At 52.9% G+C, this 68,007-nt stretch overlaps 4 protein-coding genes and 1 long non-coding RNA gene across 7 annotated transcripts in view; 3 read left to right on the top strand and 2 right to left on the bottom strand.

The window, feature by feature from the left end:
- PRELID3B (PRELI domain containing 3B) overlaps positions 1-8,013 on the top strand; it is an 8,017-nt gene extending 4 nt beyond the window's left edge. The window contains exons 1-6 of the mRNA XM_004759948.3: positions 1-155; positions 3,751-3,919; positions 5,125-5,214; positions 5,647-5,717; positions 5,833-5,935; positions 7,794-8,013. The exon at positions 1-155 is cut by the window's left edge and continues 4 nt beyond it. Coding sequence (XP_004760005.1) covers positions 124-155; positions 3,751-3,919; positions 5,125-5,214; positions 5,647-5,717; positions 5,833-5,935; positions 7,794-7,913 — 585 coding nt within the window. The 5' untranslated portion in view covers positions 1-123 and the 3' untranslated portion in view covers positions 7,914-8,013. The remainder of the gene's footprint in view (positions 156-3,750; positions 3,920-5,124; positions 5,215-5,646; positions 5,718-5,832; positions 5,936-7,793) is intronic.
- Positions 8,014-10,275: 2,262 nt separating this feature from the next.
- ATP5F1E lies at positions 10,276-13,648 on the top strand. The gene is made up of 3 exons (XR_006603864.1): positions 10,276-10,435; positions 11,918-12,044; positions 13,501-13,648. It is a non-coding gene; the product is annotated as an ATP synthase F1 subunit epsilon (long non-coding RNA).
- Positions 13,649-15,467: 1,819 nt separating this feature from the next.
- On the bottom strand, positions 15,468-22,971 carry TUBB1 (tubulin beta 1 class VI). 2 transcript variants are annotated; one of them, XM_004759946.3, is made up of 4 exons: positions 22,574-22,971; positions 19,013-19,121; positions 18,442-18,552; positions 15,468-18,334 (listed from the first exon to the last, which is right to left on the bottom strand). In XM_004759946.3, exons 1-4 carry the CDS (start codon positions 22,628-22,630, stop codon positions 17,238-17,240), a joined length of 1,374 nt encoding a protein of 457 aa, XP_004760003.1. In that variant the 5' UTR covers positions 22,631-22,971; the 3' UTR covers positions 15,468-17,237. The 2 variants fall into 2 exon arrangements, with proteins under 2 accessions (XP_004760003.1, XP_004760004.1); XM_004759947.3 differs by lacking the exon at positions 22,574-22,971 and adding an exon at positions 18,718-18,824 and having other exon boundaries at positions 19,013-19,104.
- Positions 22,972-34,780: 11,809 nt separating this feature from the next.
- CTSZ (cathepsin Z) lies at positions 34,781-43,932 on the top strand. The gene is made up of 6 exons (XM_004760100.3): positions 34,781-34,950; positions 35,308-35,471; positions 39,708-39,887; positions 41,924-42,074; positions 42,337-42,499; positions 43,322-43,932. The coding sequence occupies exons 1-6, from the start codon at positions 34,817-34,819 to the stop codon at positions 43,430-43,432; spliced, it is 903 nt and encodes a 300-aa protein (XP_004760157.2). The 5' UTR covers positions 34,781-34,816; the 3' UTR covers positions 43,433-43,932.
- A 53-nt stretch (positions 43,933-43,985) lies between these two features.
- Positions 43,986-56,427, bottom strand: NELFCD (negative elongation factor complex member C/D). Of its 2 annotated transcripts, none has more exons than XM_045070436.1 (15): positions 56,282-56,427; positions 52,509-52,624; positions 52,186-52,295; positions 50,971-51,080; positions 49,822-49,929; positions 48,947-49,099; positions 48,590-48,720; positions 47,763-47,928; positions 47,328-47,462; positions 46,760-46,899; positions 45,652-45,766; positions 45,181-45,276; positions 44,964-45,104; positions 44,490-44,619; positions 43,986-44,397 (listed from the first exon to the last, which is right to left on the bottom strand). In XM_045070436.1, the coding sequence occupies exons 1-15, from the start codon at positions 56,399-56,401 to the stop codon at positions 44,363-44,365; spliced, it is 1,806 nt and encodes a 601-aa protein (XP_044926371.1). In that variant the 5' UTR covers positions 56,402-56,427; the 3' UTR covers positions 43,986-44,362. The 2 variants fall into 2 exon arrangements, with proteins under 2 accessions (XP_044926371.1, XP_044926372.1); XM_045070437.1 differs by having other exon boundaries at positions 52,509-52,621; positions 56,282-56,405.
- Positions 56,428-68,007: the final 11,580 nt, after the last annotated feature.

Below are 68,007 nucleotides of genomic sequence, written 5' to 3'. Positions count from 1 at the left end.
CCCGACGGCGCGTGCGCGCTGCGCGGCCGACGGGGTGTCTGGGGGGCGGGGCGGGGGCCAGTGTGGCTTTTCCGCCTTATTGTCCCCTGGCGCCGGCGGGACCCCGCGCAGGCTGCCGGCACCATGAAGATCTGGACTTCAGAGCACGTCTTTGAGTGAGTTTGGGGGTGGCACGCGTCGGCGATGCGCTCGGGCGGTTCGGGCCCGGCGTGGCGGCGAGGCCGGGGCGCCCCTCAGGAAGCTTCCCGGCATCGGGCCCAGTGGCGGGGGGAGCTGGGCCCGAGTCCCACGGGGCCCGGGTGGGCGGGGACTCGAGGGACTCGAGGGCTGCGACCCCCGCGGTGGGCCGAGCTCGGGACTTCCGGCCTCGCCGCCGCCCGGGCCGGGAGGGCGTCCGGACGCGGGTACTGACGGGCCGGCCCCGCGGAGGTCCCCGGGCTGGTGCGGGCCTCGCCCGGCACGAGGTCCTCGACTGCGCCCGGGGTTGACGGGGCGCCTGGGGCGCCTCCCGGCCGTGCCGAAGCCGGTGGGACGGGCACCCGCGGAGTCGAGCAGGGAGCGTGGGCGCTGTCGGGAGTCCGGCCGCCCCGCCGCCTCGGGTGGAGCGTCGTCCCGGGGGAGCTCGGGCGACCGCGACGCGAACCTCTCCCGGCAGTTGGTGACCTGAGGAGCCGAGCCTTGTGGCAGTGGGCGTCCAGGGTCCCGCGCCGGCTCCCGCAGACCGAGTGACCTTGGGCTGCCCGTCGTGGGAGGCGCGGAAGGCGGCGGGGCGGGCGCCCGAGCGGGGCTCCGCGGCGACGGACGTCTGAGCCGGTTCCCGAGCCGCGCGCCCTGCTCCGCCCGTCCTGCCCGTGCCACACCGCTCTGATCTCCGCAGCTTTACAGGGTGTTTTCGCGTCGCCGTCCGACTGTTGGAACCCGGGTCCCTGGCGCGGTTGGAAACCCTGCGTCCTTGGTGACTCGGACTCGTGCCAGAGCCCCCGGGCCCGGGGCCGCGTGGAACGTTAAGGTCGGGGAAGGTTCCTTTGCGCCGCAGTGCTCAGAGTCCCCGAGGCTGTGGTCCCCGGGCGTCTTTGGCGACAGTCTGTGCGCGCTCGGGCTCGGCCTCGGGCTCGGGCTCGGCCTCGGGCTCGGGGACGGCGTCTCCTGGCCGTCCGCTCATCCGGAGCTTCAGAAGTTCCCTGGACTTGCATCTCCTTTTCCTGCCTCCCCTAAGGCGCTTCTGCTGCTGCTCTCTCTCCAGTGTGCCCTCGCCCCCTTCGGCGTCCGTGTTCGGGGCATTCTGGTAGTGACCTTCTTGTCTGGAATGTCGTCAGTGATTCTTCATCGTTTTGCCACAGACCTCTCTGAGATCCCGTGGAAGCTCTGGGGTCCTCCTCTCCGGAGACTCAGACAAATGCTGCGCGTGCCCTGGGAGGCAGCCCTGGTCCCCATGGCCCCCCAGTCGTCTGGGCTTTTCGGTCAGGATTTCGGCTGGTACATGCGAACTTAGGGCGCCCGGAAATTACCCCGGGCTGCAGCCTCTCTCAGATCTGTGTTTTCAGGTCTTTTTTTTTTTTTAAAGATTTTATTTATTTGACAGAGAGAGAGAGATCACAAGTAGGCAGAGAGAGAGAGGAGGAAGCAGGCTCCCCGCTGAGCAGAGAGCCCGATGCGGGGCTCGATCCCAGGATCATGACCTGAGCCAAAGGCAGAGGCTTAACCCACTGAGCCACCCAGGCGCCCCCGTGTTTTCAGGTCTTAACCAGACATCTCTGCTCACATGCCCTGTGGGCTCCTCAAACCCAGTCCTGGAATGGAAGTGACCGTCTCCCCTCACAAATCTTACTGTTGCCAAGTGTTTCCTAAGGACACGGCTGTCTACAATATCAAAGTCCTCATTCTCTGCCTTACCCATACACATTCAGCACGTCCTTCTGGGACTCCATATAGTCGGCATCCAGGTGAAGCCATTCATTGGTTCCTTCCACAAGTAGGAATGCCCACGGTGTGCCGCACTCTTCTCTGATAGGTTACAGAGTTAAGTATACCTAAATGTCCACCTCCCTCATCTTACAGCTGAGGATACTGGGCAGGTGGTGTCTTCTGAGTGTCCTTCTGAGTATCTTTGGTGTCCTTCTGAGTATCTTCTAGCGTAGGGTCTTTTCACACATGATTACATCGGAAGGGTTCAGATTAATTGCTGGAAGACTCTTGGCATGCGTCCTTTGTAATGTTTGAGCTAATTATGTTTCATAAAGCAGTCTTAGTTCAAGTTAACGCAACACCAGTGTTTTCAAGTTGGCTCAGAGGAGAGAAGGACTGTGTTACAAATAATACACACCCACCCCGAAGCCATGTGCAATTATTAATTTTTTAGAGGGGATGAGGGGAAGAGATAAGCGCAAGGAAGCCAGCGAACTGGTGGATGACTAGATGGAGACAGGGACAGGGTTCATCTGATTTTCATTTTAGATAGTTGCCTTGGTTACAGTGTGAGTGCTCGGCCTGTATCACTTCTATTTGTGGGGAGTGTTTAGATTTACGGAGTAGCTCCCTTACGTACCTGCATTGATTGCTGAATAAGGCTCGAGATTAAAAACTGAATGAGGTTCATTTATATAATAGCAAAAATGAAAGCATTAAAAATAATGTCGCTGGTTGTCCACAGTTCTGGGAAATGAATGGTGTTGAGATTGTCCCTCTATTGGCAAGAAGTAGTTGTTGGGCTTAGTCCTCTGAGAAGTTGAACTGGATTAATGGCCTACCTATTTTGCTTTTAGAAAAATAAGTAATGCTGTGTGGTTTATCGGTAAGTGTGGTTTGAAACATTCTCTCCAGATCTCTTTTCTCCTTTCAACGAAGACGAGCGCAGATCGGGTGGCGTCAGACCACAGGCGGGCTCAGTCACCTCCAATACTCATTGTCCTTAATAAGGGGCTCTTTTGAAAAGGATGGCTTTTGTACCAGCATCTTATTCACACAAGTTGTGAAGTGAACAAATGTACATCACATGGGCTTTTTCAAGAAGATAATTTTAAGAGAGAACATGAGAAAAGAGTATATTAGAAGCGCCTTAAAAACACTTCATGGTATTGAGTGACCTTTTCAAAACAAATCAGAATCACTCCTTTGGGGAGAGCAATGGATAAAGATTGACTGGAGGGGCCACTGTTATTTATTACCATAATATAGAAAATATATATTTTTAATTTACTTTTTTCAACTTTTTTCAAATTATTAAATTTGATTTAGTATTTAAATCAATAATACTTTGGATCTTTTTGTAATTCCTAGAAGAATTTACGGTGTCCATAAGTTCTTTTACTTTCGTTACATCTTTATAGCTTTATGGAATTGGGGCCAGACATAGTAATAACAATTTTTTTCTGCTTGTTTTCATAGAACATATTTTTTTTAAATGCATTTTTGTGAATTAGTGATTCTTAGAAACAAAATTTACATGTGAAAGTGAACTTGGGTAAATAGGAAAGATTGTTTAAGAAACTCTAATGCGTTATAGGCTATTTATATCTTTATAGACCTCAGTTGTACCATACAGCCTGTGTGCTGGGAAAATACTGAATTCTGTACATATTCAAAATGGAAATTGAGCTCCCCAAATCATCTTTTAGTCAGTGTTTCAGAAAATAATTTTCCCTAGTTAAATTAATTAAACTTCAACTGTAAAGAATTATTTGATGGGTTATAAAAACAGTTTAATTTATATGCATATTTTTCAAATGCTTGGTTTTTGGTTCCTGTCGGCAGCCACCCGTGGGAAACCGTTACGACAGCCGCAATGCAGAAATACCCAAACCCTATGAACCCGAGCGTGGTTGGGGTTGATGTGCTGGACAGACACGTGGATCCTTCTGGAAAGCTGCATAGCCATAGACTTCTCAGCACAGAGTGGGGACTGCCTTCCATTGTGAAATCTGTAAGTGTGTCTTTATTCCTGTGGAAATGTGACTGCTGTAGAGAAGTTTTCTAAACCACATTATAATTTCAAATAGGTTGTGGGAGCCGATTCTGAATGTCATTTTTGCATCAGTTCAAATTGTATTATAATAAACTTGAGTTATGAGTGTATAATGAATTGGAAATATTATTACAGTCTTCATGAAGGTGCCTGATAAAACCTTCTGAAGGAAGCCAGCTAATGCTCTGTAATCTAAAGGGAGTTCTGTTCTGCTTTTCCTGCTTTTGCCAGCCACTTCAGACCAGTAGTAAGATCTGGAAGCCGTGGGATGGTGGCGATGGTTAGCTGACAGTGGCTGTGGTCAGTGATGGGTCATGATGCTAAGTGAGGAGCGTGTTCTCAGGCTCTGCTGTGCCAAAGTTGTTCCAAGGTCTGAGACTCCTCCCTATACATTTAAAAACAGGAATTCTATTCCGTTACATGGGAGCAGGCTTTAATGAGCCAATTTAACCCGCAAGAAACTGGAGTGCCAGATGATTACAGTGTGAAAGGACTCTGGTATGATAAGCAGACTCAGTTTTCTTTCTCCTTGGGGAAGGTGCGTCCACTCAGAAAACTAAAGGACACATTTTTCAGCAGGAATGTCCTGATTCCTTCCTTTTCACAAACCACTGTGTGAGACGGGGGACACCGAAATGAGCAAGGTTGGGAGGTTGGCTGGGGTTCAGGCACAGGAGCGACGCTGGGTGGGAGGCATTCCCTTCCTTCATGAGACGGCTGGTTTTCTGTCTGGAGAGCGAGGCCGCAACAGCCTCTCCGTCAAGACTGCTCTAGGAAAATACTGACGTACTCTTGAGCTCTCCTTTCTCCGGATGCCATGTTTACCCGAATATTCTGATTTCCACATTTCAGGCTCCGGGCTCCATTGTCACACCTTGGCGGTTTCAGGATACGTTTTATCCTGCGCACCTTCTCCCCGGGCTGGTCGCTCACTGCCTCTGGGAAGGGTTTTTGTATCTGGCAGTCTCGTCTCATTCGTGGTGTATGAATTCCTGTCACCCTCAAAGGGGCCTCCTTTCTGACCTTGGATTCCTCCTGCTTTTTTTACAAAACAGACTTTTTGGTTCAAGATATTAACACATTTTTACCTTCATACAAGATATTGATACACTTGTTAAGAAATCCCTCTTCCTCTGATTACTAATTGTGAATGTTTTATTTAGCTCATTGGTGCTGCAAGAACTAAAACATACGTGCAAGAACATTCTGTAGTTGATCCTGTAGAGAAGACAATGGAACTTAAATCTACTAACGTAAGTGTGGGCTCCATTTTGTTTTTATTTTAAACTAGAAGCTTAATTTTTTTTTCTCTTTTATAGTTGATGTACAGGTGAATATAGGCTCTTCAGCGTAGCTTAAGAAATCAGTGGTGATATGCTGTATTTTTCTTTCCAGCTCCTCTCTGGAGCAGTGAGGCCACTTCTTGTATCTAGGGGACAGCACCCAATAAAATGCATTTGGGATCATGTGCATATTACTTCTGTCATGCTTTGGTTATATGTATTATTTTTATAATAAAAAGGAAGCAGTGAATAGTGAAATTTAAGTTCTGTATTTGCAGTAATATCAAAGTGATTTATTTGTTATTTGTTTATTTACCTAGCAAGATTTTTGGTTTGTGAATTAATTTGCAAATGCTTTTCATTGTGGTTTCTAAAATGATTTGTTTTGTTTTCATTCTGTAGATTTCATTTACAAATATGGTTTCAGTAGATGAGAGACTTATATACAAACCACATCCTCAGGACCCAGAAAAGTGAGTAAAAAATGTTTTGAAAAACTTACAGGGTGTTTTAGGTTTTTTTTAATCATATATTTCTTTTAAAAAATGAAAGGTCATTCTGAAATTGTGTGAATGGGTTCTGTTCCAGAACTGTTCTGACTCAAGAAGCCATAATCACTGTGAAAGGAGTCAGTCTCAGCAGTTACCTTGAAGGACTCATGGCAAGTACGATATCTTCAAATGCTAATAAAGTAAGTCAGACTGCTTCCTAATGGCTCTTCCTGGGTTTCTTATCTTTAAAGAGCTTAGTGCTGAACATGTGTGTCCTGGCAAACTGACTCTCGGCCACAGTGCACTGAGAACCCATCTAGGCTGTTTCTTGTACTGGCTTTGCAGTGTAGCACCCCGGGATTTGTACACAAGCCGTAACTCTTACCAGCCTTCCAACTTGGACAATTAAGTTAACCTTTCTGTGCATCAGTTTCCCATCTGTGAAGTGGAGATCAGTTAGCCATCTGAGTAGTTGGGCTGGTAACTCTCATGAAGAGTAAATGAGATAACATACGGAATGCATGTGCCCAGGGCCTAGCACGTCAGAAGTGCTTGGTGATAGTCATTGCCACTGTTTAAAACACCAGTTCTCAACCTTTTTCATTATCCTCTCAGCCCTGCAACCCTCAGTTTCGTTTTAGGCATTTTTTACTCTTAACAACCACCATGAAAAGTATATTTAACACCATGAAAAGTTTTTAACACCATGGACAGATGGATGGAAGGATGAGGGTCCTGTGTGCATAAGGAGAGTGAGCTGTTTTCACCTCTCCCCGCCCCCAGCTAATTCTCCCCTTGGAGAACGCATGATTTAAAACAATTTAAGTTTAGAGAAAGAGATACTTAATGCACTCTCTGATAACACATGTTTAATGTAATCAGTCATTCAGCAGCCAAAAGATGCTTAGAGATGCCATCTTTGTACAGACAAAGTGCTGGGCTAGACTAGGGACACAGCAGGGAACACTGCCCTCATGGTATGAAGAAGGCAACTTTTTTTTTTTTTTTTAAGATTTTATTTATTTGACACAGAAAGAGAGCGATCACAAGTAGGCAGAGAGGCAGGCAGAAGAGAGGGGGGGGGGCAGGGTCTCTGCTAAGCAGAGAGCCCGATGCAGGGGCCGATCCCAGGACCCTGAGATCATGACCTGAGCCGAGGGCAGAGACTTAACCCACTGAGCCACCCAGGCACCCCATAAGAAGGCAACATTAATTACATCATTAGAAAAGGAAAAGTAGGGGCGCGTGGGTGGCTCAGTGGGTTAAGCGTCTGCCTTCCATTCAGGTCCAGATCCCAGGGTCCTGGGATCAAGCCCTGCATTGGACTTCCTACTTGTTGGGAAGCCTGCTGCTTCTCCCTTCCCCTCTCCCTCTGCCTGCCATTCCCCCTGCTTGTGTGCTGTCTCTCTCTCTATGTCAAATAATAAGTAAAATCTTTTTTTTAAAAAAACAGGAAAGGAAAAGTTCACAGAGATACAAGTATTTTTTGAGTGTTCTGTTGAGTGCTGAATGAGGGGCATGTTGGTTGTTAAGGGTGTGCCCGGAAGCCTCTCCAGCACAGGGGCTGCATATGCAAAGGCCCTGAGAGAGGAAGCAGGAAATGCTCCTTCCTCAAGGACTTGCATGAAGCACCAGGAGAGAACAGTTGAAGAGGAAGTTAGGGACAGCATCTTCCAGGGCCTCATACAGGACTTTGCTTTAAAATAAGGGACAAAAAAAAAAACACCCCAAAACCAAAAAACTGGGTTTGACCTTTTGATTCCCCCCAAAAGGGATCACTCTAATCAGAAATGAAATGGTCACGATCATTGAATTATAGATTATTTTGAGAACATCTTTTGTGTGCGAAATAAAAATGAGTTTATAGATCAATTTCCAGTTGCCCAAGGCATTCGATATTTGGTAAGTAATACTAAAGAGAAAACAAGGACAGAAACCATCCATTCTGGCGAGGTTTAGTCATACTTGTATATGCTCCTTGTTCCTTCCTGATGTGCATTTATATGATATGTGCTTTGCTCTCACTTGGTAACAATAGATGTGTTGGTTTTTTTTAAGGGCCGAGAAGCAATGGAATGGGTAATACATAAATTAAATGCTGAGATTGAAGAATTGACGGCTTCGGCGAGGGGGAGCATAAGGACACCGATGGCAGCTGCGGCATTTGTAGAGAAATGAGGATGAAAATCAGCACCCGACATCTGCCCCCCAGGTCTCTGCAAACTGGCACTGTATTTATTTGTTATTTAAAAAATAAAACCGTATTTTAGGTAGTAGAGTTTTTTTTGTTTTGTTTTTGTTTTGTTTTTAAATAAGCCGAAGAAAAGCTGTAGGACTTCTGATTAAAACAAAGAAGGTTCAGGGTCTCTAAATAAGTGGGATCATTGTTTGAAATGACCAGCTGATTTTGAGGATTCCAGTATTTATGTGAAAATTTAACGATTTTTGAAAAGTACTTAGAATATCATGTTGCCATATTAAATCTCCTTTAAGGTAGAAATGTAAACTTTTCATGCATTGGAACTCTACCTGGCTTTGGACCAACCCCAGAAAAAAGCAGAGCCACCTAAACACCTACAATTGCCCTGCTGTGGTAAGCTGCAAGAACTTGCATGAGGAAATGCTCTGTAAAAGGAGAAATTCTAGTTTGAGAAAACATATTAATTTGTATAAAATAACTTGCCCTTCTATAAGCCACAATTAAGAACCACAGTGTTTTTTTGTTTTGGTACTTAAATGACATTTTTGGAAATGAAAATTATCAGTAAAATAATACATGCCTCCAACAAACAAGCAAAAAAGGATTTTAGCCTGTTAAAAGAGTACTGTATTAATTTGCCAAAGTTTTGTAACTTAGGAAAGGTATTACCTTCCTTGGATTTGTACTTTATGACTTAGTATGCTATACCGTGGGCTGGTGATGTTCACTGAAAAAATAAAGTCATTACCGGAATTTTGCAGCACTCTAAACTTAAACAGAAGAACAGCTGTTCACATCTTTTAGCATTTCACATTTGCCTAACTTATAAATTGCCATGTGTCAAAATCATGGCTCTGTAATTGCTAAAGCATGATATGTCAGGTTATTTGAATATAATTACTTTGTGAAGTAATTGTGACCACAAAACATCTTTTTCACATGAAGAGCTGTACGTCATTTGAAATTACTCAAACGATGTCTTTCTGAAGCATAAATCCCAGGTACTTAGTGTTTTTAATAATACAGTGCAACTGCGGGGGATGGGGGCGGTGGGGAAGAAAAAAGGAATAATAATGAGAAGAAAAGCGTTGACCTAAACCAGCCACTATGTGAATTGCTTTGCAGCTTTTATTTGTGGGAAATCAATTTTGGATGCTAAGGGGCAGCTGCAGTCTGGAAAACAATCCAGTACATGTATTTCGTATTTTGTAGCGGCAGTTATGGACCAGGAAAGACTGGGTTTGATACTTGCAGTTGTTGCACACGGAATATTTTTTGTTAAAAGGTGATTAGCTCTTGCCTTTATCTTACCGTGCTCATGTAATATACCCTTCAGGTTTCCTGTAAAGGAAACCAGTTAGTATATATACATAAACCAGAGAAATGGTATAGCAAACTATTTAAAAATTAGTGTTTTTCTACTTAAAATGTTGTTTAGCTTAAGACTTCCTAGGACATTTGTAAAAGCAACTTCAATCCAATAAGGTTTTTGATTATTTTTTGTAACCGGAGATGGTTTTTACAAATAACATTTCAATTAAACAAAAGATAGCAAAATATTGATCTTTGATTAAAAAGTTGCTTTGTATAATTTCTGTGAATTATACTTGTTCTGAAAAAGGTGTAATGCCCTAATGATAAAAAGATTTCTAAACAAATATTTATCCTGTTTGATTTTTTTTTTATCCTGTTGTAATGATAAAATTCTAGGAATTTTCATTTTCCAGTGTAGTGAAGTAGCTGATAGTTTGAAACCTCCGTAGCCGGCAAGCAGAGGTCTTTGGGGGACTGAACAGGTTACACTCGGCCTGTGGGGCGTCTGACCCCACCCAGCACTAAGGGTGGGAGTTAGGGGCTAGTTTCTGAAAACTTGTGGCGACGCGTTCCCTGCCCTCAGCTTCAGGGTGCACACGCGCTCCCGCGCCCCCGCCCCCGCCCGTGCCGCCCAGTCCAGGCCGTCGCACGTCGCGGGTGACCCTGGAGGCCCGCGCGCTGCCTGGGCCGGCTTTGCCGTTGCCCGCTGCCCCTCGGGGGAGGGGGCCAAGGGCTCCCCGCCGACGCCGGGGCGCGGCCCTGACCTCGGGCTGCGGGGACAAGCCTGCCCCGCCCGGCCCCCAGCTGCCCCCTCGCCCCGCCGCTTCGCCGGGGCTACTACGGAAGCCCGAGGGGCACACGCTCGGGGCAGCCGCGGAGCCAATCGGTGGGCGCGGCCGGCCGGCCCGCGCGGGGATTGGTACCCGAGGCCCCCGCCGCCCGCCCCCATTGGCTCCCGGCGTCGGGGCGATTCCGCGGCGGGGCAGCAGGGGCTGCTCGGGAGGGCGGGCGGGGCAAGAGGCGGCGAGATTGGCAGGTCCGGAGTCCCGCCTCTTCCGGTTCCCAGGCCTGACCTTCCTGCCGCTGGGCTGTGCGCCGAGCCGACATTGAGGCGTCCTCGTGATTCGACCCCACGCGCCCACCCTCGCGACATCATGGTGGCCTACTGGCGACAGGCTGGACTCAGGTAGACCCGCTCCTCGGGGCTGCGGGGAGCCCGCGGCGCGGCCCGGGGTCGGAGGTCACGCCGCGCGCGGCGGGGGTCGGGGCCGGGGAGCGCGGACCCAAGATGGCGGCGCACGGCCGGGTGGGGGCGGGGCGCCTGGAGAGCGCGGCGCGTGGGCGGCGGGCCCCGCACCTGCGTGCCCACCCCCGGCTTCGACGGGGCGCCGGAGCCCCGGGCTGCGCCCTGCACGCGTGACCCCGGCCCGGGCCTGCGTGTCCCGCACCCACGCGTCGTTACTGCCGTCGGGCCGCGCTCCGGGTGAGAGGGCCGCGGCCGTCGGCGCACGGCACACCGGGCAGTGGGGCCCCTCGGAAGCTCACGCGCGGAGCCCGTCTGGAGACACGACCTCCAGGGACTGGGGAGCCGTGGACGCCGCCCTCACACCTGGTGGCTTCGTGCAGCTCCTGGGCCCTGCGCCTCGGCCTGGGGCGCTCCCCGCGTGACCTGACGACAGTCGCCCCTTCGTGGAGTCGAGCAGAGTTTCGTCCGGGTGGAAGGTGGACGGGCGGGGATCAGGGACCATTTCCTAAGCACCTACTCGGACAGGTGTGGCGGCCCTGCCCGGGCGTCCTGCCAGCCGTCGGTGGGGCAGCATCAGCGCCCGGGTTCCCCCTCTGCGTCTGCAGGTGCACGAAGTAGTGGGAAAGATGGAGCAGCCTGGAAGGGCAGCCCAATTAGTCAGCACCCCGGGAGGCACTGGAACGCCTGCCTCGGGCCCAAAAAAACAAATCTGAAACATGAGAAAATAGACAGTAGTACATCCCACCCCCTTCCTGTTTTCAGAAAGTGTAAAAAGTAAGCTGACATTTTTTGGAAAATGAGATGTTGATGGGGAGTCCATCTACCAAACAGGAAGCAGGCTGTTAGATATTTTATCAGAATTAAGGACTTTTTGGTTTTATTTACAAACCTTGATTGGGAAGTGTCTTCAATAGCGGACTTGGGAAACAAAGTCCAGTATTTTCAAGAAAACCTTTAAATAATCAGAACTGTTGAATTCAAAGTAGTTCTTTCTTAATTATATATATTTTACCTTGTAAGAATAGTATGAGGAAAAAATTTTAAGTAGAGAAATTTTAATATTATTATTATTATACTTATAGCTTCTCATAACATTTGGTGTTGTGCTGTGGGATTTTTAAGAATCACTGAGAGTCTTTGATTTTAAATTAACATGTATGAAAGAGAGAAGATGGTATCAAAAAGAAAAACCAAAGACGACCCATTCTAATACCTGCTCACACTTTGGTACATTTTTTCTGGCCTTTTTCTCTCTGTAGATCGCTTCTGGCATTTGTCATTTTTAAATCCAGTTCCACGGTAATGTACAATCAAACCAAAATTTAAACTATGGAAAAAGAAAAAAGCAAAACAAAACTAGTAACAATGACCAGCCTCGCTGGATTATTGATAATTAATTTGATATCTTTCATTCCCTCCCAGCTACATCCGATACTCCCAGATCTGTGCAAAAGCAGTGAGAGATGCACTGAAGGCCGAGTTCAAAGCAAATGCTGAGAAGACTTCTGGCAGCACCGTAAAAATTGTGAAACTGAAAAAAGAGTAATCTGTAAGTTACTGATGTGTTAGAAGCTTGCACCTTAAGTTCATAGAGCACTTTTAAAACGAAGCAGGTTTAGTTTTGAATTCTGTCCATTTTTTGGTCAGTACGTTCAGATGTTAGTGGGTGGTGACTTACGGCGCGCAGGTGATAGGAGTCCTGCGGCATCAGAAAGGAATCTCGTTTCAGGCCTCGACAAGCAGAAGTGATCGGCACAGTGACGTTCAGCTCATTAGCAGTGCTTAGGTGGAGAGCCATCTTACTTTAATTAAACCAGTGTCATTTGTCTGCACAACATCCAGTAATTCGGAGGATAAACTCCCCACTTTTTGTCACTGCCGTCGGAGTCCCGCAGCGGTTCCGGGGCATGACAAACTGCGGTTCTTTGTATCTGCATTTCCCCCACATCTGCTAATGTTCTCACAAATGACTGCTTCCTGAGCGTGAGGGCTAGAAGCATAGGCAAGGGTCCTGCGATTTTATCAAGCAGGAACATCTGCAAGACCCTGCAGTGACAACTGCTTCTGCTAAATTTATGGTTCCTTCCCAGGGCTTGGTTCACTTTACTTCTCCAGAGATGGGAGCCAAGTAGAGTTACGTCCTGTGCAGTAGAAGAGTTCTGTCCAGTAGATCAGTTCTGACTCCGTGCTCCCAGCTACTAAAGTGATTTGATCTCTGAGCCTCTTTCTTGACATTGTTATTTCAAAAGAGAAGCAAGGCAAAGAACTAGAGAGGTGTTTTCCAGATTTCATTTTCCTGTTTTGTTTTAAAAAAAAAAAAAAAAGGCGTCCGACCTGCGGAGATAAGGAAGTGTGATCAGTATGGATCCTTCAGCAGCTCGTGGATATGAGCAGTTCTGCTCATTGGAGCTGTCTCCCCTAAGCACTTTTCATTTCCAGTTTGAATTAGTAAATATTTTATTATGAGTCTGAAGATGCGGTGTTTTGAATGTATCCCTTTTTCTAGAGGCGCTCTAAGTAATGAGACCTGGTTTTACGTTGGGTGGTTTTGTTTTAACACTGAGCTGGCTGAGAAAATCACTGAGCGCCTGCAGCGGAGCCAAGCCCAACTCCACCTCGAGCTCCTTCGACCTTGTGATGTCCTTGGGGTCAGGATGTAGTATCCCACTCCAGTAAACAACACAAAACTGCCCTCCGCATGTCCTGCAGGGGATGCTCCCGCCCCTGGAGCACAGGGGACTTTGAGTGTTTTCAAAAAGCAGACTAGTTTCTTTATTGCCCAGAGAGTACTTGGTTTGACCTAGAAGAGAAGTTCCTGTTCAGCTAAGGCCATGCACGTGAAACAGCAGTTTTTACAGCCAAGAGTCAAGGGTCAACATCAGCCATGTGAAGTGACGCCAAAGATAGATTACACAGTTCGTGACAGGGAAGTCATTGCCATGTTCATGTTGGATTTTTAAGAAAACACAAAGGACTAGCAATTGTTGAATTTTCTTTTGTCCTAGATACTGGGTAAAGCTTGAAATGCTACATTTTCCAAGGTGAAGATGCATTGGTCCATGTTACGACAGACTGAAAACAATCTCCCTGCATGGAAAAAAAATCCTTGTCTTGTTCTAGATTGACAACGCCAATAAATCAAAATATGGTTCACTCTTGCGATTGGTTTTTGTTTTCCTTTGGACTTTCTCTTCACGGGAGCTGTCTGCACCTGCTGGATTTAGGACCTTGGGAACTGCCCTTTCTTAAGGTTGGGGGAAGCAGGTTTAATATCTGGTGAGCAGAAGGAAACAGCAAAGATGCTTTAAATGTGTCAGGATAGAAAGTTCTCTTTTTCATATCATTTTGACAAAATTAGCCTCGTGTTGAGGCTCTCAGTGTCCCTTATCTTCAACTCGCAGAAGTGGCGGGTGGCTTATTACCCGCGGCCTGGCTCTCCCACGCAGCTGGCTTAGCTATTTGCCTAAATGACAATAATTACCAAAAGCATAGATTAGAAGAAAAAAATAGTAGATTGCGGTCTTCATTTTTTATTGTACACTTAGAACCTGTGGAGAAGAACTACTAATGTGTTTCAGCAAGAAATGTGCTTCATTGTTTTGTAAATGAGTCTCTGTCCTGAGTGCACTCCCCGTGGGAGGTGGGACACAGGCCGAGCCGCCCAGTACCTTGCTTCAGGAGCTGACAGCCCAGCTGAAGTCCAGGCTTCAAAACTTCGGCCTGCATGTCTCGGGCATGAGGATGGCAGCGGCCCCATGGTGTTTTCACAGTGACTCTCTTCCTTAAATGCTCAGGCGTGAAGACTTGTTGCAAGTGTTTTGTTTTTATCTTCCTTTGAAACTTGGAAGCACTCTGCTGAGTAAGACACCCACTGCAGAGTTAGCTGCTGGATCTGAGCTGTTCTGGAGAACGGAGAAATAAATTTGAACGGGAAGTTTTCAGCTCCATACCAGCACCAGTTCTCCCCTTGGTACTTAGGCCAACAATAAGTTTGGGGGTCCCGAGCAGTGCCTCAGTGCCGTGCTACGGAGGTGCCCGAGAGAATGTCTTTGTTCTCAGCCTCCTGCAGGCGATTTCCTGCCCCGGGACACTTGACCTGGAGGTTTTATTTAATTCTTGGCCCAGGACAGGCAAGGAGGAGCGCCTGGATGGAGTCTGAGAGCCAGGCCACTGGGCAGTAGCCACTTAAGGGCCCCCCCGGGAGCTCTTTGCCTGGGCCGGTCTGCTGTTCTAAAGTCAGGGCTCCTCAGCCGTCGGCACCGCGGTCCCCATGATCAAGGTACTAGGAAGGATCTTTCATTACAGGGATAGGAATCGATGAATCTCAAGGCTGTCAGGCCTTTTTCATAGACGAACAAAGCTGATGGGCAAAGGGCTGAATTCTTTGCAGCTGGTAACTAGAGAGCAGTCATGGACGGCAGATCAGGTAATTAAGGTGAGACTTAGGGCCACGGCTGGTGATGGGGAAAGGGTACAGCAGCTAAATAAAAGGCACGTTCACTGCCCAGCAGAGATGGTTTGAGCCTCTCTCTCTCTGCTTAAAAATCCTGAACTGATAGTAACAAGGCCCTTCAGGGGACCCTGACCAGACCCGGCTCTGGGTATTGCACTAACTAGTTGGGTGATTTTTGAGGGCTTATTAATCTCTGCTCGTGCAGGGTCCTTGTGTGTGAAGTGAAGGAACTGGACAAGCTCTGAGATTCTGATCCCATGTCTGTCACTGAGACCAGTGTCGCCATGGCAACCATACCGCTAAAGGAATAGGCTCAAAATCTGAGGGGACAGATTTCTCTTGGTTTCTAGTGGGTTTTTTTGTTTGTGTGTGTGTGTTCTACTTCTACCATACAAAAGAGTAGGATGGTGAGATACATTTTGAAATATTTTTAACTACTCAAATTAATCAGTCTGGGTTGTTAGGCTCCAAGAAAAGGAATTTATTTGGTCTGAAATAAAGCAATTTAGCCATTTAAAATTGAATTTTCTTGTACTTTAATGATTACTATTGAGCAAACAAAAATCTTGACAGCAATATAAATCAGCTGGGTTTTTTTTAATTTAGATCTGTATCCTTCCTTGGTATCCATTTGATTGCCTTTTTAGATTTGAGAAGGAAAGTGCTAGAGGAAGCGTGTGTAAATTCTTATAACATCAAAGGTCATAAGTCTTTTTAGCTTTTGAGAAATTATGAACTTCAAACTGAGTATATAGTTACATTTTCTTAATAAATCTTTTGCTTTTAGTGCTTGAGCCACAAGAAAAAACTGTTTAAAACTTTTTTCTAAAGTGTAAATAGAAGGCATGTCACGATGCCGACAGCAGGACCTCGTTTTGTCTCTATGTATTTTCGTCACTTCTCACCATGCACACGTGGCGTGACGTTTCTCGAATGAGCAGCCAGTGTCCCCATCGTCCTGCTTCCTTGCTGCAGATTACAAACACGAATCCGGGAGACGAGCACCTAGTTGCCCGCAAGTAAATATTTCCTGCAGGGAGGGTCAGACCCTCTTCCCATTGCCGGCTGCCCACGGATCAATGGTAATTCTAGAAGGCCATTAAGACTCTTATGGCCCTGGAAGGCATGGCTGTGCGTATGTCAGAAATAGGTAAACCGTAATTAGAAAGTTATGGACGATTTGATTACACTCCTGTGTATCTGGTCCTGTCGTAATGTGAGCAGATTAAACTCGGGTAATGGTCAAAGCTGTGTCATCATGCGAACATTTATGGCAACTTCTGCAAATTAATTTGAATTGTAAAAGCTCCCTAATGAGACAGCGTCCTCCGTGAGGAGGAAGGACACTGCGGCTCTGCGGAGGCCGCGGAATCTCTGCATGCCAATCCCTGCCCAGCGCACCAGTGCCCTTTCCCAAAGAGCTGAGGCTACCCAGTGCTTGCAGGTGTTTATGAATGAAAGTGAAAAGGGCATTTTGAAAGAGTCTACAAGGAAAACTGAAAATGGTGATTAATGAATTCCCAGAATCCAACACCCTTTAGAAACAGTGTCTACAGTACGCAAACGTTTATGTTAAAAGCTGGCTATTCAGAAATAAAGAGCAGAGGATCAGGCTTGGTGACTTTAGGGCATCATGGGTGAGGGCAGGGGTGGCCAGGTATTTTGGTGAAAAGCACTGCCACTTTTTCTTTTTCCAAGTCCTTTTCCCTTTCCAGTTAGCTCGCTGACATGCCCACAAGGTCTACACAATTCACTAGTGGCTGCGGACTCACACTTGCCTCGGCCTCACACTTGCCTCGGCGGCACAGCTCCCCAGGTACCACTTAGCCACCTGGCTCTCAGGAGGCCAGCGAGCACGGGGAGGTGGGATGCTGGGCAGCGCACTCGACGGAAGCTGGGGAATGACTCAGCGAGGGTGCCACGGGAGGGTGCCAGGGTGCTCAGCGGCAGGAGAGGGTGGAGAGTGCGGCAGCACGGCGGCTTCCACCCTGCGCCCACGTCCTCTTGATGCCACGCACAGCGCTGGGTGCGCAGTAACTGCCGGAGCAGCTCCGCTCAACTAAGGCGCTGTGCTTCGCGATAAATGCACTTTGCTAATTAAAAAAACCAGTTAGTAGAGCGTGCAGCGCATAGCGAAGTCTTTGAAGGTTAGCGAATGCCTGAAGGCCCCCAACGCCCCCAGCTCCCTCCCGGGTCCGGTCCCTGCGCCCCGCGTGCGTGCGACGCCGGGACACCGGGTGGTCGCGGTGCACCCCGTGGGGAGCCGGCGAGCCGGGGCCGCTGCCAACCTCACAGGGCCCCGCGAGGCTCGTGCGGCGCATCTTCCGGCTCCATCTCCGCCTCCCCCACGAGCTCCCCGTCGTCCTCCGGACCCGCGCTGGCGTCCTGCAGTTGCTGGTACTCCGACACCAGGTCGCGGATGTCGCTCTCGGCCTCGGCGAACTCGCCCACGTCCATGCCCTCGCTGGTGTACCAGTGCACGAACGCCCTCCGCCGGAACATGGCCGAGAAGCGCTCGGCCACGCGGCCCAGCAGCTCCTGCACCGCCGTGCTGTTGCCGATGAACGTGGCGGCCATGCTCAGCCCCGGGGGCGGGATGTCGCACACGGCCACCTTGACGTTGTTGGGGATCCACTCCACAAAGCAGCCGCTGTGCCGCGTCTGCACGCCGAGCATCTGCTCGTCCACCTCCCTGGTGGACATGCGGCCGCGGAAGATGCAGGCCACGGTCAGGTAGCGGCCGCGGCGCGGGTCGCAGGCGGCCATGGCGTTGCGCGCGTCGAACACCTGCTGCGTGAGCTCGGCCACGGTGAGCGCGCGGTACTGCCGGCCGCCGCGGCTGGTGAGCGGCGCGAAGCCGGGCGTGAAGAAGTGCAGGCGCGGGAAGGGCACCATGTTCACGGCCAGCTTGCGCAGGTCGGCGTTGAGCTGGCCCGGGAAGCGCAGCGACGTGGTGACGCCGCTCATGGTCAGGGACACCAGGTGGTTGAGGTCGCCGTAGCTGGGCGCGGCCAGCTTGAGCGTGCGCAGGCAGATGTCGTAGAGCGCCTCGTTGTCGATGCAGAAGCAGGCGTCGGCGTGCCGCGCCAGCGGCGGCAGGGACAGCGCGGCGTTGTAGGGCTCCACCACCGTGTCGGACACCTTGGGTGACGGCAGCACGCTGAAGGCGTTCACGATGCGGTCGGGGAAGTCCTCGCGGATCCGGCCCAGCAGCAGCGTGCCCATCCCGGAGCCCGTGCCGCCGCCCAGCGAGTGCACCAGCTGGAAGCCCTGCAGGCAGTCGCAGGCCTCGCTGGCGCTGCGCACGGCGTCCAGCACGCGCTCGGCCAGCTCGGCGCCCTCCGTGTAGTGGCCTTTCGCCCAGTTGTTGCCGGCCCCCGAGTTACCTGCGCCGAGGGAGGCCGCTTACCGGGCCGCTGGGGGCGGGGGAAGGGGGGCACCCCTAGGAGGCCCCCGCCCCTCCTCCCGGGGCACCCCCGCCGCGACAGCCTACCGTAGATGAAGCTGTCCGGATGGAAGAGAGCTCCCAGTTTGCTGGATCGGATGCTGTCCATCGTCCCGGGCTCCAGGTCCACCAGCAGCGCCCGCGGCACATACTTCTTACCTGTGTAGAAAAGTAGGAAGAAGTCAGCAAGCCGGTGTTTTTCTAGAAGTTAATGTTTCATCAAAACAGAACCTTATGATCCCTGTCGGGAGAAAGCTATTTCTAGAAGAAAGACATCTGAAGTAATACCCTTGACCCCAACAAGTGCACAGATCTATAAGATACTTTGGAAATACGTTATCCATCATTTTCCGTGCTGCTGTGTTGTCTCGCCAATGACCGAGATCCTGCCTCTGCTCGAAGTGATGCCGGTTTTCATTCAACATTGTCATCTAAACAGGAAGGTTGGTGCTTGGGCAGCGGGGGTTAAGACATGTGTCCAAACCACTCAGTGCCTTCTTCCCCGGACCCTTGCCCCACACCGGCCCCGAGGACCCGCCAGTCTTAGGATCCCGCTATGCCTCCTGGACCTCACCCCGCCTGGGCGCCCGGGGCAGGCCAGCAGAGCACCGCGTCCTACCGTGGGCCTCGTTGTAGTACACGCTGATCCTCTCCAGCTGCGAAGCACAGTCCCCGCAGTAGCTCCCGGCCACGTCGATCCCGTGCTCCTCGCCAATCACCTCCCAGAACTGAAAGCAGCAGGAGGGGAGGTCCGTGTCCGGAGGGACCCCAGAAAGGGGCAGGAGGGGACTCGTGAGCCAGCGGATTGACGGGAGCGACAGCAAGGGAGGGCTGCCGGGCCTGCCCGGAGGGGTCCCTCTGACCACCCCTTCCCCAGACGTGCCTTCAAGCCCGATTTGTCAGTGCCCGCTCCGCGGGGTAACTTGCTCTGGCTGCCACTAAACGTGAACATGAAGACTGTGTTTTATACCTACCTGAACGCCTTAAATAAAATGCCAACACTTCAAATATTAAATTGGATTTTGCTCCTACTAAATGGAGGCTGTGGTAGACATTAAAGCTGTCGTTTTACAGCTCACATCAGACCGGGTATCTCTAATTTCACCTTCTAGTGCTTCAAGCTAGTAAAGTATAGATCCCATTAAATGAAAACAGGCTGAATTCTTATCTGATCTCACAATAATAACTCCTTCACTTGGGGATTTATTTTCATGCAGTTTTCCAAAAAGCCCATAATAACTAGGACATCCGGGCCCAGGTTTTAGCCATGTGCGTTTTTCATGATCAGGTTGGCACACAAGTCCAGATGATACACAGCTCTTCCAACTGTTTGAAACATACGACAATTTTAATCACACATACAGTATTTATTAATATAGCTGTGTGCAGAGCTCTTAGCATGGAAACAGTTTCTGAGATGGCCCCTTTCATTGCCCTAGAGAAGGACATATTCAAGTGCAATGAAAATATATTCATTTATGTTAAAATCCCCCAGGGTGTTTGCCCAGCCATATCTTAGAAGTGATGGCCCTGCTCTGGCCATGGTCTCGTTAACCAGACTCTATTTTATAGAAAATTACCAGCACTGTTCAGGATCTGAAATAATAAATAAATTTGGGGCCCCTGCGTGTTTCAGTTGTTAAATGTCTGCCTTCGGCTCGCGTCTTAATCCCAGGGTCCTGAGATCGAGCCCCGGATCGGGCTCCCTGCTCAGCACCTCTCCCACTCCCCACGCTTATGTTGCCTCTCGCACTGCGTCTTCTATCAAGTGAATAAATAAAATCTTTTTTTTAAAATAAAGAATAAATAAGTTCTCTAACACTGCAAACTGAATGTCTCTCACAGTTCTTATGGCCCCAAATAATAAGTCACCAGGGCTCTCAGGACCAGACAACAGGATGCCAGAGGAAAAGCTCAGAGCCTATCTGGACGCTGCACTTCCTCTCCCTCGCCTCCTCCAGGTTATCTTCCCACTTCAGAGTGCCGGGGCTGCTGCCCCCCGCTTTGCGCTGTGTTCCACTTAGGAACATCTCGTCACCGCAGCACAGAAAGACAACAACTTCTTTTCAAGCAGTGATAGTCTTTGCCCCAGGTCTTAAACACCTCGTTTTAGTTTTTTAGACTAGTTTTTCAAAGCTGCCTTATTCCCAGTAGCTGAAAGTTGGAACAACCCATGTGTCCACTGACAGATGCGCGGATAAACAAAGTGTGGCCTCTCCTCGCAATGGACTGTTACTCAGCCGTGAAAAGGACGGGCATCTGGACACAGGCCGTGGTGTGGCTGAGCCCTGAGGACGTGATGCTCAGTGACACAAGCCAGACATAGAAGGGCAGACACTGTGTGATGTCACTTCTATGAGGCCCCTAGGAGAGTTCAGATTCGGGGGTCCCTGGGTGGCTAAGTAGGTTGGGCATTTGACTTTTGATTTGGGCTCAGGTCATGATCTTGGGGTCATGGGACAGAGCCCCGTGTGGGGCTCTGGGCTGGACGTGGAGCCTGCTGGAGCTTCTCTCTCCCTCTGCCTTTCCCCCCACAGCCCCAACTTCCACTCATACTCTCTAAGTAAGTAAATAAATTTTTTAAAAATTCAAATTCTTAGACAGTAGAAGGATGGGTGCTAAGGGCTATGAGTGTCGGGGGGAATGGAGGATTACTATTTAATGGGGACAGTTTCAATTTTGTAAAAGGAAAGGCATTTTGGAGACTGGATGCAGAACATTGTGAAGATACTTAACAGTGTTGAACTATATGCTAAAAAATGATGAAGACGATGAACTGTAAGCTGTTGTTTCACCACAATTTTTAAAATTTAATTTTTTTAAGACTTAACTATTGGGGCGCCTGGGTGGCTCAGTGGGTTAAAGACTCTGCCTTCAGTTCAGGTCGTGATCCCAGGGTCCTGGGATCGAGCCCCGCGTCGGGCTCTCTGCTCAGCGGGGAGCCTGCTCCCTCTTCTCTCTCTGCCTACTTGTGATCTCTTTCTGTCAAATAAGTAAATTAAATCTTAAAAAAAAAAAAAAACTTAAAAAAAATTTAACTGTTAACTTTAACTTTAATGAAATTTAACGCAATTAAAACTTTTTAAAGATTTATTTATTTGTTTGTTTGTATTTATTTACTTTAGAGAGTGAGAGTCGGAGTGAGCAGAGGGAAAGAAGGTTTCAAGCAGACTCCCTGCCGAGCGCAGAGCCCACGTAGGGCTCCATCCCATGACCCATGAGATCATGACCTGAGTCAAAACCCAGAGCCAGATGCTCACCAACTGAGCCCCCCGGGCGCCCCAGTGCAACTGCATTTTTAATGCTGTTCCTACTAGTGAAAGTAATTTTGAAATGGCAAAGGGAACCATCAGATGGCTGTTAACGCAGTACAAGTGTGTAAAACTAGGGTTGACATTTGGGTAGGAGATCTGTTGGGCTGTGTCATCTCTCAGTGTCAGCCACTGAATCCGGCACCACGTACAAAAATTTGGGTGGGGAGGAGACACACTCATGCATATTCCAGAGAGCTCATTTTCATTATTTTGACAACTACACCCTAAAACGTTTACGGTTAGCTCTTTCGTCTCTGATAGCTTACTGAGTGGGACAGATGTGGATCTCTTCAAACTTTGTAACACAAACAAGGGAGGGATGGAAAGGCATCTCAGCGATACCATGTAAAAAGTTGCCCAGTAGGGGTGCCTGGGTGGCTCGGGTCATGATCGCAGGGTCCTGGGATCGAGCCCCGCATCGGGCTCTCTGCTCAGCAGAGAGCCTGCTTCCTCCTCTCTCTCTCTGCCTGCCTCTCTGCCTGCTTGTGATCTCTCTCTGTCAAATAAATAAATAAAATATTTTTTTAAAAAAAGTTGCCCAACAAACTTTAGGAAACTGTTTTGGGACAGACTACCACCTTTGGATACGAACGTTCGTTGCTAAGGCTGTGAAAGTAAGCAAGGCTCCCCCGGACGTGGCCTAAGTGGCGTGGCGGTAAAATTGACATGAATTCAGTTAACCCTTGTAGCCTGTGCTACCTCCTGCGTCGCCTTCACCGTGGCCATCGGTCAACAAAGCCAAGTGTTGAGCAAGTGCAGGTGATCTCCTGGGCTTGCTGCCCTCCCTGCTGACTGCGGATGTGTTCTCAGTTGGCTACCCCCAGGGACCTTAAGAAAGCTAGTCCGAGTAATCGAACTTTCCTTACCTTGGCTCCAATCTGGTTCCCGCACTGGCCGATCTGAATATGTACAATTTCACGCATCCTTGCGTCCAAGTGTAAGGTCTTCACAAACCGTCAGTCTCTGGGAGAGCCGCCCTTGGCCGATGGGAGCCCAACTCGACTCTGGTCACTGCAGTGATGGGACCAGCTGAGCAAGCTGGCCCCAGTGTAACTGACCCAAGGGTGTGTCCACCACCCAGAGGCCCAGCCTCTACTCTCTTATGCTCTCTGCCCGTCACCCTGGTGAAGGGGGTGTCTCTTCCTTTCCCAATACAGATTATTGCCTAGTCACTTCCTAGACTTCAAGACTGAAGACTGCCTTTATGCACAGAGCCTGGAGGTCTCACACCAGGTGTGGGCCAGGCTGTGGCAGACTCTGGGCTCCAGCACCGGCTCGAGACTCCCAGATGATGGGGCTTGTGGCGTGACAACCAAGCCACAGCTCCCAGCTCATGGGGTGACAGGACCACCTCCAGAGGGCTCTCCCTGAGCCAGCCAGTTGTATTCTTAGGAATCCTCTGTCTAAACCCCCTGCGTGACGGATGAGGCCATGACATCCCAAAGCATGAAGTGACTTCCTAGTCACACAGCCTGTGAGACATCCCTCCCACTTTAGACCCGGCCATGGCTCCCGTGTCTTCAGCTCTGTTTCCTGAGGGGTGGTCTCACGGTCACTGGCAGCACGGAGCTGTCCTTTGAGCAAACATGGGTGGACAATTTTTATTTTTATGTTGTCTACTTTCATGTTAATAGGAAAAAAAATAATTAGTATTTATAATAGTAAAATGTTAATGAGAGAACGTTTCCTTTGAACTTGGCCAAAGTTGTAAAGGCACGTGTGATTCTTCAGCCTTTGGAAAGAAAACTGTCAAGAGACAGAATCTCAACTCCATGTCTCACCATCAAGGACTTTCCCAGCATGGCCCCACACTTCCCCTCCAGCCCCTTTCCCGCACTTTGCTCCTCAGAAAGCCGGTGTCGTCAGGGCCCCCGATGCCTCCACTCTGGGCCGTCCACAGGTTTGGAGCCACCTGCATGCACCTTCGCACCACCGTGGCTCTCCCCCTGCCCTATGTGCCAATTCTGCTCTTCCAGAAACAGAGTTTCTGCCCAGGCCAGGACCTCTTCCCGGAAGCCCCGGGACAGCGGGCCACCACCCCAACAGGCACCTGCTTCTCCAAGCCTCTCTCCAGTGTTTGCCAAGCTCCCTGGGCCCCCACCCTCAGAACAGCTCCAGATAGGGACCTGCCGTGTGCCGAGCACACACTGGAAGCCAGGGATATGGAAATGAAGGAGACTGATGGGGACATGGGCCCCCAGGGTGTGGATTCAAAGGCAGGCACTCGGACCTGAGTCCCTGGGTGCTCCCTCCCCTGACTCTGACCGAACGGACGGGTGATGGCGGCTGAGAGGTCCGCCCTGCCCATCATCACCGTGAATGACAGGCAGCTCCTAAACCCGGTGCACTTTCCCACAGGCCTGGTGAGGCCCAGGACGGGAGGTCAGTGATCAGGACCAGAAAGTCACTAAGTGCTCTGCAGTAGCCTTTTTACTGGAAAAGAGCCTCCACTTTTCCCAAAGGAGTTCAGGCAGAGAGAGAAAGGCGCTGGAGTGTTCCCTGCAGGAGAAAACCAACGTGGGGAGGAAGGACTTTGTTCCGTGGGCGCCAGCCCAGGGCTGCTCCTGTCCACTGTCCAGTGACCTTAGGGGCCACATGCAGAACAAGAGCTCCACGTGACCCTGGGTCGGGGACACAACCAGGGTAGGAGTTGTTGCATGGGACATGACCAAGACAGCTGCGAAATTTGAGTATAGGTTTTGTGGATTAAATAATCACATTGTATCCACATCGTATTTCCTGAATTTGATCATGGCTGGGCTACACAAGTGGAAATTCTTGTTTTCAAGAGATAGTAGGAAATATTCAGGGTCAAAAGTCCCCTTGCCCGCGGCTTGCTGGCCAACCGTTGGGCAAGAGCAGTAACGATGTGCTGAATGTGGAGAGGCAGGGTAAGCGAATGCGGCAAAATGTTAACAATTTGGTGCATCTTTGCAAACACAGTGCAAGGCTGAGACTCTTGCAACATCTCTGAGTTTGGAATGTTTTTCTTCTCCAATCTGAATGACCACATGATTACACCTGCTTCTGGTCCAAACCCCCAACCCCACGCCACCCCACCCACCACCTTAAAGAGAAGAAAGTGTCAATTCAAAAGGAAGAAATGTGCATGTACCTAGCAGGATTTTTTTTTCACTAGTTAAATAAATACATACACAGAATAAACCGTTCCGCTTCCATGACAGTCACCCCCCCAACCCACCCCTACCTCCGCCTTTTCGCTCTTCCCTCTGACCCCTCACCTGCCCTCCCACCCACCCCCATTCCCCGGCTTGTCAGATGCGAAACTCCAGGGCAGCCCCTCTGCTGTGTCCCACGAGCCCAGGATCGCCCACAGCAGCATCCCGGGTGGGAGCCCCGGGCTGGCGCTAGAACCTAGTTTACAGCTACCACATGGGGCTTCTCGTGTTTGCTAATTACAAGTCCTCACGCCTCCGCCCCCCGAGGCCCGGGAGCTGCCCGTGTCCTTTCACCTTTACGTCCCCAAAGCGCCCGATACAGGAGAGGGCCTCGGGGGATTGTTGGGTGCGCCCCCGCAGCTGCGCCGGGCCCAGCAGCCTGGCTCAGGATGGCAAGTTTTCTTAAAGTCAAGAATGTATTTATTCACGAGTGTGCCCTGACGTGGCGGGGGGCAGGGGGTGTGCAGGGTGCCTGGGGACTTTTTTCTCTGGTCCCTAAGAGGTGGTCCAGGCTGAAGGTATAAACTGTTCCAAGAAAGCTGGATGTCGGGAACGGACTGCAGGTGGGGCGACCGCGTGAGCTCTCACCGGGGGCCGCAGCTGGCTGGGCTGCTGAGAGGGGCATTTTTGACCTTCCTGTGTTCATTCTTTGCTGTATGAGCGGGTTCTAGTGTGTTGGGGGTCCCCCCACACCCCCGCCCAACCTCCACCCTGGAGCACATTCCTCTTGGTCATCTTAGTTTGCTCAGGGAGGGTAAGAGCCAGATGTCCCGATGGGCGCTGAAAAGGTTTTTCTGTTAATGGGGCAGTTGGCAAAAAAGAAGAAAAAAAAAAAAGGTGGAGGGGGAAGAGAGGAGAGGAACCCTGTTTGTTTTGATTCCGGGCTCCACGGGCAATGTTGACTCGGTCTGGGTGGCTGGCCACTGTGAGGGCGGGACAGGTCTGGGCCAGGAGGCTTGGCAGCGCCAGCCACTCAGGGAGGCCCACTTCCTCCCGCAACTTGAATTTTCCCAGCTGTCTAATGGGATGATGGCCCTGAGTCCCAAGCTTGCTGGGAAGACAGAGCATGCCAGGGGTTAGTCCCCAATACCCCTTTGCAGGCAGTGTTTTTCAGCTTTGCAGGATGGAAGCAGATGTGTGGGCAGCTCCATTCACTGGATACCTAGGAACCTACTGTGTGTCAGGGCCCAGAGGGCTGTGCTCGGGCATCGGAGCTGTGTGGACAGAGCAGAGGGGCAAGTAATGGGTCCGCGCCATCTCTAGTCCGTTGTCCTCTTTTACCAAGGGACCTGCTCTCCGCAGGAAGGAGCTCTCCTCTGCCCGCCCAACTTAGCACAAGCCAGGGCAGTGCCGGAGGTACGTGCCTTTCCTAGACCCAGAGAAATGGTCCCTTTCCGGGACGCAGGTAAACTGTCCCTTGAGAGACCGGCCTTCCCCAGGGTCTGTTCTCAGCCAGGCTGGCGACCCCAACCCTGAGCTGCAACAAGGAACCAGAGACGGCCGTCTGTGATGAGTGGGAAACTCCTTTTCTCTCCACGAGGAAGGACCATGGCAGAGGCAGGTTGGGAGTGAGCGCTCAGGGCTGATTTCGTGAGCACGGCCCACGAAGGCAGAGGGCAGGAGCGAGAGCTTCCCTGAGTGGACATGATGCCGCACGACGAGGACACCAGCATGAGGAAGAAGGACAACCAGGCTCACCCTTTGCTGAAACGCCATCTCTCCTCTGGCGGGCCGTGGCCGTCCGTCTCTGAGAAGACGGTGGGAGCCAGCCTTTTCCTGTAGGACACTTGGCTCTATTATGGGAACAGAAGGAAGATGATAAGGAAAACCAAGTGTCACCCAGAAACCCGAAATCGGCCGCTTGCAGACTTCCCCCAGGAGATGGCCCTCAGTGGTCCGACGGAGCTCCCCCACCTCCACTGGGCAAATGAAATATAATTATGAGAAAAACAGAGGACTCAGAGATTTCATTGATTTCAACCGCCCCTGATTCTTCTACTTCTGAGTGCACCAAAGTTCCTTGAATAACTCAGAGAAGATTGTTGAATTATAGTGTTTGCTTGTGATTCAGAAGCAGAAATTTTTCCAAATGTCTTAGCAAGAAACTGACATCTGAGGGGCCATTATGAGTGAGTCAGCGGGTGTGGGCAGACCGTCAGATGAGCTGAGCTCTACGCGCGTGTACTCTGCCCCGCTGTTCTCTTACTGTACGAGAAAGTTCTGGGAGGATGAATAAGTAAGTGCAGGAGCAAAGACCTGGGAAGGTGTTGCTGGTTTTCCCTAAGCAGAGCTGCCCGGCTACACGCAGGTCAGAGCCCCGCCCCCCGGCCACAGTGCTCTGTCCCACCCCCACGACGTGGACCCGCTGGGCTGCTCTCCTCTCCTTCCCAGCCAATGTGTGAATGCTGTGCCCCCCTCTGCGGGGACACCGAGAGTCCACGTCCCAGGCGACAGCATCTCCGGTTTGCCGGAGGAGCGCACGCGCACAAGCTCAAGTACGCACCGCCGCCCGCGCAGGCAGGGCTGTGATTCTCGCGGTGATGGGACGCATTAACCTTTTCCACCGCATCTCTGCCATCTCCCAAGGTGTGCGGCTCCTGATAAGCAATGTGCTGTGGCGGGAACAGAGATAAGCAGAGTAATGGTTCCCTACCTGGAGCTGAAATCAAACATAAATATATACTTTTTGAAGCCCGGTGTTTGTCCAAGAAACCCCTGTTGTAAAGTCTCAGAAATCCATCTGTTTACTCGACAAATATTGGCTGAGTACTATTTGGGGGCTTGAGGGACCTTGGAGGAGTGGGGGGTTTGGGCCTTGCACCCCAGGGACACGGTGCAGGACAGAACCACCCCCTTCCAGTTGGCCTTTGCCAAGTTCTCGGTCATCTCACACACACTGCCCCCTCGGGCCTGCTCTTGAGTGAGGTGATGGCTCTTTCCTTCGTGCAGTAGAGTCTAAGTTTTGGGGAGAGAAAGGGCAAGCTCAGATCCCAGGATAACACGGGAGAACCAGAGACAAACACAGGTCATCGGACCCTGGCATTGAGAGGTTCACGCCAAGGAGTCAAGAAGCGGGCTGACCAGACGGGCTCCAGCTGGACGTCCAAGGTGTCCCGACTGCTCAGTTCACCTCCCTCCTCGCCTCTGGTCTGTAAGTGCATCAGTTGCCCAGCCCCATCTCCCAGGTATGTGGCCCCACTTGTCCACTCTCCCGGCCCCTCTGGGAGCCTCCCTGGCAGCTCTCCCGTCTGTGACCGCGGGAGCCCCTCCAGCATCCCCCCGGCTCACCCGGCTTCCTTCCATGTGTCCCTCCCTGTGGTCACCAGCGGGATCGCATGAAACAAAAATCAGACCTTGTCCACTGCCTCCTGGGGAACGAGCTGTGACCACGATAAAACCAACCCTCTCCGCCCTCTTGCCACAGCGGATGTGTGGTTGTTCAGACTTCTGATAGGAAGACACCTGTCAAGGACACACAGAGGGGGCGAAGGAGAGCCAGATGCAGGCCTGCCCTAGGGAGGAAGGGAGAGAGAGGCGGGCAGAATAGGGCAGGCAGTGTGCGAAGTGTGGCCTGGATTGTCAAGCTTCAAGCTGTGGTTCCCTACAGTTGCGAGGTCTGGGAGGGACGTTTAGGGTCCTGTTTGCTCTCCGGTGACTTTCCCTGCCTACCTGCTGGCCAGCCACTTCCGCTGCTGAACCCCCCACCAGCTTCTTCCAGCTGATCATGCTTACCCTTGTGTGTGTGTCTCAAAGCCTTCACATACATTCTTCCTTTTGTTTTAAAAGTCCAGCACTTTCCATGGCTATGTCCTCATCATTCAATCCCAACCCCTTGGAAATGTATAAGAACTGTCCCTGACACACCTGCACCCCAGTGTCTCGCAGTAACGTCCCCCACAGCTCAGCTGTGGAAAGAGCCCAGATGTCCCTCCACAGGTGAATGGACAAAGATGTGGTATATGGGGCGCCTGGGTGGCTCGGTCGGTTGGGCATCTGCCTTCGGCTCAGGTTGTGATCCCAGGGTCCTGGGTTCAAGCACCGCATCGGGCTCGCTGCTCAGTGAGAAGCCTGCTTCTCCCTCTCCCTCTGCCACTCCCCCTGCTTGTGCTCTCTCGCTCTGTCAAGTAAATAAATACAATCTTAAAAAAAGAAAAGAAAATACGGTGTATATACACACACACAATGGAATACTATGCAGCTGTCCATCAAATGAAATCTTGCCATTTGCAATGACAGGGATGGAACTAGAGGGTGTTATGCTGAGTGAAAGAAGTCCATCAGAGAAAGACAATTATCATATGATCTCTCTGATAGGAGGAAGATGAGAGACAGGGTGGGGGGGGTGGTTGTGGGAGGTAAGGAGGGAAAAAATGAAACAAGATGGGATCGGGAGGGAGACAAGCCGTAAGAGACTCTTAATCTCACGAAAAAAACTGAGGGTTTCTGGGGGCACGGAGGGATGGGGTGCCTGGGTGATGCGCACTGGGGAGGGCATGTGCTATGGTGAGTGCTGTGACTTGTGTAAGCCTGATGATTCACAGACCGGTAACCCTGGGGCAAATAATACATTATATGTTAATAATTAAAAAACTAGACTAGAATTTAAAATATCTATAAGTATAAAAAAAGCAACAGGGAAACAGGTGAAATTATTTTTAAATATGTTAAATGCCATTTAACCCAATAAACCCCAAATACGATCTTAATATGTAATAAATTAACAGTAATAGTAAATCAATAATGAAATAATTATGTATACAAACCAAAAAAACTGTCCCAGACCAAACTCCCCAGAGGGTGGTCTGTCCCTAGCATTGCTCTGTGGGACTTAGCACTGCTGTGTCCCCAGGCCTGGGACAGTGGTCGAGCACAAACTGGGAGCTCACCCAGTACCGGCCAATCACCCGACTGGAGAGAGCGAGCGGATCTGACCCGGTGAGTGCCCCAGACCCCTCTGGTCATGGGCCGCTCCTGATGGCCATATGGGACCTGCCCAGCTGTGACTGAGGCGTTCTCAAGGTGTGGCTGTGGGTCAGCCCCTCAAATGTGACCCCAGGGAGCCATGTCTCCTCCCAAGCAGACGTGTGCAGCCGGGAGAGGCTGTGGTGATGACGACGTTCAGGGACAGTGGCAGGAGAGGCTGCGTGTGCCCCTCACTACCCCCACGGAAAGGCCTCGGCCACAAAGGCGTCTGGGAAGTGACAGGAGCGCGGCTGGAGAGAGGCCGCCGGCGGCAAGGAAGCCACGGTGCCCCGCGAAGCCAGACTTGTCAGCGTCCACCAAAACAAACGCGCTATCCAGGATGTGGCCAAACTCAGGAATGTGGAATAATAGGAAATGTGTGCGGCTGGGCGGGTGGGAGCCAGACGAGTGGAGGAAAGAAAGGATTGGAGGCAGCTCCGCAATGAATGAAAACTCACCCCGTGTGCTTCCTCTTCGGGGTGAGAGAGGGGCCGGCCCTGGTCTGACCGTGGGGTCTGCGACTCTTCACCTCAACGAGGGGGGAGATCACCCTTATTTTTAGAAATGAATAGGCTTTTGTGTTGGGGCGTTGGGTCACACGTTTGCCAGGAGACTTTATGGGGTGAAGAGAAAAGGACTGACACCGGCCCCCCACAGGCCTCCTGTCCGCGGACCGCCGGTCCCTGGAGCCTGTCTTCCCACCCGTCAAACAGGGTGCGAGCCTCCCGCCCCACCTCCACAGGGTCGTGCCAGGGATCAAACGAGGAGAGACATCTCCCAGAGCGGACCGTCTTCCAGAATGTCATCACCTCCGCCTTTAAGCCCCACGAGGGAGCAGCGATGACACGGTTGTATCCAGGAAGATAGACCTTGAGCTCCCTTGTGTGTGTGTGTTTCAAAGCCTTCGCGTATATTCTTTCTTTCGTTTTAAAAGTCCAGCACTTTCCATGGCGATGGCCCAGAGAGACAACTTTGTCATGGTTTCGGGAGAGCCTCTGAGCTCTCGGACGTCTGCTCGAGGCCGCTCCAGACTCGTCGCTGCTGGCCTAGAGGAGCTGAGAGGGCAGCGCCAGGAGCCAGGCACAGGCCCCCCCGGGGGGGGGGCTCGGAGATGAGCTGGGCTTGGGGCCCTGCCCTGAGCCTCCTCCAGCCGGGGCCAGAGGAGAAGGGTAAGGCATTATCTTCAAAATGCCCTTGGGCTGGGGAGTCTGGTAGTTCTGCTCTGAGGAGAGCAGGGCCTGAAGGTAGACTCCACTGGGGCCTGGGGCAGGGGTTGGAGGCAGCTCGTTCAAGCAGGTTCCCTGACACGTCCTTCCGTCCTCGTGGTCCCCAGGAACCTTGCAAGTTTGTCTATGAGCCCTCACTTGGGCCCCGGGGCCATGCGCGCTGGGCCGCCAGCCCTCCGTGCATCTGAAGGGCCGAAACTTGGGTTGGGTTGTGTCCATGGTCATCCCCTTGATGGAACACTTTTAGGAACCTCTGCTAAAAGGAATCCACCCCCCGTGCCCGTAACCCCCAAAGGGACGCGGCCAGCCTGCTCCGAGAGCGGTCAGCCAGGCCAACAGGCTCCCACGGACCACAGCCAAGTTCAGAGGGAGAAAGAGCCTGTGGTCCTTGGGTCTGGGCCATCACAGGGGCTGTGGACACTGAGTGATCACATCAGACCTCACTTCCTTCTTGCCTTGAAAGTTGTGGTTTTAAAAGTCCGGACTCCCTCCCCCTCCCGGTGCCCTGTTTTCCATCACTTCCTAGGTGTGAGTTGCTTCTGTGTCAGGAAGATCCTGGTAAGCCACCACCCGTGGGCTCCAGAGGTCCCACATATTACCAGTCTGAGAACCTCCCTGCCTCCCGTCACCTGCCTGTTAAAGGGCTGAATGCTTCCTGACCTGCTTACCTGCAATGTCGTGATTTATAAGAAATGTTTATTTGGTCATTCAGATGACCACAATATATTTCTCATACATATTTGGTCTTTGTCCACAGTTTATGGCTCGCAAGTCCCTAAGCCCTTGGAGTTTTGAAAGTGGTTAAGGGCGATAAAGATGAGGAGATGGGGTTTGGGTGTTTTATTGGTTGGTTGGTTGGTGGTTTTTTTTGTTTTGTTTTGTTTTTTGTTTTTAAAGATTTTATGTATTTATTTGACAGAGAGAGAGACACAGTGAGAGAGGGAACACAAGCTGGGGAGTGGGAGAGGGAGAAGCAGGCTTCCTGAAGAGCAGGGAGCCTGATGCTGGGCTCGATCCCTGGATCCCAGGACCATGACCTGAGCTGAAGGCAGCCGCTCAATGACTGAGCCGCCCAGGGGCCTCCGTTTGCTTTTTACTTAAGCAGGCTCCATGTCCAGCCTGGAGCCCGGTGGGGCTTGAACTCATGACCCTGAGATTAAGCCCTAAGCTCAGATCAAGAGTCTGAGGCTCAACACACAGAGCCCCCAGGGTGCCCCAAATTGTCTTTTGTCATATTGATAGAAGCTACTTTGTACCCTACCCGAGACAGGCGCTGGTAACCCAGAGGGCCCACTGTGTAGTTAGTGGGTTACAGTTTCTGATCCCTTTAACCCCCCAACCTCCTCTGAGGAGGGGAGGAGCCCCCGGAGAGGGCCTCGAGGCCCCACACCCCTCCCCGCTTCCTCGCCTTAGTGCAGCGGCTGTTGATTCTTATCCTTCCTACTCCGGTAAGTGTGAGTATCTCCCTGAGGTCTGTGAGCCGCTCTGGCAAATTAAGTGAATTTGGAGGGGGTCTTTGGAACCCCCAGCCTGTAATAGATTGGTCACAGGTGACAACCTGGGGCTCACAACCGGCCTCTGATGTGGGGGCAGTCTTGCAGGATGGCGCTGAGGGGTCTGGAGCTGGACCGTCGGGACTGCGCTGAAATCTCTGCCCGCCAGCTAGTATCTGAGAATTGCTGGGTATTCGGGGGCGAGGGGAGGGGACCCACGTCTCATGCTAGCACTGGGTCAGGGAAACTTTAAAGACCACCCCTCTGTCTGACCCCAGGCCGCAGCGGCCTAGGGATCCGTCAAGCCCAGCAAAGAATCTGCAGGGCCCGGAGCAGGCTGAGAATGTGGGCCTGAGCCTGGGGCCTTCTGAGCGCAGGGCTGGGGGTGGGGGGCGCCCGAGGCATCTTCAGAACAGCCAGTCCTCCCAGTGGCTGTGTGAGTTGTGTCCGGAGGAGTGGGGGGGGGGCAAGAATTTCTGTCCCCATTCAAAGGCAAATGGGACGTCCTAATGCAGGGGAAGGGGACAGGGGTCCGGCACTGGAGAGACGACAGGGCGCTAAGAAGAGCAGGTGTCTGGTCACTAGACGTCTCTCCTGCCCCACAGATGGGTCGTTCAGATCAAGTTGATCTCTGCTAATAACCCTCATTCTGAGAAAGACCTGACTTAGCTCCTTCTGTGGAGCTGGGGGAGGGGCAAAAGTCTCTCTTGAGCCTGTAGGGTGTCAACTGCCTTCAGCTCCGAACGCTCTTCATGCCTGAGCGGCCGTCAGGTGACCCGCCCTCCACCCCTGCGGTGGAAAAACTTGTAAGTCCGCACATTTCCCCCCAATATTAGGGATGTGGCCTTGGACCTCACAGCCCAGCATTGCAGGGGAAGTGCTGAGTGAGCCCCCCCATCCCTCAGGGGAAGTGCTGAGTGAGCCCCCCCATCCCTCAGGGGAAGTGCTGAGTGAGCGCCCCCCCCCTCCGTTGCCTTGTTGGCCTTTGCACCAGTCTGGACTGTGACAGTCTGGGGGTCCAGGAGGCTCCGCAACAATATGTCACCCGTGGTGTTGTCACTGCAACAATATCTGTCACGTGACAGTCTGGGTGTCACCCGTGGTGTTGTCACCACTCTGTTCTTAAGCAATGATGGGCTTTTAGCTTCTTCTTCAGTGGGGACCAGAAGTCCCCCTTTCAGGGAGACAACCCCCGCCCCCCGGGGACATGAGAGGGTCAGCCATGGCTTCCTTCCCCACGTGGGTGACCTGACTCACCTTAGCTGACATGATGCGGAAGGGGAAGTCTGCTCACATGTCTCACACCCAGAGCAGAGCAAACGGCTCTGAAGCCAGGCCCGGGGCACCTGATGGGACAAACCCACCTCTGCTGGCCTGGCTTTAGTGCCCCCCCCACTCCACCCCCGCCCCCCACGCCCACGCCCAGCTCAAGCTTGAGTGTTTCCTTGGCCCTTCAGGAGCAGGACTACATGTCTGCACTGGTAAAGCGGGGCCGGGTCTTTGCCAGACCGGCCTCTCAGCACTGCTGGGGTCCCGGGGCCTTCTCAGCCCTCCCGAGGCTGCTCCTGGGAACGGCAGGGAGCCCATGGGCCTTTCCATTCCGGATTGCCAGCTTGGCGCAGGCAGAGGAGGGGCCGCAGGAAGGCGCGAATGCCCACTCACTCAGTGGAGAGCCAAGCAAGGTCATCTGAGGACCCGACACTCGTGAGGCCCCTGGAACCCAATGCCTGGGCCTTGCCTTCCAGGAGGAAGGAGGCTGTGTCCCACCTGCTCGGGTGACTGCCCCGCAGGAGGAGCAAGAGCGAGGGAGGGAGACTCTGTCAAGTCATAAGACCAAGGCTTGGGGGACCCACTTCTGCTTTTGGTTCCCCTTTTGCCCGTGATGTATTCTGTTAGTGGGAAAGCTTTTCAAGAATCTTTGGGGGTTGGAATGTAGAAACAATGATTTATCCGCCATGAAATCCTCCCCGAGTGACCTTTTCTAGACGGGTCCCCCCTTCCCGCGCTGCGGCGGGGGAGCCCCTCCAGGGAGCGCCTGGGCCTTGGGGAAATGGGGCCCAGAAAGCCAGGCCGGCCGGGGACCTCCAGGGCGCGGCGGCCGGCCCGCAGGTGCACGGCGCGGGCGGCGGGCGGGGTCAGGGTCACGGCCGGAGGCCGGCCCCGCCCCGGGGGTGGGTCACCGGGCGCGGCCACCTTAAGGCCCGGGCGGGGCGGGGCGGGCGCAGCGCGAGGCCGGCGGGCGGGGAGCCATGGCGCTGTCCGGGCCGCTGCTGCTGGTGCTGCTCGTGCCGCTGGCCGCCGCACGGGCCGGGCCCTACTTCCGCCCGGGCCGGGGCTGCCTCCTGCCCCTGCGGGGGGACCAGCTGTCGGGGCTGGGGCGCAGGTGGGCTGCGGGCGGGCCGGCCCCACGGGGGGCTCCTGGGGGCCGCGCCTCCTCCCCGGGGCTCCAGGAGCCTGGCGCTCTGCCTCCCTTGACCTTTGAGGGTCAAATCGGGCCGCCGTGTTGGGGGGCACTCTCTCTCTTTACGTTCGCGGGGTTGGACCAGCCTGGCCTGGGGCCTTTGGGGCGTTGCTGGGGGAGCAGTGTGGTTCCTGCATTTGGGGGTGCCCTGCCTCCTTCACGTCCTGGGGGGGTCTCCCGTGGAGCTGGGCTCTCCTGGTGATTCCCGCGCTCATCCCCCGCCCTCATCTTGGGGGAAGGGAGCGGGCACTGATGGTGTTGGTGCTGATCTCTTCCCAGGACCTACCCCCGGCCGCACGAGTACCTGTCCCCATCCGACCTGCCCAAGAGCTGGGACTGGCGCAACGTGAACGGAGTCAACTACGCCAGTGCCACCAGGAACCAGCATATCCCCCAGTACTGTGGCTCCTGCTGGGCCCACGGCAGCACCAGCGCCATGGCGGGTAGGCTGGGGTCCGCAGCCCCTCCTGACTGTGGGCCGCCCAGGCCGGTCCGGACGGCCTCCTGGGCAGCACAGAAGGCCACCGCGGCTGTGATTCTGTGCGGGGACTGGGCATGCGGTGGGAGGTGTCTGAGCCGCTCAGGCCTCGGGGAGCTGGGGAGCTGACCTGTGCCCCCTGCCGCTCCTCCCCAGGCAGGGAAGGCCAGAGTGACTGATACAAGCAGGATCGTGTTTCCATCACACAGGGTGGGCCTGCTTGGGACCTGAAGCCTGGTGATAATGTGGTTCGTGGGTGCCTTTTCTGTCCCCAGAGCTTGTGACCCCACCCACCCCCCACATTTGGGATCAAAACAGCGCACCCTGCCAGGGATGCGCTCAAGGAAGTGAAACTGCTTTCCAGCAGCACTTAATATGTGAGCTGCAGGCCCGTCCTGGGCGTGGGATCCTGAGCAAGGCTGGCTGGTTTTCTCATCTGGCCCTGAGCCGGCTGGCCACAGTGAGGGGAGGCCTTGGGACAGGAGGGAGGAGTAGACGTCACCCAGCCTCGGGCCTAGTAGCATGTGGGAGGGGCTCTGCCATCTCCAGTGGCCGCCCAGGGGTCCCGGAGCCTGCAGTGGCACTGGCTGTGCAGAGCAGAAGGGACAGTCTGGGAATCTGGCCCCAGGAGGGCAGGGGCCCACTGCCTCCTCCCTGGTGGGTAGCTCACTGGGCAGGCCTGGTGTCGTCACGTGAAGTGGGTTAAGAACAGGGTGTCTCCGCAGAAGCCTCTGAGCTGCCCTGTGACTGTTCCCATTTTGCAGACGAGGGAGCTGAGGTCCCTGGCCAGGGGGTCAGGAGACTTGGCCTCGTTGTGAGATATAACCCAGGAGGCTGGACTTTGGGTCAGGACCTCTTTTGGACTGTCTTTAGGTTGAGCAGAGGGTGGGGTCTGGACCCCAGGAGTGGCCAGCTGTAACCCAGTGGGGTCTCCCCTTGGGGACTGGTAAGCAGACCCCAGGGAGCTGGGGCATACTTCTGACCCTTCAGGAAGGAGGAGGAAGGGGGGCAGAAAGACTGAGGCCCCCGTTTTATGGTGGGAGAGCCCTTGAGGGAGGCTGGGGAGGCCGGCGGTCTGAGATGCAGACGGACCGGGGCCCCTGAAGGGTTGTGGAGTCAGAGGCTGAACCACCGGAGCCGCGGGGAGACCTCGGGCCCTGCGGGCTGACGGGGTGTGGGCAAGCCTTGAGGCAGAGGGTCAGGGCACAGGCTGGGCCAGGCGTGGCGCTCACAGTGAGGAACTGAAAGAGGGCCTTTGTGGCAACCCTACGGGTGGGGGATGGAGGCAAAGGCCGAGAAGGTCACGAGGGCGGGCCCGGACCTGGTTCCCTTTCTGGATGGTCAGCCTCCGCATTTCTGGAATGGACTCTCTTGGGCAGACAACTGCTTCTCTCCTCTTTCTCCTCGAACCTCTAACTTTCTCCCCTGGGAGTGCGCCCTGCTTCCTCTTTCCCTGAGAAGAAAGACGCCCCCGAGAGGGGACTTCCACAGGCAGTGGCCCAGCTGCCACCTGACGCAGCTGCCAGCTCGCCTTCCGTCCTGTCCAAGGGTGTCCGGCACCCAAGCCCCTGGCCCCATGCCCCGTGCTGGGCCCCGGGCGTCGCCGTGAACAAGTGTGCAGGGGGCTTCGAGCCTGTGCCCCTCCAGCTGCTGCCCTCCCCCCGGTCTGGGCTCCTGGGAGGGCGTCTGCGGCCCCTTCTTCCCTCCTTGAGCCCGCTCCAGCCTTGCCCCCCCACCCCCACTCTGCGGGCACCATCCCACCAAGATCGCCTGCGGGGGCCGCAGGGCGGACGGGGTCCCCCGCAGGCCTCGGCCTCAGCACCTGTGCGCCATCGTCCGGCTGTGACGCGCTTTCTCGGCCCTTTCTCTCCACACCGCGGTTTCCTCCCGCCTCCGCGCTGTCTCCCCATCGCTATGCCCATTCCTCACCCTCCAGTGGTACTTGCGCACATCGCGCATCGGGGCCCCCTGCACTTGGCCTCCAGGGGCACCTCGCCTTTACACCAGCTGCCCTCTCTCCCTCTGCTCGGACACCTGACTCCTCAAACCCCAGGCTTCTCGCGCTCGCTGGGTTCAGCAAGTCAGGACCCCAGCCTTCCCAGGACCCACACAGAAGCCTCGCTTTGGCCCCGAGACAATGCTGGGCCAGACCGGGTCAGCTGTACCTTCCAAGTGTGTTCTGCAGCCCCGTCGCTGCACCCCCGCTCTGGAGCCCTGGCTCCCGCACCTGGCCCCGCCGGCCTGCTCCGCTCGCTCCCTCGCCCCGCATGTCCCCTCCGCTGGACGCCGCCTGCTGAACCCCAGGTCAGAGTGCGCTGCGTTCCGCTTGGAACCCTCTGAGATTTGGGGCAGGTAAAACCCAGAACGCTCACCTGCCCTACGAGAACCCCCATAAGCTGGCCCCTATCCAGTGTTGGGACCCTGAGCCTCGAGGCTCTGACGGTCTCACTGGGCGCCGGGTGCCGGCCTCACTGGGTGCCGGCGTGGGGAACGGCCTCGTGCGTGGCAGAACGAAGCGGAATGGGAACGGGAGGGGTGCGGAGGGGCTTCCCTTGTGTTCAGGCCACGTAAGGAGCGTATTAGACCCCTGGTGGCTGGGTCGGGCCGGGATTGGTACTTTGTGATTCAGGCGTGGACAGGGAGGCCAGCACAGGGTGGGGAGTGGGCTCCCCGGAGGCATGGGGCATCCGACGGCAGATGCGCCCCGGGAGCCCAGGGCAGGACGTGCTTCCGGGGGATGGAGTGACCCCACTGCCCACGGCGGCTGGGGGGGAGGGGTGGGCGGAGGAGCCCTGGTTGGGGAAGCAGGGGTCAGCACTGGCAGCTTCATGGGAGGAGAGGGGAGGCCAGCGAGGTGGGCCTGGGCCTCAGGGAGACCGGGTGCTGGGAACCGAGAGCCGGAGGGCTGTCGGGAGCCTCGCTACGCAGCGGACAACTCCCGTGTCGGGACGGGGGTGCGTGTGGGAGGTGCACAGGCTCTTTGCTGCTGTTTCGAGGCTGGCAGGTCCGCATGTGTGCAGGTGCTCATGTGGGAGAGAGAGACCTGGGTCCACATGGGCCTAGGTTTGGGGGCAGGATCAGGCCACTTGTCGTCCCAGAAGGTGGGGTGGGGACCCAGAAAACCCATTGGCCGGCAGAGAGAGGAGGGGCCTGTCTTTGAGTTTTCCAGTGAAGTTTGGGGGTGAGGGGCTGGGCGAGGTGAGAGGGGTCACTGTGGGCCCCTGAGAGAGCCAGGCAGCAGGGGCCTGCGGTCAGCATGTCAGCAAGCATCTCCCAGGATGGGGGGACCCCCCTGCGTGGCCACAGCGTGTAAGGAGACCCGGACCAGGGGAGGTGAAACGTTTGGAGACGGCAGTGGGTGAGGGGGCTGGTGCCAGGCCTTGCGCGGAGTAGGGGGTGAGCGTGGAGACCCTCCCTTGGGGAAGCTGCCACGGAAGCGACCTCCGGGGGAGGGAGTGAGCAGCCAGGGCCATTTGTGCCCTCAGTGGGGCCACTTAGACGTACTGAGCACCTGCTGTAGGCACAGGAGCTGCAGCTGAGACCGAGCGCCACAGGAGATGAACACGGGGAACTCAGGGGCGGGGGTTAGCAGGTGACACGGTGTCAGCACAGCTGGGGAGGGCCTGAGTGGGGTGGGGGGTGGGGCGTGCGGAGGCTGGTGACCTGCAGCCAGCAAAGCGGTGTCTGCAGGAAGGGACTTTCTAGGCCAAGGAGCGGCCAGGAGATCGGGAGGAAGGTGCGGTGGGTGGCAGGGTCCTTGCTGGGGTTGCTGGGGTGTTCCCGAAGGCCGGGCCAGGTGTGCGGGGGCAGGGGGGGTGCTGGTCAGAGAAGCAGGAGTGGAGCCACAGGAGCACTGGCATCTGGAGCATCCCCGCCAGGACGTGGGTGAGTTGGGGGGTGCTGGGGAGCTGCTGCTGGTGTGGGGAGTGTCCCAGGAGCCAGGACCGTCCTGTTCCTGGCTTGGTCTTTGGACCCGCAGCTCTCATCCTGCCGGCCCTTCTGCAGGTGCTTCCTGGGCACGTGCAGCTGGACAGACAGACCCAGCCCTGCCCTCGTGGCAGCCAGGCAGGCAGGGTAGGCAGACATACCTGTGCCTGGAGCGGCCGGGGAGGCCCCTGGAGCGCTGGGACTCCTGAGCCTGGGTTGGAGCCCCAGCCGGGCGGGCGGGCGGGCTGACCAGGCACGGTTGCTGCCCTTGCAGACCGGATCAACATCAAGAGAAAGGGGGCGTGGCCCTCCACCCTGCTGTCCGTGCAGCACGTCCTCGACTGCGCCAATGCGGGCTCCTGTGAGGGGGGCAACGACCTGCCGGTGTGGAGGTACGCGCACGAGCACGGCATCCCTGACGAGACCTGCAACAACTACCAGGCTAAGGACCAGGGTAGGCCCTGCCCGTCCTCCTCCCGGGAGAGTGGGGCTGGGGGTGGGGGGAGGGCCGGATAGAGTTGGGAGCCGCCCGCCCAGTGGGGCAGGGAGAGCAGGCAGGTGCGGAGCCTGCAGTCCTTGTTGGGAATCCAGCCGAAGACTTGGAGCAGGTGTCTCCAGCCTTGTGCCCCCAGGACCTGCACCGGCCATGCTGGCGTTTCGGTGGTTTCCCAAAATGGGCCCTTGTCAAGGCAAGAGTGCATTTTCTAGGAGTGGGTGAGGACGGCGGGCCAGCACCTAGGTAGATGGCAGCCCGCGGGCGCGGCTGGAACCCGGGATCGGCCTGCCGCCCTGGCCCAGACCGTGCGCGTGTGGGTGCACTTGGAGTGGAGGGTTCTGTGTGGGCCAGCAGAGCCCTGGCCTGGAGTCTTGGGAGTTGGCACTTGGGAGTAGGCTGCTCCCCTTGGAAACCAAAGGAAAGAAACTCCAAACCCCAAACCCATAATTGGCAGTTTGAAGTCACCTGTCCCTGTCTGAATGCCCTCCTGGCCAGAGCGGAGAGCTGGGGTGAGCCCCGTGGGCCGTCGAGAGCAGTGTTGGAGGAACTGGGAGCTCGGGGGGCTCTTCACCCCCACTCTCTCCTTCTACAAAAGGCTGAGCTCCAACAGCCCCCTGTGGCCTCTCAGTGCCCGAGCAGACTCTGGGCACCATCACACACCCCCGGGGTGCCCCCGCCTTGCCTCTAGACCCATACTGGCCAGCCAGAAGGAATTCTCCCAGACTGGTTGGGTGAGTCTTGTTGAAGTAAACACAATGGGGGTCGGAGAAGCCAGGAGAGGCCAGATGAAGGGGAGGACTCTGCAGAATTGGGAATCAGGCGGTCCTCGGGGCCATGCCTTGACCTGCACCAGTCTCGTCTGGCCTAGAACCCCTGGAACCCATGCGACAGGACCAGGTGCGGCCGAGCAAATGGCTGTTGGCAATACGCGGTCTTGCCTCCGTATCAGTACATGTGGCCACAAAGCCATCCCTTTCCCGTTGTATTGGGCACAGGGCATTTGGTGTCCCAGGGACAAATAAAACCAGCAGCTTCGTCCTCAAGGAGTCTGATGCCCTGGGGGTGGACTCTGGACAGATGGGAAATTGTAACAAGTCGGTACCCCAAGAGTGGTAAAAAGGCAGCATGGGGGATGTCAGGGGCCTGGGAAGGATGCAGGGGATGGTGTGGTCTTACAGAACTAAGAGCCTCCCCCCCTTTTTTTTCTTAAAGATTTTATTTATTTATTTGACAGAGGGAGAGCACAAGTAGGCAGAGCGGTAGACTGAGGGAGAGGGAGAAGCAGGCTTCCTGCTGAGCAGAGAGCCTGAGGCGGGGCTCGATCTGAGAACCCAGATCATGACCTGAACCAAAGGCAGCCGCTTAACTGACTGAGCCACCCGGGCGCTCCCGCCCTTTTTAGCCTAATTCTTAATACCTCCCCACATTAAAAAAAGAAAAAGAAAAATGCTTTTTTTTTTTCTCCAGATGTATTGGCCTGTTCACTAGGCAGCAATACCGTTATCTTCTTGAAAGCTAGTAATTACACTCTTTTCAGCTATGGAGTTTTGTGAAAAGACCCGTTCTTGGCCTTTAAAGGAAAAGAAAGGAGGCTAACTTTTGAGTGCCTACTAGGTGCCCGATGCTGTGTGTCTGTCTTTGCTGCGGGGGGAAGGGCTCTTCACAACCGTCTCACAGCCGGACGGAGCGCCCTTTGGCAGCCCCCAATGGCGAGATGATTGCTGTTATTGGTGACATCGACGGGGGCGCCTGGGTGGCTCAGTTGGTTAAGCAGCTGCCTTCGGCTCGGGTCGTGATCCCGGGGTCCTGGGATAAAGGTCCCACGTCGGACTCCTCGCTCAGAGGGGAGCCTGCTTCTCTCTCTGCCTCTGCCTGCTTCTGCTCTGACAAATAAGTAAAACCTTAAAAAAAGAAATGGGCCAAGTGGAGAGAGGGTTGGGACGTGGGTCTTTGTGACAGTGGCCTCATGCGGACTTTGCCTGCTGTCCCCCCAGAATGCAACAAGTTCAACCAGTGTGGAACATGCACGGAATTCAAGGAGTGCCACTACATCCAGAACTACACGCTCTGGAAAGTGGGTGACTACGGCTCCCTCTCCGGCAGGGAGAAGATGATGGCGGAAATCTATGCCAATGGCCCCATCAGGTAAAGGGCGGGGGGGCGGGGGGGCTGCGGTTGGGTCCCTGAGGCCCCTTTCCTGGCGCGGCTTCACCGTCTGCAGGAAAGCTGACACTCACGGGACGGTAGCAAGGGTGGCGCACTCACGCACGCACACGCACGAGGGAAGGACAGCGTGAGTTCAGGCAGGATGGTCCCCACGCACGGTCCCAGGCGGCCCCCCAGCACTGTCAGTCAGGGGCTAAGTTCTCCCCACCAAGGTGCTAACCCTTCAATGCCTCGCGCTCAGCTGCGGTATCATGGCCACGGAGAAGATGGTGAACTACACGGGAGGCATCTACGCGGAGTACCAGGATCAGGCCTACATAAACCACGTCATTTCTGTGGTCGGCTGGGGCGTCAGCGACGGCACGGAGTACTGGGTTGTCCGGAATTCGTGGGGGGAACCGTGGGTAAGATTTCGCCGATACCTGCCTCCCACCAATCCCCAGCTTCTACTGGCTTTCCTGTCGAGAACCATGGCCCCAAGCAGAGGGGCCGCTCACGCCGGCCCAGGGGCAGTGCTGGTGGCCTCGGCTGTCACCGTCCTGGAGGTCTCGGTGTGTGCAGCCGTCGGGTGCCAGTGGCTCCTCCCTGTGTCCCCCGCTGCCCCCCACCCTGTGGCTACCAACAGTGTCTGCAGACACTGCCGAGTGTCTCCTGGGGGCCCCCGCCCTGGCTGCGGAGTGGCTGTTCTGGAACTTTCAGTTCTGCTCCAATGTTGCTTTGCAACTGTCTCGTCCTGTCTGCTGTCCGTCTCGGCTCTCCTAACTAACAGTGTCGAGTTTTTTCAGAAATACTTTTGCGTTGGGTCGCAAGTCTGGGGGAGATCAATTAATTGCCAGAATATTCATTTCTAGGACTCAGTGTTAACTATTAATGGCCTGAGACACAGAAATTCATTACTCTGAAGTGGGGGAGAGTGATTAATGTCAAAGTGACGAAACGGCCGTATTCCTGATGAGAGGACTGGACACCGGGGACAGCTGGCCCCAAGAGTCCGCATTCTGGCTGCACTCATTTGCTTCTGGCTTAGAGGGCCAGGCACCCTTTTACTTTACCAAGTAAAAGTATTTCACAGGAGGGATTTCTGAGTCGGGGTTCCGCGCAGGGACAGGAGCAGCTGAGCAGGCGTCAAGCCTGAGGCTGTGAGGGCGGAGGGTCCGTGTGCATGTGGACGGCAGGAGCCGCGGGGGCTGGGGGTGGACAGCTAACGCGTGATCCTCTTCCCACAGGGGGAACACGGCTGGATGAGGATTGTGACCAGCACCTATAAAGACGGGCAGGGCGCCAGTTACAACCTCGCTGTCGAGGACTCCTGTACGTTTGGGGACCCCATCGTTTAAGCGACAGGTCTCCCCAGAAGAGCAGTGTTATCGTGAACCATAATCAGGGGGTCCTATCACTCTGGGCACTGCGTGGGTTCCACCACGGTCTGAAGGGACTAGGGACTGGCATCAAACGTGTCTGACGGCTGGTCGCGGCCCTGTGCGCCGAGAAGGGAGAAGGGGCGCCTGTCGGCACGCAGCCTGCCGCGGCGCTGGCCAGGAGCGCACTCCTGGGGAAGAGTCCGCAATGGGAGGCTGAGAGCCCTGTGCCGGCCACTGCCCTGCCCCAGAGTGTCTGCCTGGCCACGGTGTGATCCGTAAGGCTGTAACGATGTGACTGCCAAGCTCCTCTGTCCCTGATTTGGTGTTTCCTGTCTGGCAGCTGTGGTCCATAATGTGGTGCGGAAGCGCAGGCTTCTCACCAGCTCCTACGTTGCCTTGGAATCAGTGCTGGGGGCGGAGGGCGAAGACAGCCATGTGAGATTGCCCAAGTGATGAATAAAGTACGTGACCCCACAGAGGGGAGCCTGAGTGTGCCTTATTTACACACAAGAGTCACGACACCAGGACCTCCACCTGCCAATCCAGAGAAAGGCTTTTTAATTTACTCTTGGAAAATTAAGACAATGACAATAAAAGATTAACTGAGTTCTTGTGAGAAGAGTCACCAGGGAACGTGGTTCCTCTCCATGTCTCAGGTTCTGAGCTTCCTGCCACCGTGGGAGGGACCCAGCTCCTGTGCTGGGGGCAAGGAACGCGGTCAGCGGGGCGCGGGGGCAGCTCCGACTCGGGGGAGCCATCTGCACTGGCCACCGTAGTCACCCAGCTCCTTCCTCCACAGCCCAGTCCCACGATGTGGACTGGCCTCTTCAGCAAGAGCTTCTGGAAGGGCTTTCCCGCTGCTGGGCTCCCGGAACATTCTGGGTCAGCTCAGGAGGACACTCTGAATTAGTTCACGAGGATGAAGTTGGACTTGCAGTGGGCTTTCGGACCAAAGGAAGACGGGCACAGGGTTAGAGACGGGGTGAAGGACGACCGGGAAACGGTAGCAAAGAGACGCGTGCGGCAGCCCTACCTATAAATTCTGTCACCGGGTCATGTTCCCCTTCCGTTTTAATGGTCCCGGCGATGCTGTCGTTTTCCAAGATGGGGAGGAAAAGCTGCACAAAGTCAGAGGTGTACGGAGGAGCGATGACATCCAGTACCTAGGAGGAGAGAACACTGGCTCACTCCCCGCACAGCCTCTGAGCCTCGTCCCACCAACACCTGATGAAATGGCGATCCGTTTGGAAGAACTACCTCCCCTCCACACCCCTTCTGCTTCCCGGTGACAAGGGGGTCTCCGGCACTGAGACGGCCAGGTGATTATGGAGGTAAAACATAGGAAATGGCTCCTGCAGGGGAAGGGGCTGGTGTCTAATCACTGCCATCACCACGATGACCAGAAAGCCCAGTTCTCAGAGTCAGGGACAAAATGAACTAAATTTAAGTCCAAAGGCACTGTGAGTGTTAAAGGTCTGAAACAGGAAACAAAGGGCCCACTGCTGACCTCAGTTACAAAGTAGCGAATAAGCGAGATGTCAGTGTCCAGCTTCTCCAGGCACTTCCGGATGTAACTGACAACAGGAAGTACATAACCTCGACTCAGCAGGTGAACCATCCTGTCCAAAAGGGTCTTCTTCAACTCCAGCTACGAGAGCGGGGCAAACGGTCCGTTAGAGGGGGCCCTGTCCCCAGCTCCACGACGCCCGGGGCAGCCCACTCACCTGCTCCATCACGTCCAGCTGGGAGTGCTCCGTCTCAAAAAGCTTAACGAGCAGTTGCAGGACCTGCGGGTGCAGGAGCTGGTGGCACGTGCTGATCTAGAAACACGCCGGAGGGAGCCGCGCTGAGCCCTGCGCCCGGAGCTCCGCGCTCCCCTCAGTGCGGAGCACCCGCAGCCCAGTCCCAGCCGGCTCCCGGTGGGTGCCCAGGACGGCGGCTTCGGCACCCAGCCCGAGGCCCCATCGGCTGCTGCGCCATTCCGCACCCTTTCAAAGCCCTTGCGGACAACTGGAAATCTATGGAGCTAATAAGACTAGTTCCTTAAAAGGAAAATCCTCGTGGAGGGTAGAAAGCGGCCGGCCCTTTACTGAGCAGCTCCTGCACTCAGCAGACGTCCTGGCAGGACGGACGGGACGGGCCGAGCAGGACAAGAGACAGACAGACTGCCGCCCCAAGCCCCGCGGCCCTCCTACCTCGTCCAGCAAGGCCAGGTGCACCGGGGTGTGGTCGGTCTGCAGCTGGAAGTACCTGGGCTCAGACACGGTCCAGTCCACCCACTTCAGCACACCCATGGCTACCACTGGAAACCTAGAGGCACAAGTAAGGCACAAGTAAGGCACAATGCTTCCTCTACATGGAGTTTAAAACAAAACAAAACAAATCCCCAAAATCAAAGAACACCAACACTAAATGGTTGGGCAAGTTTAAAAAACCACCGCCAGGCCGTGTATCCCAGCAAGTCACTGCCAATACACCCGGCCAGGGAGATGCTTGTCGTGAGACAGTCTGCGGAGGCAGCATCCTCTCGACACTGTACGAGAACCCCAGCTCCCTTACTGGCTGGCTTCAAATCACTTTATTGTTTTTTTTTGTTTTTTTTTTTTTTTTTAAGATTTTATTTATTTGAGAAAGAGAGAGAGAGAATGAGAAGGGGTGGGCGGTTCAGAGGGAAGCAGACTCCCTGCCGAGGAGGAGCCCTATGTGGCTTGATCCCAGGACTCCAGGATCATGACCTGAGCCAAAGGCAGTCCCTTAACCAACTGAGCCACCCAGGTGCCCCCACTTTACTGGTAAAGAAGGACAGGATCACTGATGCAAAACACTCAGGGACCTTGGATTGGGTTGAAGTTCTGTTGCGCAAACTCCTTCCTTGTCCCAATCACAAATCACCAGGGCAGAGACTCCAATGCCCAAGGGCTCGCCCCATCTGGGAGCTCTTCTAACCGCCGAGTGCGCTCGCACCACTGCTCTGGTCACAAGTCCCTTCCAGCTAAGCAATACCTGGTTGGCCTAATGTGTACTGTAACAGACCCCTTCCTTCCAAGCAGTTTTTGTAATTCTGGTGGGTCTTCCTTTTACTGGGGCTCATTTACGAGCAGACTTCTGGCACGGAAGCACCTGACAGTTACTCCTGCTGCTAAAACAGACCACTATACAGACCTACACACCTTTTTTAAAAAAATACATAAAATCAGTAAGTATCTCTGAAGCTTTATTTTTTTTTTTGAGCTTTTAATAAAATGAAAACCCAGACCACTCCCTCCAGAAGGATCCAGTCTGAACGGGCTGGACTTCGCTCACCTGATGCACTGGTAAAGCGTGCTCAGCTCTGCCACCAGTTCCGAGGCGCCTTTGTTCTCGTCACAGCACAAGCTGTGAGCGGCCTCCACGGCCTTGGACGTGGACTTCAGCTCGTCCTTGTTGATGCCCGCGCGCTTGTTCTGAGAACACACACGCGAGCCCGTGAGCCCCGCTGCTGTGCGCGGCTTTGCAGGGGTGGGGGGGATCTGCTACTGGCCGCCTCTCCCCGCAGACCCCTTCCCATCCCTGGAGTCACGAGTCAACTCAGCCACCGCACTCGACGGTCAGCCGGCTTCCAGAAGCGAGCCAGGGAGGCGGGCCTGGGGCTGAGGGAGACCTGCTCGGTTTCTCTGGCTGCACTTTCCGTTCTGCTCGGAACACGTGTTACAGACGCTGAGCACATTTCCTTGAAAACTTAGCACTTTGACTATTTCATGCGTGAACACCAGAAGAGATATTTCTGACACAAGTGGGCTCATCACTTCTTATAGCCAAAATTCCCAAATAATACCAGAAACGAAGCTCCTTGTCTCCCAAAAAGCCTAGGAAGTCTCAAAACTGACAGTACCTTTTTCCAGGTTTCAACGACGCTTGCCGCATAGGCCAAGATATGGATGTACTTGTGCTTGTGGTCCTGGTTGATCCTGGCCCCGGGCTTGAACAGCGACTGCATGAACAGGTCCAAGAAGGCTGGCACCCGAATCTGAGGGACACACGGCATCATTGGAAAGTAATGCACGAGACAGATGTCAGGTAAGTCCACACACACTTATGGAGGCAGTGGGGGCCCGCCCGCCCACACCCAGCCTCCATGCTCAACCCAGCACTTGTCCCAGGGTGTGCGAGGGCTGAGGATGTGATGGGGAAGGATGAGGAAAGGAACAGAAATGTTTCAACACGGATTTGTACTCAGGGACTTAAGAGAAACACAGGCTTTGCAAAATAACCCTTCCTATTGGCATGGTGGGTATCCCAGCTTGTGACTAAAATGAAAGCAACTCACAAGTTCAACAGGAGGCGGGTCCATGCTTGTGAACATCTTGAACAGGACTGTGATGTCGGCGGGATTCAGGGCTCCTTTGGACAACATAGCCCCAAGGGCCTGACAGGCCCTGGGGTAGGAGGCAGCTGTGCCCAGTGCTAGTGTGATCTGACTGGCATCATGACCTCTTGATGAACAAAAGCATACGTCCCATTGTTAAGAAGGCGGTGCCCTGCCCTGCTCTGCCCTCTCCTTCTTCCTCTGCCTCTTTTCTTCCTTTTTTCATACTGAACACTTGGGACCGTCTGGGTCCCTGTTTCTTGTATTTCTGTCATTCACTGGGAACCTGACCAACCCATAAGAATAGCCTTTAGAGCTAACTGGAAAAGAAAGACTGGACGCAGCGCACAGACTTTCCAAAAGGAGCCCCACACTTTGAACGTGTTACTAAGACTCGTTAGTGGAGCATAAAGCTCATGAGGGCTCATTTAGTTCTGTAAGATACAGACTACAGCGAACAGTGAGACTGCTGGGCACTATTTCAGGACCACCACTATTTGCTACTGATGAATCCTAGTATATGAGAATACGAGTTCACAAATTCAGTGAATTAAACAATCATCAATTACTTTGCAAAATACCCATCAAAGCCAAACTTCAGAAAGCAAGCTCTCTACAGCTATTGAAAATTACCCCGACTTTCCCAGCTGTGCTAGGTAAAAGGAAGTTTATCTGTCAAAACAGGAGGACCCTGAGTCTCTGGTTTGGAGAAAGAGCAAGGGGGGTGTGGGGGAATTTCGTGGGGAGCATCGAGTTAGGACCCGGGCTGGCAACCACACGGCCCTCACTTTTCCTGGGCGAAGCGCTGCACCTCCTGGGCGATCCTGCGCACGGCGGAGCCCCCCTGCTCCTCCTGGGCCAGCACCGACATCATGGCCTGGGCAAACAGGTACGTGTGCTCCCCGTGGCATACCATTTTCTGGAAAATTGCAGGGAAGAGAGTTTGGGGCTTCATAATTGCAGCACTGACAAACACCGGCAAAAGAGCCAGACCCCCCAACCTCTCTGTATGCAAATTAGCTATGCGGGGTTGGCCTTCTGAGCTGCACTCCGTCCACAAGGAAGAAGCACTTCATTCATGTCTGTATGGGCACGGCTCAAAGCAGCCTCCTTCTAGTCCGAGATACACAAAATAAAGGACTTACGGCAAACTCGGGGAGATTTTTTTCAAGGTTTTCCTCTCCTCCATCCAGAATCGTGGCTAGAGAGGTACGGAGAACTCTGGAGAAGACCTCCAGCTGCTGGCAGGCTGTGGACACGCTGGTTATCTCCCCTTGGTACCCGGCGTCAGAAATAAGCTGCAGTACACAAACAAGAAGCCAAAGGGAGCGTGAACGGGCAGTGAGCCGCCCCGCAGGAAGCCCGCCCGCTGTGTCCGCGGTGAGGCGGGCGAGCGCCGTTCTCCGCTCTCACACCTTTACTCCAGTCCCGGCCTTGCCACTGACCAGGCCTGTGGCCCAGATAACCACCCTGTCTTCGTTTCTTCCTGTGTCACATGAAGGAGACAAACCAGGCATTCTTTCTCTCTTTTCTTTTTTTTAAAGTGATCTCTGAGCCCAATGTGGGGCTTGAACTCATGACCCCCAGATCGAGAGTCACGCGCTCCAAGAGGCAAGCGGGCACCCCAAACTGGGCATTCTTAAAGATTCCTCTCAGTACAACCAGACTCTGTAAGTATGTGCCTGCCAAATTCTGAAACACAGTTCATGCTGTGGGGGCACCCGGCTGGCTCCGTCGGCAGAGCATGTGACTCCTGATCTCGGGGTTGTAAGTTCGAGCCCCACACTGGGTGTGGACATTACTTAACAACAAATTCTTTAAAAAACAAAACAAAAAAAACAAAAGCCCCACAGATATATATTCTATGCTTTTCTTTCTAACTGTTCAGACTTACTGAAGTGGTGGAGACCCTTACCAACAAAAGCAAATATGACGCTGCCGAAGAAACAGACCACCTCCCCGCCCACCCAAACCTCGCGCATCAGCACTCCCACGTGTGCGACTCTGGCGCTCTTCCTACCTTCACAGTGAAGTTCAGCATCAAACAGTCTGGGTGGGCTTCAGCCAGTTTGTAAAACAGATCTCTCCATGTGGTATGTGCGATCATCTGTTCAAGCCAAGCCGGGGTCTGCCGACAAACAAACAGGCGGCAATGTAAAAGGTCTAGCTGGGGCTTAAGTGAAGACGACAGCAAATAAACAGTCGTTGGGCACTCCGGCTGGAAGGGCCCCCGAGAGCATCCGGCCCCGGCCCTGCAGTCCCGGCAGAGGAAGCAGCCCCAGAGCCGGTGACACCACCTGGGAGGCTAAGCTGCAGCGCCAGGGCCCTGAAGGCCCACTCACAGCTTCCGCGAGCCTCCACGGCACACGAGAGCATAGGGAAGGTGCTTCTGGGAGACACACAGGAGCCTAGGGAGGCACACGGAGAGCGGGGCTGCAGCAGACGCACGAGTGACACACATTCATCGTCTGTGTGCCCCTGGCAGGAGGAGGAGACTCCAGTAGCTCAGCGGCTTCGTCCGTCACCAGGTGTGGTGGCCACAGCTCCCCTCCTGTGTGACTGACAGACCCACAGGCTGACTCTGGGTCCACCTCTCATGTGTCCCAAGGCCAGGCTTCCCCCTGGACACTCCCAGGCACCCACTGAGTGTGGCAGGGCTCGTTGGGCAGGCCTGTGCCCTGGACACCTGGGGCTCAGTTACAGGGGAAGGCGGTTCGAAGAGGCCCCACTGACACTGCGAAACTGCCTGAAAACAGCACCCTCGCCTAGGGCTCTTCACCCCCAACCTTCCTTCCCTCCGTCCCGCCCTCGGGAGCCCCATCTGCCTCACAGCCCCCACCCCTGCTCATCTCCCCGCCCACACACTCCCCTGTCACCTCCCCCGCACCAACCGGACCCGGAGCCTTCCCCCGGGGCACCCGGATGACCAGCACAGTCCCCTCAGCCTGTGCTCTGGAGTCCGCCCTGCCTCTCCCCAGATCACTGCCCGGGCACCGCTCAGCTCGCAAGAGCTCCCCACCCTGCACAGAGCACCCGGAGCGCAGCTCCGACGCGGCGCAGCTCGTCTCACACCGAGACTTTAGGACCCAACTGTTCCCGTTCCTCCCGTCACGGCGCGCCCCACTGTGCGCGTGCACGAGCCGAGGAACAACGGAGACAGACTCCTCACCTCTCCTTCTTCAGTGAAAATGGAATCTGCTTTGCGGGGGTCAAAATGTTTGATCAATAGACTCTTCAAGTGATTTTCCACCGTTTCCTGGACTTGCACGGGTTCGACACCTGCAAGAAAATGAAAACAAGCAGGTGGGAAAAGGGAAGCCCTGGGCCGCTGCTCGGCTTCAGGAAAAGTACAGGTCGGAAGTGTGCGTGTGAATCCAGGATCACAGAACCGCTTCTGACCACTTGGAAGCTGGGACGTCTCATAAAAATTACCGTTTGTTACATATTCAACGGTAAGATTCAGAAAGGAGCACAGGGCGGAACACGCAGGATGTCTGCCTACACGGAAAGGAGCACGGCATCTTGGCAGCGTTGGTAAGGACAAGGACAAACTGCCCACCCGGACAGGCGGGAGGATGGAGAGAGAGAGACCCTCCACGGCGGCAGAGAGCAGAGGGCAGCCACAGAGGCGCGCCGTGTCTCCGCGCTGCGGCAGCAGTGAGCCCCTGCCTCCCGGGCAGACCGAGCCCCTGCTGTCGTCCTCACGCAGCTCGGTGGACTTGCAGGCTCTGCCTCAATCATATTAACTAAAAGCCATAATAATACCCAGTCCTACATTATCCATCACCTACGCTGGCTATAACAGATCTCTTAAAAATGACACACGGAGGGACGCCTGGGTGGCTCAGTGGGTTAAAGCCTCTGCCTTGGGCTCAGGTCATGATCCCAGGGTCCTGGGATAGAGCCCCGCATCAGGCTCTCTGCTCAGCGGGGAGCCTGCTTCCCCCCCTCTCTCTGCCTGCCTCTCTGCCTACTTGTGATCTCTGCCTGTCAAATAAATAAATAAAATCTTTGAAAAAAAAAAAAAAGAAAGAAAGAAAAGTTACCCATGCAATTGTTTAAAAAAAAAAAGACACACGGAACATACACTGTATCATCCTGTAACTCTACAACATGGTAGGGCAAACAGCTCAACGAGAATCACATCCGCAGGCTACCTGTAAGCCTCAATTACTGAATCCAACATAAGAATCAAGCAGATGAAGGTGGGCAGGAAGTTCAGTTCCGACCTCCAGAAGTCTTAAAAACCAGGAAAGCAGACAATTGGAATTGGAATTGGAAAAAAGGCCTTTCCAATTTACCAGCATTGTAACCATGCAAAGGTCTGTAAGAAAGGCAGGGTGGGGAAGTGGCCAGCCAGGATGGGGGGCAACCCACAAAGCACCTGTCTGAATGAGCCACTCAGCCAGCAGGTTCACGGTCTGGGCCACGGCTGTGTAGTTCTCAGATAAGAGTTGGATAACGTTCTCCGGAGACCCTCCTGCCTGAAAATACCTAGAAAAAGTAACAGAAAAGCCATGGCACTCAAATGAATGTAGATGGGCATGGGGATCAATGATCAGAGAGCTAGGATATTCAGATTTTTAAAGTGGGGGGGACTAGCAGCCTTCCGTTCCAAGACCACAGTACTCTCCCTTCCGCACACTGTCCTCCGGATCTCCGAGTTGCCCCCAGCCTCCTCGCATACCAGTGCCTTTCCGTACACACCTCTTCAGAGTGTTAAAGATGGAGGGCTCCATGATGTAATCCCGGGTAGAGAATTTGTGCAGGCATTCTTGCTGGACCTCGGCGTCATCTTCTCCCTCTCCATAATCATCCTCCTGCTGGTGGTAAAAGACGCCAAGCGATTTTTTCATTAACACAAGTAGCCCATAATCTCACCTTAAATCCGCATCACCCTGTCCCTTTTGAAAGTGTCGCATATACATCTTCTCATCAACTTTCATGACAGTCTCATGAAGTGGTCGGGACAAGTAAGGGGCAACTACGACAATGGACGGACTTGTGCTGTGCCCCAACCCGGCGCACGTGTGCACAGTGGCCACACAAGTCACCTAAGCTGGCGGGGTGGCCGTTTCCTCCTCTACTAAAGGTAATAATAATGACTGCTCCCATCCGTCTGTTGTAAGGACTCCGTAATCTAATTTCTGGAAGAACTGAGCAGAGTACCTGACATTTAGGAAGAATTCAATAGATACTAGTTATTGTGTTCACAACGACTACTTCATATGTGCCCTTTAATGCTTCCCTCCAACAAAGGCTGATGAAGCGATTCCCGAAGGCATAAGCCATCAATACACTGTCAGAAAGTGAAGGTCACAGACTCGCCTTGCATCGCCAGGCCTGGCTGGAGACCCTGTTCTGGGTGGAAAAAATCTTGGGCAAGTCACCGAATCTCAGAACAAGGCTGGGTGGGGATGTGGTGACGTCCAGGTCCGTCCAGCACGAACGCTGACATCCCAAAGAACAAGCAGATGCTTTGTGAACACTTACTCTGTACTGAGCACTGCACTTGTCACCAGGACACCTGGGCCATATCAGATACCGCTTTTTCTGCCAAAGGACTTCACAAACCAGGAGACCAGCCTCCAAGTGACTGACTTCTGGGGTAAGACGTGGACCAGGAATCAGCAAACTACGGCTCAGGGCCAAATCCCACCCTTCTGTTTTTGTAAATAAAGCTTTATTAGAACCCAGCCATACTCATTAAAAATTTTTTTTGAATTTTACGTTTTGTTCATGGCTGCTTTCCCCTGTAACGGGAGAGTAAGCAGTTGTGACAGGGACCTGCAGAGCCTAAGATATTTACTCTCCGGCCCTTTACAGAACAATCTGCCCACATCTGGTCTAGACTAACATTCTGCAGATACTGATTTGGAAACAGGTTCTGTCTCTGCAGACTGGGGGTCTTCTCTCAGACCTTCCTTGTCTGTGGAGCCGCAAGCAAGGCTGTGAAGGAAGGCTGGCCTTCCCCTGGAGACTCAGCCCTGGGTGTCTGCATTGCTGGGATTCTTCCCTGGGCCCTATACTCTTCCACATCTTCTCTTACATAATGCCGCCTCCCTGTTCATAAATGTAGAATTTAGCCTGATGTCTCTCTCGAGCTCCAGACTCCAGTGTCAGCAGCCTATTCTCATTTCCATCCTGATGCCCACTAGTTCTCCAAACTCATGAGGTCCAAAACTGACCCCTCAACAGATCTTCCTACAACCTGTATTTTAGTAAAAGATTCCATCATCTACCCCAAACCCAGAAAGCTAGGAGTCACCCTCAGTTTCTGCTCCCTCACCCCACCCCACACCCCATCACGAAGACCTACCAATTCTGTCCCCCACACAGCTACCCACTCTGGCCTTTCTTCCCGTCTCTGCCATTCCTCACTTTGTGCATCGCTTGCAATAGCCACAGGCCCCTAATGGCTCAGTCTCACTCCTTCCTTTCAGTCGTCTTCCGAACGGATGCCACAACAGTCTTGATAAACCACAAATCCGACATCTCTCTCTTGCTTCAAGTTCCCAGTCTCCCGCAGAAAAGGTATCCAACCTCTAGCATGACTTGAACCTTCCACGTGGTCACCTGGCCAATCTCACCTCTTGCCAGTCCCCACCCGCAAGCGGAAGCCAGACTGAACTCTGCATTTCAGCAGCTCTGGGCTTCCAGCATCTGGATCTAGTACCACTGTAGCCTCTGCAATCTTCCTGTCTCTCAAATCCAGTAACATGGCACCGAGTGAACAGAACTTGTGTCACAGAAACTGACCTACCGCCATCTTTCAAAAGCCAGCTCATGTCACCCGTTTCTTGACTTCCTCTTCCTCCTCCAAGCAGTGAGAATGAACATGAAGTGAACCCCTCTCATCACCAAGAGCCTATGAGGGCCAGTGCGCTCAATTTTGATCATGATTAAAGTTCCCCAACCTCCTGCCCTTCCTAGCGGCCTAAGCGAGGGCATTAACCGGACGATCAGGCTACAAAGGGAGGGCACGGGTCTAGCCGGCCCTTTGCTATGCCCCAGCTGTGACGCTCTGTAACTTGAAGGTTCAATGTGTCAAGGAACAGGACATTCTGAACAGGACACATGAAGCCATCACGCTGGTGGCCCAGCAGTTCGATCAAGTGGCCGAGGAGACGGAAGGGCCTGGGTCGGATCCCCATCCTTCCCTTTACTAGCTGCGCAACCTTGAGCGGGTCGCTCGCGCTTTTTGCCTCACTTTCCTCATTTACAAAATGAGCAGATGAACCCCCGACTCGAAAGCCCGGGAGTGGAAGGAGGCAACGCGGGGAAGCGCCTGGTTGGCACAGGCTCTCGGCTACATCTGCCTCCATCCACCCAGAGCCTCCAAACACACAAATCTTGTGGTTTCACTCCCTGCCCCAAACTCCTGAACAAGTCACACTTGTCAGCAGCCATCAAAGGCCCTTCAGACGCGTTCCCTTGCAGGACCTCCTGCCACCGCGTCCACCGGGCAGCTCACCACACAGGCCGCCTTTCAGCCAGGCACACAACACCCATCTTTGCATCTCTGGACCTCTGCTCCGAGGCCGGCCCTGCGCCCCTGCCCCCTCCCAATGGCGCACACCCCACTGCATCCCCTCTTCCTTCAAAATGGGAGTTCAGGACTTCCCACTCCTGACGTTGGCCCCTGTTAACACGCAAAGCCCCAGGCTCCCCTCCAGGCCGCTGTCCGGTCGCCCCAGGAGGGGCCTGAGAAACTGCGTTTGGAACACGGGCCTGGGGCGCGTTTTCAGATTACACGAAGCTTGGGCCACACTGGCAGAGCCCGAGCCCCAGCTCGGACTGTCCAACCTGGTTTCGGCGGGAGGTGGGATCGACGCCTCCTCAGCCTCCATCCCCAAACCCTCAAGTCAACCATGGAAGGTCCTTTGGGTGTCACCTCGCCCAAGGACTGACTGAATCAGCCCAAAGCACCGGAAAGTGTGTTTTACAAACATCAACACACGTGGAAGAGAGACCAGCGTCCCACTTTTCCCCTCACGATGCTGACTTGGGACTTTTTCAAAGATCGGAGTTGTTCAAACTTGGGGCTCCGCGCCCAAGCCTTCGAGTTTGCGCCCTACCCGCCTCTGGGGACCGGGAAGCACCGGCGCCTGGCACTGAGGGGGGCCCAGGGGAGTGGTCAGCGGGCCCCTCGGGTCACGATCCGGTGGTCGGCATCGGTGAGGCCCAGACCCCGGGGAGGGGGCCCCCTGGCCCGGCCCCCGCCCCAACTCCTTTGCAGAGGAGGGAACCGAGGCCCAGAGAGGCTCGGCACTCTGGGCGGACCCTGCTGGCCTGGGTGCGAAGGCGGGCGGCAGGCGCTCCGGGGGCGCAGGGGGCGCGCTCCGGGGCGGGGAGGGGGCGGGGCACGCTGTGCTTGAACCACACGGCGACCGCGGGGCCGGGCGCGGCAGGGGCGGGGCCGGCCCGCCGGCGACCGAGACCAGCAGTCCTCGTCGGGGGCGCCCGGCGCTCCCCCTCACCTGGCCACCGTCCGCCTCGTCGCCCCACTCGGCCGCGCTCCCGAAGTAGTCCTCGTCCATTATGGCGCCCGGCGCGGGCCCCGCCATCCTCTCCCGTGAGCGCGCGCGAGCAAAGCGCATGCGCACGGCGGGGGAGGCGGGCAAGCGCACGCGCGGTCCCGCGGCCCCGCCTCCCGCGGCCGCGCGCCTGGGCCCGGGGAAGGGGCGGGGCCCAAAGAGCGACTGCTTAGTCGTGGCTCCAGGCGCCCAGGGATGGGCGGGAGCCGGCGGAGGCGGGGCCTGGACGAGGGGGTGGGGCCCAGAGAGCGGCTCCTTAGTCGTGGCTCCGGGCGCCCCGAGTTGGGTGGGAGCCGGAGGAGGCGGGGCCTGGACGAGGGGGCGGGGCTTAGAGAGAGACCGGAGGCTCGTGGCTCCAGGCTCCCGGGGAGTATGGAACTAACTCCCCGAAAGGATCCAGTAACACGGCCTGAGTGGGTCCCAGGAGTTTTGGCTCCGGATAGAAGTTTTAAACCAGGCTCACTCTTGACCTGGGTTCGAGGCCCCTCTGCCCTCGTTCTTCCGTGTGACTTTCTGTCCTGAGAGCATCGGTTTTCTCATCTGACAACTGGGCAGAAGAGCGGGGCTGATTTATGGAGCACAGTGTCTAGGGCCCACGAAAATGTTTCCATTTCTTTTAAAATCGGAGTATCAATAAGTAATATAATGGTGAGTCCAGCCGGGTTGTATCTGTATATTTGATATAAAGAACTGACACCATGTAATATATAATCTTAAATATTTCTTTATGGAATAAGGGACTACACAGGCAAAAGTGCTCCCAAATGTCATAATGCAGCCCTGGAAGAGAGGGCCTACCTCGTGGGGTTGTTGTTAAGGATAACTGAGATGATGCTTTTTAAGCCCACAGCATAGTTTCCTGCAGGTAACCATGTCAGGTAACCATGACAGACTGCTGATCATCATGGGAAGATTTGAGCAGGGAGGCTAACACCGTCGGAACTGGATGCTTTGAGAGATAAAGCCCATGCACCGGTAAGGAAGAACATTAGAGACGTGAGCTCTAGAGCAATGGTAATGGTGACCATTTCCAGAGGGCTTCCCAGGACCTGTGATTTCATTCATTCCTTCTCTCATTCATTCAACTCTTGTTTATTGAGTGCCCCATCATCTGGCCCTGTGCTACTCCTGCAGCTCACTGGTGTACAAACTGGACATGATCTTGGTCCTGGAGGAGCCTGCATTCTAGTGAAGGAGCTGAACAGGGAACAAACAAAAGTAATGACAGAGGATGACAGTGTTAGTGCTCCCAGATACTAGGAGAGATACCAGCTTTGGACCACCAGACAAGACTTCTTTGTGGAAACTTGTATTTGAGCTGAGAGTCATACGACAAAAGGAGTCAAGGGAGCTTGGACCAGGGAGCGAACATTGTAGGAGCCAAGCCTTGCCATGTGTCCTGGGAATGCAAAGGCCACGGGCCCTGGTACCTGGCCAGCCAGGGAGCCTGGGTGAACTGGTCAAGGCTGTCGCCAGGATGTGTGACTTGACCCTTTCCGGGGGCCGAGGAGCGGGCCCAGGAAGATGTTGCTGAGACTTCTAGCCTATGGGCATGGGGTGGCACGCCATGGAAATAGGGAGGAGAGCATAACGCCTTTCACTTGGGTACGGATCACAACACCCATGCAGAGATGCCTTGCAGGTGGCTGGAGGTGGAAGTCTGCGGCTCAGGATTCCATGAATCAAGCTCTAGCTTCTGTTGATGAGATTAAAGTGCATTAAGTTAATGAGTGCCCCTGCTGTTGGCTTATTTCAGGGCTCGTTTTCACTTGCTTTCTGGAAATGTTGCAAAGAGTGGATGGCTACTAAACTCCTACTACCTCTCCTCTTGGATTTTTTTTTTAATAGTGCCTGACTTGAAAGCCGGCAAATTAATATATGTGTAACTAATTACTCCTACAGAATCAGGGATTATTTCACTCACCTCTCATTCAACCTCAATAGGTTACTCATTATTAAATGGATTAACAAACAACCTTTAATGAAAGCATCACATTCAGTCTATAAGTCGCAATGATTTAGAATAATTGAGTCTGTAGGTCTTGCCTCCTGAGATATTGTTGGCCTGTTGTTTTTTGAAAAGCCTTATCTAAAATGTCCAAATTAGCTTGCTTTACTTAAAGTAAATAAAGTCATTGAAGATATTTTCCTGTTTCAGAGAAACTCTGGTGGAGAATTTCTATCGAAAGGAGGAGTTGGTTTCGCTTAATCCATTCAAGAAGTGCTTACTGTGTGCCTACTTGGTGTTCCGTGCGGCTTCGGGGCTATAAACCACAGACACAGCCCATCAATCTAGGGCTGATGACAGCAAAGAAAAGAAACGGAGTCTCAGGTGATGGTGTAGAGGGGAGCAGGCTCCAGGAGAGGGCAAGAAGGATCTTCCTAGGGAAATTATGTTTAAGCCCAGACTTCAGTCTGGAATAGAGGACGGAAAATGAGGCACAGCGCGAAACATGGCTGGAGGTCAGACATGGAAAAGGGTTTGGCGGGGAGGGAAAGAAGCAGGAGAGGACCTGGAAACTTGAAAGCAGTGTGGACTTGATCCCCGGGGTAATGGGTGACCGTGGAAAGCTTTGAAACACAAGAGTGACGGGATCAGGTAGAGGGTTTTCCGAAGGTCCTTCTGGCTGTGGTGGAAGATGTGAAGGAGCGAAAGAGAGGTTTGAGGACGAGCAAGGATGCTGTTGGGCGGGTCCAGGTGAGACTGGACGGTGGCTGAGAACTGGAGGCAGGTGTGAGGCAGGTGTGAGGGCAAAGCCCGTAAGTGGGAGAGCGTTAGCAGGTGAGGTGCGGGGGGAGTGCGGGGTCCTACCAGTGAGTGCATAACGAACACCCCAATGCTTTCTTGCTTCAGCCCACCCCTGTCTGTCTTGTCTCTTTCACGCCACTGAACCACACCTGCCGATGTCAACAGCTTGCCCTCTCCAGAAACATGGCCCCATCTTCATCTGGTTGGTGGTGCAGAAGTAACAGGCACCAGAGTCCATCCTCAAAATACTGTCCTTTCTCTGCGTCGGACGCAACCCTCTCCTGGTTCTCCGCCTACCTCCTCAGCTCTTCCTTCTCAGACGTCTCCCCCTGAGAAGTCCCTCTGTCTGTTGTCTAGATTATGCAGGTCCTCGGGACCTAGGCTTGGACCCTCCTCTGCTCCAACTCTCTTCCTGGGGGAATCTCACCCATCCCACGTCTTAAAACCATCTAGATGCTGAGAACTCCCACATGTTTCCAGCCCTGTGTCTCCTGTGATAGAACTGGCCTAACTGTCCCTTGGTGACCTTACCATTAGGTTTCCTGTGGATATCTCCACATCTGCATGAGTACCCCAAATGTGGTGCTTCTGTAGTCTTCTAACCGCAGGAAATGGGGCCATTGGCTCTGATTCTGTGCTGCCCCACCCACATCCAACACTAAGGCAAATTCTGTCATCGGGTCTGCTCTAAAAGCATACTTCAAATCTACCCACTTCCGACTCCACAGCTCCCACCTAGTCCAGGTCTGCACCAACCCTCGCGCAGACCTCTGCAACAGCCTTGAACAAGCCTGACTAAATCTATCCTTGCTCCATCACAGTTCGTGCTCCAAACATCCACAAAGCTTTTTCTTGTTTAATTTTGCGAAATTACTTTATCATTTAAAAAAAGCCACAGATTGCAAAGCTCCCCTTATTTCTTGCTCTAATTTCTGTCCTTAGGGTGCAAATGAAATGGACAAAATCTTACTGAACTTCTAGACGCAAGGTTCAGTGCCAAGGCTGGGGGTGTGGGGGGATAGGGACATGGTGACCAAGGGGAGGAGGCCACCAAGGAGCCAAGAACCCGGGGAGCAGACATGACAGGCGTAGAGATGCTTTAACATGAGGGGGAAGGTGGCGTGCTGGGAGACAGGTGTGGACGAGCTCTCTCAGAATTCAGAAGAGGAAGCTCTTATGGTCACTGGCTGAGATGGGGCTGTTCCATGGAAGAAATGGTTTGGGCAGATACTTGAAGGATTTGAACATGTTGAGATTGGAGGAAAGAGCATTTTTAGGAGAAGGAACAAGAAGGAAAGGCCTGGGGGAGAAAAAATGTCTCCATTCGGTTGAGCCACAGGAAAGGGAGAGAGGCAGTTGGGAGACAAGGCTGGAAGGTAGCATGAGGTTCCAGAATGCCTTGAATTACATCCATGCTACAGATTCTAGCCTTCATCCTATAGGGTACAGGCAGTGGAAGACCATGAAGGCATTTGAGCAGAAAATCACACGGACAAAGCTTAATATGATGAGGATATCTGACAGCTTTGCCTATAATGACTTAGTACAGTTCCCACCCTGGAATTTCCTTCTGCTTCTCCAAAGTGACTCATTTACCATTACAAAATTTTCTAGTACTCCTCTCTTTGAGAAGTGGTCCTTAATTTTCCCTCACCCTGAGTGTGGGCTGAACTTAGCTATTCCCTTCTAATGAGTGCAGTGGGCCAGCGGAGCTGTGAGGCTTCTCAGACTAGGTTCATCGTGGCCATATGACTCTTGCATTACTTGCTTTGGAGGAAAACAGATACCAGGTCACCGGCAACCCTCCGGAGAGATCCAGATGGTGAGGAATGGAGGCCTCCTGCAAGAGCCAAAGAAGTGAACTTGGAAGTGGCTCTTGACCCCCAGTCCAGTCCCAGGTGACAACTTGACTGCAACCTCACGAGAGAACTCACATCAGAAGCATGGAGATAAATCGCTTCTAAATTTCTGCCCTACAGAAACTATCAGATAATAAATATGTGTTGTGTTAAGCCACCAAATTTGAGGCCATTTTTTATGAGCAAAACTTAACTAATACAGGTATCAGAGTGGTTTTTTTTTATTTTATTAATTTATTTGACAGAGAGAGATCACAAGTAGGCAGAGAGGCAGGCATAGAGAGAGGGGGAAGCAGGCTCCCTGCTGAGCAGAGAGCCCGATGCGGGACTCCATCCCAGAACCCTGAGATCATGGCCTGAGCCGAAGGCAGAGGCTTAACCCACTGAGTCACCCAGGCACCCCTCAAGAGTGTTTTTTAAAAATGTAAAATCAGGGGCACCTGGGTGACTCAGTTGGTTAATTGTCTGCCTTCAGCTCAGGTCATGGTCCCAGGGTCCTGGGATGGAGTCCTGCATCGGGCTCCCTGCTCAGCGGGAAGTCTGCCTCTCCCTCACCCTCTGCTCCCTCTCTCAATTCATGCTTGCTCTCTCGCTCTATCTCAAATAAATAAAATCTTTGTTTTTTAAAAAAGTGGACAAAACTGTCAAAAATACCATTATAGCCCACTGGAAATTGGTCAAAGGCATTCAACAAACTGAGGTTTATTTTATTATTTTTTATTTATTTTATTTTTTAAAAGACTTTATTTATTTATTTGACAGACAGAGATCACAAGTAGGCAGAGAGGCAGACAGAGAGAGGGGAGGAAGCAGGCTCCCCACTGAGCAGAGAGCCTGATGCGGGACTCGATCCCAGGACCCTGAGATCATGACCTGAGCCAAAGGCAGAGGCTTTAACCCACTGAGCCACCCAGGCCCCTAGAGAAGGTTTATTAATAAAATTACTAAACTTCAGTTAAGAACAGTGTGAAATCGGTGACATTTTTGCCTGTGGATATTCCTTTTTTTTTTTTTTTTTAAGATTTTATTTTTAAGTTATCTCTGCACCCAATGTGGGGCTCAAACTCACGACCCTGAGATCAAGAACCATGCACTCCACCTGCTGAGCCAGCCAGGTGCCCCAGGATGCTCTTATTCCAGAAAGCAACAAGGGAAAGACCAAAAGTGACAAAGACAAGAAAGGAACAGAGAAAATATCCAGAAACAATGACAAAAGAAGTAATAAAATGGCACTAAATACATAACTATTGATAATTACTCCGAAAATATAATTTTTGGAGGACTACATGGACTAAATATTCCCATCAAAAGCCCTAGGGTGTCAGAATAGGTAAAAAAACAAAAAACAAAAAACAAGACCCATCTATATGGTGCCTACAAGAGTCATTTGAGACTTAAAGTCTTCCTGCAGATTGAAAGCATTTATGATGCAAACGGACATCAAAAGGAAGCAACAAGGGATATACAGTTAAAGACTGACCTCTCATCAGAAGTAATGGAGACCAAAAGCAGTGATGACATATTCAAAATGTTGAAATAAAAGAAACTGTCAAGCAGGAATTCTACAGCTAGCAAATACAAAAAAATGAAGGTGAAACAAATACATTTGCAGATAAACAAAGACTGAAAGAATTTGTTGCTAGCAGACCTGCTTTCCAAGAAATACTAAAGGAAGTTCTTCAAGTCGGAAATTAACACTAGAAGGTAACTTGAACTCATGAGGAGATATGAAGAATACTGGAAATGGCAAATATACAAGTCTCTATAAGTAGATTTCATCTCTTCTCTTGCTTTTTAAAAATATGTAAGACTGGGCAAAGCAATAATTCTAACACTGTGTGATCGGGTTTATGATGGCACAAAGGATGGGGAGAAAAATGAGACATGCTTGGAGAAAGTTCCTGTGTTACTGAAATTTAGTATTCTGAAACAGATTGTGCTAAATTAAAAAGCATGTTGTAATCTTTAGAATAACCACGAATAAAATTAACTCAAAAAATAGTAAAAAAATTAACTGACAAATCTAAGTGATTCATGAAAACATATTTAATATAAGACAGCAAAGGCAAACAAAAGAGAGACATATGACAAATAGAAAACAAATTGTAAAATGACAGTTGTAAATCTAATAATATCAGCAAAGTCCTTAAATGTGAACAGACCAAATACTTCAAAAGACAGAGACTGTCAGAATGGATGAAAAAGCAAGACCCACCATAGATTCAAAGACACAAATGAATTGAAAGCAGAGGGATAGAAAAAGAAATATGCCATGCAAACAGTAACCATAAGAAAGCTGGAGTTTCTGTATTAATATCGGACAAATAAGGTCACCTGGGTGGCTCAGTCAGTTGAGTGTCTGCGGTTGGCTCAGGTCATGATTCCGGGGTCCTGGAATGGCTTCCTACTCAGCAGGGAGTCTGCTTCTCCCTCTCCCTCTGCCCCCCCTCCTGTTTGTGCTCTGTCTCTCTCTCTATCTCAAATAAATAAATAAAATCTTAAAAAATATATCAGACAAATAGACTTTAAGCTTTTAAGACAGATCATAATGATAATACGTGAGTTAGATATAACAATTATAAATGTAGGTGCACATTATCAATCTCTCATGATTAACCCAAACAAATGAAAGAAAGGTTGACTTAACTGAAAGGAAAAATGGACAACCCAGTAATTTTAGTTAGTGACTTCAGTGCCCCACTCTCAATAACTAACAAACAACTGGGCAAAAAAGTAAGCAAGAGTAGGACTGCAAGATGGCACAGCCGCTATGGAAAACAATATGGTGGCCCCTTAAAAAATTAAAAACAGTATTACCATGTGATCCAGCAATTCCATTTCTGAGTATATATCCAAGAGAATGGAGAGCACGGTCTCAAAGAGATATTTGCATTCTCATGTTCACAACAGGCAAGAGGTGGAAGTAGGACCTTTGGGCTACTGATGGATGACTGAGTAGACAAAGTGCGGTGGGCACATGCAGTGGAATAGTCTAGTCTTTAAAGGGAAGGAAATCCTATCTCATGCGATGACATGGATGAACCTGTGGACGTTACGGGAAGTGAAATAAGTCAGTCACAGGCAGGTCAATACTTTACGAGTCCGCTTATGGGAGTTATCTAAAATAATCAAACTCGTAGAAAGAAAGTAGGATGGTGGTTATGAGGGCTAAGGGGAGTTGCTTTTGGTGGGTGTAGAGTTTCAGTTTTGTGAGATGATGAAGTTCTGGACATCTGTATCTCAACAATATTGGATGAATGAATATATTTAACAACACAAAACTGGACCCTCAGAAATGGTTAAGATGGTAAATTTTCTGTGATGTGTTTTTATCACAGTTTTAAAAAATCAACAGAGATATGGAAGACTTGAACAACCCTATTGACCAACTTGACCTGACATTTATAGAAAACTACCCAAAGGCTAAAGAACACATGTTGTTGGGGTGTCTGGATGGCTCAGTGGGTTGAACATCCAGTTCTTGGTTTTGGCTCAGGTGTGATCTCATGGATCACGGGATCGAGCCCTGATTGGGCCTCCATGCTCAGTGGGGAGTCTGCTTGGGATGCTCTCTCTCCATCTGCACTCCCCCTCCCCCACACACTCATGCTCTCTCTTTCAAAGAAAATAAATAAATCTTAAAAAAAAAAAAAAAGAATACATATTCTTTTCAAGAGTCCATGGGATGTTCTCCAGGATCAACCATCAGTTGGACCATAGAACAAGAGTCAAATTGTTAAAGACTAAAATCATACAAAGAAGTACATTCTCTTGTCACAGCAGAATTAAAATGGAGACACTCAGCTGAAAGATAACCTAGGAAAACCTAGAATTTTTCGAAATTAAACAAACTTCCTAAGCAATTTATGGATCAAAGAGGAAATCGCAGGAGAAGTGAAATAATAACTCTGAGGAGAATCAAGAACACAGCATAAGAAGAGGTACAGGATGGAACAGAGCAGCTTATGGTGACATTTATGACCGTAAATGCCTATCTTGGGAAAAAGGGAAAGGCCTCCAATCCATCACTTAATCTCCCCCTTCAAGAAATTAGAAAAAGAACAAACTAAACCAAATCCAGCAGCATGTAAGAAGGACCAGAGCCCGTGAGCAGGTGGGATTTATTCCAGGAACACAAGGTTGCTTTAGTGTCTAGAGATGAATTAATTCATCTATGTAGGCGAATGTCACGACCACTTCTCATCAAGGGAGATCGGTAAATTTCTCGCCCCACACATGTCCCTCTTGCCACATTTTCAAGTCCTCACCGAATGTCCCTGACTTTGAATCCTTTTACTTTTCTGCGTCCTCAATGCCACGAAGGGGTCGGTCCTCTCTACCCTGGATCCCAGGCCACAACCCCCTCTTCGCCTCCTCTGTCTTCCATTCCACTGCTATGGGGCCTTTGTCCGGTGGTTGGTTGTTCCGTGTGTTTGAGTTCTTACTGTCCCCGATCTGCAAGACATCTCAGTGGCTTCATGTGAATGTGCAGGCGCGCGTGCACACATGCACACTCCCCACCCCAGATAGCGTGGGGTTGTTTCCAGCCTCGTGACCCCTGTCAGTTCTTCAGCACGTCACCCTCTCCAGCCACAAAGGCCTTGCATTTGCCGTGTTCCCTCTGCTTGGGTTGTGATTTCCTCTTTTCCTTGGTCTAGGTAACTTCTCTCCATCCTTTAGTCCTCTACTCATCCGTTCTTTCCCTGAGGGTAGCCTTCCTTACTCCCCAGAAGAGGACGGGGTCCCCTACTATGTTTCATCACGGACCAGAGGTTCTCCACCAGGGACACCCCCCCACCCTGGTCACATTTGGCAGTGTCTGGAAATATTTTTAGTTGTCACAGCTGAGGGGTGGGGTGGGGTTGGGTCGTGGCATCCAGTCTGGGTGGGGTTGGGTCATGGCATCTAGTCTGATAGTGGGATCAAGTCTGAGTGTGCGTCTAGACACCCCACAAGGTGAAGGACAGACCCCACAGCAAAGAATGATCCAGCCCTAAGTGCCCACAGCACTGAGATGGAACTGCCCAGTAGCGGACCTCTGTTCCTCTCCGCTGCGGTGTGTGTCTCTGCGCTATTGGACACCCATGCGTGTTTCTTTGCTGTCTGTCTCAGCTTGACTGTGGGCTTCATGAAAGCTCGATTCATGATGGTCCTTAGTCACACAGGGTCCTCCAAGCTTGGCACAGTGCCGCATTCCTTCCGTGGTCTAGATACTACCATTCAGCCGTAGCTTTCCCCCTCTGTTTTCTAAGAGCATCTTGATTTTCCTGTGGGCAACACATTCTCTCTTTCATTTGTTTTTGGTAGGTCTGTCTCTTGCGGTGCCTCACCCCCACCCTGACCATCCCATCGCTACCCCCCCGCACCCCCCCCAGCCACGAGGCGGGCACATGACCACAGCCCGCTGATGAGGCCCCCTCCCGTTTTTGAAAAGGACGTTGGAAAATTTCATAAGTAAATAGGGAATCAATATTGGAAGCCGGCCACGCTCATTCCTTTACATCTGTCTGTGGCCGCTTTGATGTACAACATCAGAGCTGAGCAGTTGCAACAGAGACCCTGCATCCTGCGGAGCCGAAAACATTGACAGTCTGGTCATTTACAGAAAATATTTGCCAACCCCTGATCTAAAGCAATAATTCATGACTTCTCACTGCTGGGGCTGCCCTGGACCTCTGTGAGGCCAGCTGCTTCACTTTTCCTTCAATTTTGTCACCTTCCCAGTAACATCCAGCAACCCCATTTGCTGCCCCCACCCCACCCCCACACACACCTTTTTGGCTTGGGTGTAGCCCGGGTAGGTCTCAGAAGTCACCTAAGAGGCTTAACGAATGCAGCAACCCAACAGATGTGGGTTAAGGGGCTTAACATGGGAGCAGGTTGAAGGGTGCTCCCCCAAAAGATATGCCCATGTCCTGATCCCCGGAATCTGTGAATGTGACCTTATTTGGAAAACAGGTCTTTGCAATTATAACTAAGTTAAGGATCTCAAAACGAGATCACCTTATTTGGAAAACAGGTCTTTGCAGTTATAACTAAGTTAAGGATCTCAAAACGAGATCATCCTGGATTATCTGGGTGAGCCCTAAATCCAATGAGTAGTGTCATCGGAAGAGACTCAGAGGGGAAGGCGCCGTCAAGATAGAGGCGGGTCGTAGAGCGATTCTATGGCAGACGCGGTCAAGGACTAGCAGAGCTAGGTGTACACAGAGGAGGCAAAAACAAAAGCAAAAACAACCCAAACAAACAAAAAAATCAAAAACCAAAAGAAAAAAGGATATCTTTAAAGTCTTTAAGAGAAGGATCGGACCACCAGCAGCCTGATTTGGGACTTGGGGCCTCCAGAACCACGTGAAGACACATTTCTCTTGTTTTAAATCCCTAATTTGTAATAGTTTGTTACAGAAGCACAGGAAACAACAGTCATCGCATCTCCTAAAGCTCTTGAGGTAAGACCCAGTCTCCGTCACTCTTTAAAAGGCCTTTCGTGGCCTGGCCACTATCGTTGTCTTTCTTGTTTTTCTTTCTTTCTTTGAACCACTTTCTTGTTTTGTTTAGTTTTAAATGAACTAATTGTTTTAGGTTCCCAGCAAAATTGAATGGGAGGTACAGAGAGACTTCTCATATACCTCCTGCCTCTCTCTACTCCCGCCCAGAGCCCCCCAGTAAGAGCCCCCGGGACAGTGGCGCGTTCATTAAAATTGATGAAGCTACAGTGACACGTCATTATCACCCAGAGTCCACAGTTGACCTAAGAGTTGACTGTTGGTGTTACATATTCTCTAGGTTTGAACAAATTTAAAACGACATATCGGCCTTTACAGTGTGGTATAGAATCATTCCACTGCCCTGGAGATGGTCTGTGGTCCGTCTGTCTGTCAGCCCTAACTCTGTCAACCCCAAGATCTGTTTACTGTCTCCATAGTTTTGCCTTCCCCACAATGTCATATTTTTGGAATCATACAATATGTAGCTTCTTATCCTTAGTAATATGCATGTGGTTTTTCTTTTCTTTCTTCCTTTTTTTTTTTAGCCTGTTGATACGACGAATCACAGTAATT

Source organism: Mustela putorius, unplaced genomic scaffold (genome assembly GCF_011764305.1).
Source record: "Mustela putorius furo isolate JIRA1106 unplaced genomic scaffold, ASM1176430v1.1 tig00003972_pilon_pilon_pilon, whole genome shotgun sequence".
Classification (NCBI taxonomy): Eukaryota; Metazoa; Chordata; class Mammalia; order Carnivora; family Mustelidae; genus Mustela; species Mustela putorius.
The sequence above is the reverse complement of the archived record's forward strand: the minus strand, read 5'-3'. Positions and strand labels throughout refer to the sequence as shown.

Bases quoted from the DNA above. Each gene is read 5' to 3' on its own strand.
- NELFCD (XM_045070436.1), bottom strand. From the start codon at position 56,401: ATGCGCTTTGCTCGCGCGCGCTCACGGGAGAGGATGGCGGGGCCCGCG. The intron at 52,625-56,281 runs GTGAGGGGGAGC...TTTTACCACCAG, and splicing joins ACGAGGCGGACGGTGGCCAG to CAGGAGGATGATTATGGAGA. The intron at 49,930-50,970 runs GTGAGGAGTCTG...GTTTGTCGGCAG, and splicing joins TTTTCACTGAAGAAGGAGAG to ACCCCGGCTTGGCTTGAACA.
- TUBB1 (XM_004759946.3), bottom strand. From the start codon at position 22,630: ATGCGTGAAATTGTACATATTCAGATCGGCCAGTGCGGGAACCAGATT. The intron at 18,553-19,012 runs GTAGGACGCGGT...TTTTCTACACAG, and splicing joins GTACTACAACGAGGCCCACG to GTAAGAAGTATGTGCCGCGG. The intron at 18,335-18,441 runs GTAGGCTGTCGC...CCCTCGGCGCAG, and splicing joins TCCGGACAGCTTCATCTACG to GTAACTCGGGGGCCGGCAAC.
- CTSZ (XM_004760100.3), top strand. From the start codon at position 34,817: ATGGCGCTGTCCGGGCCGCTGCTGCTGGTGCTGCTCGTGCCGCTGGCC. The intron at 34,951-35,307 runs GTGGGCTGCGGG...ATCTCTTCCCAG, and splicing joins CTGTCGGGGCTGGGGCGCAG to GACCTACCCCCGGCCGCACG. The intron at 35,472-39,707 runs GTAGGCTGGGGT...CTGCCCTTGCAG, and splicing joins CAGCACCAGCGCCATGGCGG to ACCGGATCAACATCAAGAGA.